The sequence below is a fragment of the Argiope bruennichi genome, chromosome 11 (assembly GCF_947563725.1).
Source record: "Argiope bruennichi chromosome 11, qqArgBrue1.1, whole genome shotgun sequence".
Taxonomy (NCBI): Eukaryota; Metazoa; Arthropoda; class Arachnida; order Araneae; family Araneidae; genus Argiope; species Argiope bruennichi.
The window spans coordinates 51,422,927-51,495,015 of record NC_079161.1 but is presented as its reverse complement, the minus strand read 5'-3'; the positions used below and the strand labels follow the sequence as shown (position 1 = coordinate 51,495,015).

The 72,089-nt window shown below is 30.4% G+C and overlaps 3 protein-coding genes across 3 annotated transcripts in view; all 3 read right to left on the bottom strand.

Moving 5' to 3' along the window:
• The window catches only part of LOC129957380 (uncharacterized), an 8,735-nt gene extending 2,143 nt beyond the window's left edge, over nucleotides 1-6,592 (bottom strand). Inside the window, exons 1-2 of the mRNA XM_056069672.1 lie at nucleotides 6,504-6,592; nucleotides 6,131-6,422 (exon numbers count right to left, since the gene is read on the bottom strand). Coding sequence (XP_055925647.1) covers nucleotides 6,131-6,422 — 292 coding nt within the window. The 5' untranslated portion in view covers nucleotides 6,504-6,592. The remainder of the gene's footprint in view (nucleotides 1-6,130; nucleotides 6,423-6,503) is intronic.
• A 4,823-nt stretch (nucleotides 6,593-11,415) lies between these two features.
• On the bottom strand, nucleotides 11,416-12,654 carry LOC129956557 (uncharacterized). The gene has a single exon (XM_056068486.1). The coding sequence runs from the start codon at nucleotides 12,652-12,654 to the stop codon at nucleotides 11,416-11,418; it is 1,239 nt and encodes a 412-aa protein (XP_055924461.1).
• A 5,789-nt stretch (nucleotides 12,655-18,443) lies between these two features.
• On the bottom strand, nucleotides 18,444-66,838 carry LOC129957290 (cilia- and flagella-associated protein 36-like). Its single transcript, XM_056069553.1, has 8 exons — nucleotides 66,631-66,838; nucleotides 62,743-62,807; nucleotides 57,792-57,899; nucleotides 44,931-45,127; nucleotides 30,004-30,130; nucleotides 26,035-26,109; nucleotides 21,683-21,929; nucleotides 18,444-18,865 (listed from the first exon to the last, which is right to left on the bottom strand). Exons 1-8 carry the CDS (start codon nucleotides 66,821-66,823, stop codon nucleotides 18,855-18,857), a joined length of 1,023 nt encoding a protein of 340 aa, XP_055925528.1. The 5' UTR covers nucleotides 66,824-66,838; the 3' UTR covers nucleotides 18,444-18,854.
• Between the last annotated feature and the right edge of the window lie 5,251 nt (nucleotides 66,839-72,089).

Here is a 72,089-nt window from a genome sequence, read left to right as displayed (position 1 = left end):
GGTGTTACACATATTAATATGACTAATTTTCTGGTTTTAACCAACGGCAGAATTTTTGCACCATATACTTTGGATGTAGTTAATATGTTTTTACTGAGATATTTCTATTACATAGATAACAAAAATCCAGCAAAATATGTATCTTGAACATTTGAAGAAATTAAATTCTCCGAGTGAAAAAGTGACATTTGACAACTAGAAACATTCTTTTTTTCCCCCTCATAGTGTTAAATTTGTTTCCCAACATATGAGGGAAGAAAGCCATAAATTATTTAAATTTACCTGTTTTATAAAAGAACATGATAAATCAAGTTAAAAAATTAATTATAATCAACAGTGGTTTAAAGGATTTTAATATAGTTGCAATTGTGTTAAGAAATTGCTATGTTCTTAAAAATTAAACTGATGCCATATGCGTTTTTTAAAAATTGTTCAGAAAATATCAAAAATAATTAATGTAAAAAAATTAAAAAGCGAATATTTTTCTAAATATATTTTTAAAATGATATAAAGATAAAATTGTTATATATTTTTTTAAGAGAAAACTTAATATTGGTTTATTTTAAATGGAACATGCATTTGATATCAATTTTTTTCAAAACCTATATGAACTGTTCTTAGAATTAGAAAAACTTATCAACTTTTAAAACAATAAACTAAAATTTATGAATAACATTAAAATGTAAATACTAATTTCTTTCTCTAAATTATCCAGATTTTTCAATTCGGAAGTTTATTAGGTGATTAAGCCATCGATTTTGACTGACACCAGTAGCAAACACTTTGAAAAGTTGAGCTCTGCAAGCTTATAGGGAAATAAGAATTTTTCTATTGAAATTTTATACCTGAACAAATCAAGTTATTATGTTCAATCAACAGAATATAAATTTAACTTGTTTTGAACAGAACTAAATTTTGTCTCTTCTTAGGAGTAGTCCTACAGCCATCATGATTCTCAGAAGCCAATATTAAGAAATTTTATTCATATTTCTCACCCATTGTATACCTTACAGTTTCATGATTTTTTATAAATACGAGATATCTAGATAATAGCAATAAAATTATATAAAAGCCTTTTTGAATAAGCAAAAATGCCCACAATAATGCAATTTGTAATTTCTAGATTCGATTCTGCAATAATGAAACAAATTCAAATAGAGTATAGGCTTTTGCACAACATATTGCTGTAGAAAATAGTTATATTATTAAACTTCCCCTTAATTATATTTTAGTGATGATTTACTGCATCACTACTGTTTCGAAAGTAAGCAGCATGCAATTACCAACTGATAAAATAGCTGTTTGTAATATGAGCAAATAAGGACATGCATAAAATGATATCAATAGACTAAAAAACATTATTGAAAAAGAACATTATATGAATGAAACAAAATGAACAATTTTTGGAGAAACTTTTTTTACAATAATCAATCTGATCAAATAAAATGCTGAATTCTAGAGCAAAAGATTTCTCAAAACATGTTATTTTAAAAAAATGGATTATCAGAGTATTTTAACATAATATTTATAGGTTGGTATATGATCTATTAATTGCATTATGCAACATGCATTTAACAATTAAATGCAAGATAAAAAAATCATTTAAAAAGATAACTGTTAGATCTAAAGCTACCAAATTTGACATGCTGTTATATTTTGGGTAAAAAAATAATATGGGATTGGTTTTGCAAAATTTGAATTAGATTTTCAATTAAAAATTAATCATAATGTTAATATTTTCCCTAATAATATCACAGAATGCTGCAAAAAATTTGCATTCAACAATTATAATTATCAACTTTTCAGTTACATCAATTCTATTACTGTGAAATTCCAAAATTAATTTTAAACACAATTCAGTAACAATGCACTTCTTTTATAAGCTGCATGCAAGAAAACATCTTAAAATAAATAATAAGGAAGAGTAATATTGCAAAGTTAATTTAAATATATTTTAAAATTGGAGAAAAAAACATTGTACAAAAATGAAATTATTATCATTGAAAAGTTAAATTTCTGAATTTGAAAAGTGATGTAAAAATAACTTAGTAAAATGGAAGAATATAGTGCACTTTATCACCAACAGCACATAAATGATGCTGACACCAAATTCGTCAAAATCCTTAATGAAAAGTGTAGTCAAGTTTTATAATATTTGGCCAAAAACCAAAAAAAAAAAAAAAAAAAAAAAAAAAAAAAGAAAGAACTTAAACAACTGGATTTGTATATTTAGTAAAAATAAATTCTCGAACAGCATATGAAAGTATTTTCATCTTAGCGAGAACAAGATCATCAAAAAATGGATTTAGTCTTAAGAACCGAAACAAAATGCTAACTTCAAATTTAAATTTCATCATCTATTTGGGGAGGGGGAAGATCGAAATCAGTGTTTCCCTTAAAATTTCGGAACCCCAGTTCTTAAGATAAAGTATTCTTATTCTAAAACATTCTTATTCTAACACTTATTCTATCAATATTCGAAGACCCAGTATTTTTCAATACAACGGACTATTTTTTAGTCAATTTATCAAATTTTAATTGAAAGAATATCTGCTGAATGAATAAATTATGAGTAAGGCAGTTAGTTCCATGTAATATGACAACTCGTTCCCGATCCTCTAACAAAAATCATTTACCAAATGAGACCATTATTTATTTTACAGATGTCTCTGAATCATGCACGAAATACTAATAAGCAACAACTAGGGGTAACTAAAAGTAGCCGAAAAATCGGGTAAAGGGTAAAACTTTTGGAATCTCTGAATTAACACGAGACAGACTTCTCTATTATTTAATCTGAAAAAAAAAAAAAAAAATCACTTAAGAAGGAAGCTGATTTTCTCAGTTTCTTAAGAACAAGAAGTTGTTGAATATGCTCAGAAGTTAGCCACGGTATATTATCAACATTCCAAATTTGGTATAAAATTTTGCTGAACCAATCAACTGATTTCAATAAATAAGGCAAAAATAGCGCTTTGGCTCACATAATTTAATAAATGTACTCTACTAATATCATTAAAAGGGGGAAAATCAAACCGAAAGCATAAACTGTATCAGTGATTTTGGCTAGAGGCAACCAAGAAATTACTTAAAAAATTTACAAGCAATATTTAAAAAAAAAAAAAAAATAATTAATCGAGGAACGACACTATGTAGACGAAACTACATAAGAGTGCGCTTTCATATTCTGAGAAAGTGGTTTTTTTGTTATCAGTATTCCAGGAATTTAAGCTGTGAAAATTACAAAGACGACAATATGTTTAGTAACGCAATTTGCTCTGATATAACTCATAAATGATTATGGAATGTTAAGCTATGCGAGCATTGCTATAAATGCTAGACGAATTTTGGTATTTAAATTCGTATTATAATGCTTGTTACTTTAATAACTTGTTCTTTATTTTAATTTAAATCATGTTGGAATAATATTTACATTTACAGAATTCATAAGAAGCAATGTGTATACTCTTAATTCACAGAATTTCGATTCTATGCGACATCCTTGAAATTATTCCCCAGAGGGTAATTCCACGCGAACGTGTTCTTTAGAATATTGATTATTTAAAAATAAGTATATACGTAGATAGACAAAAATGGACTACTATTACTTTGCATTCAATGAATATAGAAAAGTAGTCAGTGAAAAAATTTATGAGTGCGGGGAATTCCCTTACTTTTTTCCACTTGAAAGACTGTACACAATTTTGAAGAATACGTTGTGGTAATGATTTTTAAATTTGTAATATTTAATTATGCAATATAGTTAGTTCAGTATCTATAATTAATAAAGTATCCAATTTTAATATTTCATTTTAGCTACTACGATATGGAACAAAAAACGCAAGTTCGCGAAAAAATATGAAAATTTTAACTGTTACAATATTTTAAAGAATAAATGCTATTTATAATAAATTTGATTATTTAAATTTTTCTTTTATATTTAAGGTATCCGAACACGTTCGGAGCATTTTTTTTTTTTTTTTGAAGTACATGGCGTAGACATACTTCAACCATATTTCTGGGTTTATGACTATTCAAAATTAGTAATAGGATGTCAATATTTGAAATAAACATTAATACTTTTTGAAAATTGGCATTTAATAGCATAAATTTAAGCAAATACCAAAATAAACTACCAAAATAAACTACATAGTTTTCTCTAGAGAATGAACTACCAGCGTATGGTTATAATAATAAATAAAAATTTTAGAACCAGTCGAAGATTTATCAAGAAACTTTTAGTAAATTTATGAAGTTATTATTCAAATAATCGGCAATAAATTAAGAAATATTCACTCAATCTTAAAACTTTTAGTTCATTCCCTAGAAAATAGTATAAAGACAAATTCCACCAAATTTCATAGTAATATGATAATTATATTTTGAGTTATTTGATTTGAAGGGAGCAAAAAATAAGTAAAAATCAATTTTGAGAAAAATGCATTTAAAGTATATAGTAACATATTTTAATAATAAATTATGTGTGTGCATACTAAAAATTCCTTACATTTATAAGTCATACCTTCTTCCTCAGCTTTTTAATAATTTTACTTTTCAATCATTTTAATTTTTTTCTGGTAATTTTTGCATTTGGCAGTGAATGCCGCCTAGATTCATTTATTCAATCTTTGTACAGCTCAGCAAATGCTTTAACTGCATTTGCACTAGGATACACACCAGTAACCTTAAGGATATTCAGTAATCCTATAAACCGTTCGTTAAAATCTATTACAGACATAAATGCCCCTAATCTGAGAGTTCGGAACTCAGCAAAGACATCTTCAGGTTCAAATTTCCACAAAACACCGTTGAAAACTCTCATTGGCATTATGTGATTTTCTGTGCAAAAAATTTTCCGTATTTAAAATTAAATTTGTGTTTATACTAATTTTTAACATGTTTTTGGCCTTTTAAATCGGTACTTACAGGTTATTTAAATGTGTCCGGTTTACTGATTACCATTTCCGGTTTACCGATCATTACTAGAATATTAATATCTTGACTTCTAATTAACGTAGAGACAAAAGTAAACCTGTTTTGGATAGCTCAAAGACTGGTCTATCCAATAAATAAAAATTTTTTAAATGTCATTTTCAGCGAAAATTGACCCATTTAACGTGTCAGGATACCTTAAAAAATAATACTCAACATATTAAGTATTCGTTTTTAAGTTCTAATTGGTTCAAAATTAAAAACTTATTGATAAAATAATTTTAAACACACGTTTAAAAACAATTTATATGTGTATTTTAGTTGAAATTAAACAGAAAATTAAAAAAAAGGATTTAAAATTACCCGACTGACAATTCGATTTAAAATTATCCAAATAGTATTTTGGGGATTATTTTGAAAATTTTCAAATTTAAGCTATAAAACTTGCATCAAAATGCTTTCGATTTTTCAAATCACAATATGAAACTATTTCGAGAAGAAAAATACTTTATGCATTTAATATAATACTGCTATCATATTTTTTTCCACTGGAATAGTTTTTTTTTTCGAAATATATATTAGTTTTAATGATCGTGTCGCAACTATTAAAGATTGAGCTACCTATTCATTTGTAAATCTAATTGATTCCTACAAACCTAAAGTTATTTATTAAATAGAGATTACTTCGAGTAAATAAAACATTAAACTAGAAGAAAAACTGAATGGCAATTAAATGACAAAACAGCATAAAATAATTAAAATATTCAAAATATACAATCATTAGGATGAACAATTTTGGATATAAAATGTTCATCGTAAGGATTATTGGTAATGCAGTTCAACAATTAACTATACCATCATTTAACAATTCATTTGAAGGACAAACTATACAACTTGTTAAGTACTTTGACATAAATTTATAAAAAATATATAGGAAACAATACACACAATATATAGGAAACCATTACTTGGAACAGCATCAGTTACATCAATTCACAAGTGGCTTGTTTTTCTAGATATTGAATTTTAATTAGAAATTTTGAAAATTTTTGTTATCGAAATATAAAACGAATGATTACAAAAATAAAAACTTAGTATTGAAAAAAATTAAATTACTACGCATATTAAAACGTCTGACGATACTAACATATTATAATTAGATAAATTGTTTCTTTAAAAAAAAAAAAACTCGATTTACCTTTTTCAGGAATTTTATTCATCCTCGGGTTATTGGTTTTATCATTTTTCTTCGGGGACTTGTAGAACTTACTACCACTTTCAAAACGTGGAAATACAGGATAATTCACGTTATTCATATCTATATTGAATGCCCATGGATTCCAGAGGCCAACAGGATATGCAGGATAAAGTCCAGACATTCTTTCTGAAAAATTATCATCAGGAGGATGGAAAGACATATACTGTTCTCTTTTCCACCACATGGCTCGTCGAAAAATCTTCGAACTGGGAGGCAATTCACAATTATACATCTGAAATTAAATACAAAGTGCGTTATGTTTATATATATATGTCATCCATATAAGAGCGTCTAAAATGACGGGGATACTTACTTCAATGCGTTTCAAAAAGATATGAGAATCCAATGTATACTATACAAAAACCACCTGCCCCAAACTAAGGTTGGCGAAACAGATAACATTCAGGGAGCAAAGTATGAAGGGAAAAGAACTAAAGCAAAAATGGAGCCGAAAAAAAAAATCCACTCTTCTTTTCTTTTTTTTTTTTTTTTCCTTGTTATGAATTTCTTTAGCCAATCCAGGACGAGTAAGCAGTGGCAGAACACCGTTATGGCTATCAAGAAAAATAAATTGTCTACGATTCGTGCTGATCGTATATTTTTTCTCTACCCTTTTACATTTTGGCGGGAATGTTTTATTTAATTACAAGGCTGGAAAAAAAAAACTGCTTATGTGAAATGAGGCTTTAATAAGAAATTTTTGTTTCTTCTTTCTTTTGTCTCTTCTAACATTCAATTAAAAATTGTTTAATTTTTTTTTCCATACGCAACTGATTTTTGGATTTTATTGAAAATAACATTGATGAAATCTTCTTTCTCAAATTTAAAATTTTTGGAAAAAACGAGGATTGATGCTGCTTAAATAATGAATAATTAAGAGAAAAACATTTTTAGAAAAGAAAATCTAATATTTGATCAGAAATTAGTCTATAATCTTTCTTGAATCCATTGACTGTGGTCCGCGGGCCATTTTTAACCAGCATCAAGATTATAACCGTCCCAGCTCAGAATTTTTAAATCATAATAGCATATTAAATTAAAATATTAATATAACACTAATATGCCGATTCAATTCAGACTGTATGAAACGTTTCAAAATGTAGGTACAGGCTTCTTTTATCACAAATTTTGAGTCATTACATCAGCATTTATTGCAAGTATGAGATAATTTATTTAAATAATATTTGTATAACTTTTTATTGGGTTTGTGTTAAAATGTATTGTTATACCATTTTTTTACCCGATTTTAAATAAATTTGTTCATTAGTGCCTGAATTTGCTGTGATTATTATTTAGTTTGATTTTTTCCTTCTTTCTTCTGTACAGTAAAGTTCCGACTGCAATTCTTACAACAAAAACACAAAAGAATATGATGAAGCTTTTTCCGTGAGATATTTTGAATATAGAGTGGCGTTTTGTATGACATTTTTTTCGGTCCCGTCTTAGATTATAAAATAATTGCATAATAATTTACAATTATAGTAATATAAACAAAAAATTTCGATTCTAACCAGTTATGGAAAACTTTTAGAAATACAGTTCCTTCAGACACTAACACAGTACAGATATCGCAAATTTTTATTTCATCTGAAATTAATGTCATCAATGATCGCGTGAAGGTCAAATAAATTTCATATTATTGGCCCCCATTTCTAACCTCAGTCTGTCTCTGAAGATATTTCAAAAGCTTTATTTCATTCTACATTCTCTGCCGAGGAAAATTCATTAAAAAATTCATCAGTTATAAGTACTGAATAAAACATCTTATGTACCGATTTTGCCAATTTTTATTTGAAATGAAAGTTCACGATTCATAGATACGCCATCAGCTCTTCCTTCTCCAAAATTATTGATAATATTATAGAACAAAAATGACATGCAATAATAATATATAAAATATTAATACCATTGCAAAATAAAATACGAAGAGAGTTCCAACATCAACAGCTGGACTGATTACGTTGATTTAAGTCCTAATTAATTTCTCCAGTTTTGAAGAATATCTAACCAAAAGGATTACTTTGTCATTACTAGGCAGTAATAATTTAAAATAGATCTTTCTTTTCTTTTGATAAAGTGTATTTCATTAAATCCATATTAATGTTATTAATATGGTTAATAGAAGGGATCAGTTTAATTAAATTAATCGATTAAATATGATTAACTACTTGATGGATAAGTTCCAGCCCTATTAGATGTAACAATTTTAAAATAATAGTAATATAATCAGAACGCTTCGATGCAGATGACCATTATGAAAATTTTTTAGAAACACAAACATAATTTTATACAAAAAAAAAAAAAAAAATGTTTAAATATTTTTTTGAGTCCTTTTTTAATTTTGTAGTATTAACTCTTTTAAAATATATTGATGCGTTCAAATGTTTTCTTTTCTTTGTCTTGTAAAATATGCTTCCTTCCCTCTCGCACAAAAAAAAAAAAAAAAAAAAAATCCCTTACTAGGGAGACAGAAAAACAAATAGGAATGATTTTCCCCAAAACTTCTCTGCATACACTCTAATAAAAGTGTTATCCCAGAGAGCATCCTACTATTGTCTGTCCACGACAAGAATACTGCTAGACATTCGTCTATGTTTACGGCGGGCGTTATAGAAACAGGCTACTGTAGGAAGAGTTCATTTCGCAGAGGTAGAAATTCATTCAAGTTTCTTACATTGGCACGTTTAGCGCCAAAGTGGCGATATTTGGTATTATTGCATTTAATTCTTGAAAACAAATTTAAAAAAATAATTCACTCAGCTGAAAATCATTTGCATACTCGGAATATTGAAAATATCCGGCATTCCTGTCATATGTATACAAAGAACAAAACAAATCAAATAGAAAAACTGAATAAATATTTGTATGTCTAACGACTACACAAGAAGAAAAAAAAAATTAAGAAGTAAAATCATGCATGACAAAACATTAATCGTCTTCATTTCATTTGCTCTAAATTTATATAAGTTATTAATATCAAATTCTCCGCAGCAAACGCGAGGTAATCTAATTTAACATAATTAATCGTAATTTAACATAATTAATCGTACTTATTTCATAAATTTTATAAAAGTGCTTTTATTTTGTTTTAAAGTAAAATGCTCATTGTTAAATAGGTTTGAAACCTTTCCAAATTTATATTTATTTTTCTGATGTATATACTATTTCCCGAAACACAAAATTAACGATTACCACACTATCAATTTTCAGATTTTTAAAAATCAAACTGTGATTTGTAACTTATTTTCAATATGCACAAGCTTTTTACAGCATAATTAATTTCGCAAAGTTTATATGTAAAAGTATTCTGAATTTGAAGATAATTCAAGTGTTCATTCATGCACGTGCCAGATGTCCCAGATTTAAAGGAACCCAACTAAATAAGCCCAATATCGCTTTACATTATTCTACGAAAAACGCGGTAAAAGTTTGTTTTTGTATTCCAGATTACCATTTATTCATTTCCCCCGGCTTGAAAAAGAAATACAATTATTTCAAAGAAAAATTTTTCTCACGAGCTGTCAATTCAAATAAGAGTGATAAATGAGCTTTTCCTTTCAATGTATCCTCGAAGCAATAAAGGATCCAAATTCCTGCATGCATTTTATCATTTCGGGGTTGAAAATTCTTCACTCCTAATGTTCTTCACATTTCTATTCAAAGCCTATCAATACCGTTTGAGAATACATATCTGCTACCGTTTTACTATCACAATCAGTGCACCTGAGTAGAAAGGAATCTCGTTAAATACTTTAATCCTTCTAACTCACATTAACGTGCATACAATTTTTAGATTCTTGGAATCCTAGTTAAGAAGGAAAGCTATTGAAACTACAGAGAGGCGAGACAACAACTTTCAATAAATGACTATTTTTCTTTATTTTATTGAAAAAAAAGCAATGCTCTACCTATAATATAATATTTTTTCATACCATTATATAGTTGAATAATATTTAGCGATAAAAATTTAATAGAATTACTTCTTAATAATTGCATATACTCATTCAATTCCAGAAAAGAAATTAAATCGTTTTAATCTCTAAATATTTTCATATAGCATAATAGAATCACTATTTTGAATTTCAAAGTAATTCTTTTTTTTTAAAACTATAAATACAATTTCTCATAATTATTATTTAACACTAAGAGCAAAAGGTTAAAACAACGGGTTTTTTTTCCCCTCCTCATTTTTTTTATCTTGACAATGATTGTGATAGTAGATAACTAAATTAATTATACCTGTAGATTTAAGGAAATTACTCAATAATTTCGATGAAAATAAAATACTGAATTGTGAAATATACTTGTTTAAAAAATAATGGAATTCAAAGTTCCCTGCAAGAACTTTTTTTTAATAAATTTTCAATACACTTTTCAAATAAAAAATTCAAAATGAATGATCAATTAATTTTACTTATACAAACAGCTGAGTATAATTTGCTTTAAAAGTTTGAACTGTGCATTTTTTTTATAAATATAATCTGAAATGGATTTCTATATTTTCCAGTTCCATATATCGATCAATTCAAAAGGCGATCTTATTTATGCTAAAAAGTTAAATTCTAATTTACGATAATTATTTTATTAAATTTCAGTTTATAACATTAAATAAAAGTTTTTGATCCAGAAAAAGCTATAAAAGTATATATATAATGATATTTTAAACTCTAATTTCAATTTAATTAATTTCCAAGGTTTTATCTTAATTTAGCCCATAGTAACTTCATGCTAAAATATTCTATTATTTCCTGATAAATATCAGAATCTATTGTTTCTTTCTTAGTTTCACTTTCTACAATTTAAAGTATTATCATAACAATTATAAAAATTAATTAATCAGCAATTAACTAACTAAATTTCATGCTTTAAATTTAGTAAAATCTGCAAAATAAATAAATAAAACAGACCTTAAAAAATAAGGACAATCAAAACTATGTTAAACTGAAACTTTTGATTATTAACACAAACATGAATGGTAGAAATCAAGAACACATTAATGAAAAAAATAGAAAATAATAACAATGTATCAGAAACAAAATGTATTAGACTAAATACAATTCCATTCTGCTATAATCTATAATTGAATAATCGAAAAGAAATAAAAAAGCAATTTTAAAACTCACTTTTTATTTATAAAATATATTAATTATGATTAAAAGAATGCAAAACTATATTATTTTAAAATGACAAAACTAGCAGAGATCGAGTGACAGTTGTGTAGTTTCTTAAAAAAATTCTGAATCACTGTCACATGATTCCGTTTCTTCTGAATCGGAATCCGATTCAGTACTTCCAATTTGAACTACCAGTTCGTCTACTACTTCCTCTAAAATTCCATCTTTTTCCCAATAAGAATTTTCAAGTTTTTCCACATGACGGCAATGAGCCTCCCATTCCTTGGAAGACACTCCGCCCAAAGCATCGCACAACAGATTCTGTAAGTTTTCTAAACTTAAGTCTCCTGTTATATTTCTCTCTTTGATGAGTCTTTTGACTGAAGACCAAACGTATTCAATCGCATTTAAGTCGCAATGGTAGGGGGGGAGTCGCAAGACATAATGCCCATTTTCTTTTATTCTGCTGTCAATTTTATATATGATTTCTTTAGGGCGATTCCTATCAATTAGCGAATACAGTTCCGCTTTCCTCATTTTCATATCGCATTCTATTCCGTTATTAATCAGCCAATCGGTCATTTCTTTCTTCGTACTGTATTTGGTAGATGTCGGATTTGCAACTTTTGTATGATATGGAGCATTGTCCATGCACACGACACTTTTTGGGCGCAAATTTGGAATGAGTTTTTCCAACACCCATTTCTCAAAATTTTCATAATTCATTTGGCCATGATAATCACCAGTTTTAGTTGACGCTTTGTAAATTAATTGAGCGCCAGGAATAAATCCCGTGGACGAGCCAGCATTCACAATGATCAATCGATTTTTGGAATTTACATTTATTTCGGCTCCTGAAATTGTATCACTTTGCCAGCATTTTCTAAATGTTAGATTACTGTCGACCCACGTTTCATCAATGAAAACTATCTGGCATTTACTTTTTCTGTACTGCCTCATTTTTCGCAAGTAGTTGTTTCTCCAAAACACAATATCAGGTCTTTCGATGAGAAATTTTCTTTTATTCGCGCATTTCTTCCAGCGAAAATTCATTGAATGCAAAACTTTCCTCAATGATTCCTTATTCCAATGAAAATTCAACTTCTCTCTCAATACGGGAAGTGATTTTCTTAAAGAAGGCACTTTCTTTTGCTGGACGTAAAAATCTTGAACTGTTTGACGAATAACACATTTGTCGAAGTCGTCAATTTCACAATTTCGGTCAATAGGCCTTTTACGGTGCTTTCCAGGAGTACTCAAAACTTCCGTTTTGTCCAGTGTCGAAACTTCATTTTTAATTTTCCTAATAGTGCCTTCCGACACTCCAGTCGCCTGAGCAGCTCTTTTCATGGCTTGTGGAAGAGGAACCTTCAAAGATTTTGCTGCAGCTTCTTCGGAGCAGAACTCTGCAACATTATGCACAATTTTACGTGCTTGTGATTTTAAAGTCTCTCCTTTCTTAAATCGAAAAGGCATTTTAAAGGATGTCAAAATTTACGAGACAAAAAAAAAATTAAATAATAAAATGCAGTTAATATTAACCAAAGAAAAGATTAATAAAATATAAAAGAAATAAGTTAAGCGAATATAAAGATACGTGCAACTGCGATTAAAGCGAGAAGACGAATGAGCAATAGATTTTCTGTTATCGCTTCACATTGACGCCAAGAAAAAGAATACCCCCCCCCCCAGACTTCTTTCCGATTCCACCCATTGAAAATGGATCATCCCTACCGCAACCTGTTTCTATAGCGCCCGCCGTAAACATAGACGAATGTCTAGCAGTATTCTTGTCGTGGACAGACAGTACATAGCATTGGCGTACAATAATTACGAAATATGAACCTTTGGCATGAATATAGCATTTTTACGGAATCTATAGTGTCATCCTTGGCGAGTTATTTGGCGAATAATTCCTGGCATGCAGTTAATAATTCGATAGTCAAATTTGTGTTTTAGACGCGATTTTCACAACCGACTGAAACACAAATTTGACATGAAACTACACTTGTAGTTAAAAAAAATCAAATACAAAATTTGATATATTTAAGTCATTGTTTCTTTGAATTATCGCGTTCACATGTTTCTGTGTGTTGTGTTGTGACTTATGGAACTTTACAGGCGATTTAAGCCGAGTGAGCGGCTCCTGTTTTTTCAGTAGCGCCAAATAGGTCCAAGAGTGCGAATGTGACGCATGAAATAGCTAAAGCGGCGTTCCTACGACCTGTCAAGACAGCAGATGAGGCATGCGTTTCCCTCTCGACCCCTCTTGTGGTTTTCTGGGGTGCTTTGATGTTTGTCCAGTTCAAGTGTCTGCCGGTTGGACAAGTCGTAGGAACGTCGCTTTAGCTACTTCATGCGTCACATTCGCTTGCACAACCCCTTTTTACAGGGAACACATTCACAAATAGAACACAGAAGAGGAACAACCATGCCCAAACAGGGACTCAAATCCGGGACGTGCAGATCATGGGGATGACGCGCTACCCCTACACCAGGAAGCCGCCTCGCATGTTTCTAAAAGTACAGATAGTCAGACGGCCAATCCCTTGTTGAATGTAGCTCAAAACTCGATAGATGTCTAAACTATATATGTTAATTCGGTGTATCGCATTTTGTTTATCTAATTCTCTTCGTTTTGTAGTTATCATGCTAAATTATTTTCGAACAGCCGGACGGACAGACTTCTGAACAGATCTTGCTCGAAATTTGATAGAAATCTGCAAATTTAGTATAAGAACTATGTACCAAATTTTGATCTTCTAGCTAAAAGCATGTTTGACGTATCTTTGTATTGAAAAACGCATTTTGCAAAAATGCGTTTTTCGAACTCACGGAGATCTAAAACGTAGAGATTCGTCAAAATCTCCAGTTTGATTTTTTTTTTTTTTTTTTTTTTTTTTTTTTTTTTTATGATTACTATACTACATAAACGAAATAGTAAAAATGGATTATTTTGCTATTTATATTTATTATTTTCTTATCTTTGCCTTTTTTTTATTTAAAGGCAAATTTTTAAAGCAAATTCAGCTAATCCATTCAAAGTTATATTTGAAATAAATTTCGAAAAATTGAAATCTGTATTAATAATAAGAGCGAATGTGTGCATGTGTATCTGTCGGCTCTCTATAAGGCAAAATGATCTAGAGTTATCAAATTTGGTATAGATATTTCGAAGATTGGAAATGTGTGCCTAGGATTTATTTTTTAAATTTTAATCCGATAAAAATAAAGCAGAAATTTTTTATATATTCTGACGAAAAACTTTCAAAAACATCAGTGAAGTTGAATTTCTCACTATCTTCAATTTAAAAAATTATCTGTTTAATTAAAAAAAATTATCTGTTATAAATTTTGTTGTCGTGCAGTTTATTGCAATGATTTCAGCAAATTAAAAAAAATATTGTTATATATTTAATAAACTGAATAAAAGCAATATTTTTCAATGATCATGGAATTGATCTTTATTTTACAAACATTTGAATGCATGTTTTTTATTCCGTTGAAAAAAAATCTTGTTTTTTAGATAATTATTTTAAACAGAATCTCACTTTATATTTAAGTCATAAAAATAACGGCTGTTTTTATAACATGGATGTTTGATTTTTCTTTTTTTTTCTGTAGAAGCCAAAGTTCAGAGACAAATTTGTAAAAAAATTACACATAAAAATTCTTTTTATTCTAAATTTAAAAAATACCCTTACAAAAATCGCAATTAGAAAGAAAAAAAATATTTATACATTACTATTATTTTCTTTGAAAAAAAATTTGGTTGATTAATGAAATTTTAATAAAATTTTCAGTTTTAAGAAAGAAAGCATAAATTAAATAATTAAGACAAATTTGTAAAAAAAATTACACACAAAAATTCTTTTTATTCTTAATTAAAAAATAGTCTTACAAAAATCGCAATTAGAAAAAAAAAATATTTATACATTACCATTATTTTTTTGAAAAAAAAATTGGTTGATTAATGAAATGTTAATAAAATTTTCAGTTTTAAGAAAGAAAGCATAAATTAAATAATTAAGACAAATTTGTAAAAAAAATTACACACAAAAATTCTTTTTATTCTTAATTAAAAAATAGCCTTACAAAAATCGCAATTAGAAAAAAAAAATATTTATACATTACCATTATTTTTTTGAAAAAAAAATTGGTTGATTAATGAAATGTTAATAAAATTTTCTGTTTTAAGAAAGAAAGCATAAATTAAAAAATATAAATTTTCATATCGCATATATACAAATAGAATTATCTAGAATGGAACAGGTCACAAGATAAAAATTATTTTATTAAATGAATAGTATTTCACAATCATTCGATAGTGGTTAAAGATTTTTTTTTTTTTTTTTTTTTTTGTGTGTGTGTCAAAATGTCTCAAATTTCTTTTTAACTGTAAGTGACTAAAAGCATGACTAAATGAAGCTATCTAGAAATTGGTGGTCTACTGCGCACTCCAAAGGTTTTGACATATTTCATTCAAAGATTCGAAAATCCTCCGCGCTTTTGCGCATGCGTCAGAATGCATTTATTTAGTCAAAATAGGGATAAGAAGAAGGGTGAAAAGAGATGTTTTAACAATAAAGTAAACTCGGATTATTGTGACTTAGAAGGAGGAAAAATTGCTGATAATTCATAAAATTATGGGAAGAAAGATTCTAATTCAGAATAAAATACTTTAGAACAATTTTTGTTTAGTGTAAAGGTCATAAATATTAAATTATGATGAATAAATGCAAGACTTCTCTTCTTAAGATTTGATAATTCACTTTTTAAAAATATATTTTTATGTTAAAACATTTCTTTTTTTAATTTGTTATTGAATTTTTTCATAACATTTTGAAATTATCAACGGTAGATACAGGGCCGCCGCGTAGGGGTGGCAAAATTGTTCACCGCACAAGGGCGCCTGGGCCACGGGGGCGCCAAAATTTATAGTACTTATAGTTTTTTATTTAATGTTACTTAAATAAAAGTTGTTAATTATACGCTAGCAATTTTGCATGTTTTGTATTTTCTAAGCAATAAAATGAGATTTTATTTTTATTTTATATTTTAATTTAGTTTTACTTTTATTTTCGTTCCTGCTGGTTGTTTTCGTTTGTGTAAAATAAAATTTGATTGCCGATACGAACAATAAAAACACGTTCCGTGTAGAGTTTGTGCTACCACACGGAACGTGTTAAAAATATAAGAATTTGTAACATGTAACAACAGGAATTGGGAATGTTTTGTATCGGAATATATTTATTCTGTATGTGCTGTGAAGCTGTTGCGGCTGAACGTCGTTGTTTAGTTTGCTTTTTTTCCCGTAATGATGGTGGCGACACCACCGTGTGAGTGTGCCCGTGAATTAACAGGGAATAATACCCTTATCTTTGCGATGTTTTACCAAAGCGGATATGCCACCTATTGATATTTTAAATGAAAACAATCTTACCGATGTTTATGAAAACAATCTTACCGACACATTTCCAAATATTGGAATAGCTTTACGGATTTCTTTAACCCTTCCAACTTCGGTGGCTACTGGAGAACAAAGTTTTTCAAAACTTAAAATTATAAAAAACTACATGTGATATACCATGGCGCAGGTGAGCTTACCGGACTTGTCAATTATATCCATAGACAGCGAAATTTTGGATAAATTAAATATAAAGGAATTGATACGAGCGTTTGTAGCTGCTAAAGCTAGGAGAATCCATATTTAAATATATTTTCTAATTCTTATATTTTACTTAAAAAATGTTTTATCCTTGTCTTGTTTTTAAAATTTATGAAATAATAAAAAACAATAAGATAATTTAAGTAATAATAAAAATCAACGTGTTTTAATATTATAATTTTAAAGCTTTTCAGTTCGAAAGTCAAATTTTGAATACCATAAAAGAGTATTTCATATATAATTTGCAGCACTTTATAAGAGTACAACAGAATCCCATAAAGGGCCGCCAAATTTCAATTTGAACAAGGGCGCTTAATACCCACGCGGCAGCCCTGGGTAGATAATCTCTCTTTCTCCTGTCGATACTGCTACGTTCAGTGGTGGCAGGGTGGTCGGCTGTGCGCAAGAAGAAGGGAGATAATCTCGGTCCGTTTTAATGATATTATGTAATCTTGAATGTCACTTGAACTAACGACATAAGAAACAATGCGCAATTCTGAGCTAAAGTAAAATGGTGTGTAAGACGGAAAAAAAAAAAAAAAAAAAATTCTAATGGGTCGGAATTCAAGGTAAAAGAATGACGAATTGCAGAAATTCTTCCTCATTAGCGAAATGGAATCATCGAAAAATGGTAGTCTTGGGACACTGAAAATTTGGTTTATTTTAAAAAATTCCAAACTGAATTTAATTTTGTTGAATTTGTTTTGAGATATCATGTTTTCCCAGACATTTCTTCAGAAAATCAGTTTAAAAATGTACTTGCGCACTAGCACATATAAATACACTAGAAATAAATGTTATTTTAAAAGAATTGCATAAAAAAAGCAATATGGAATTGGTTTATTTAAAATATTATTTTCGAAGAATTTTATAGTAAAAATAAATCAATGACTCATTAAAGTTTATACTTCCGGTTTAAAGTATCATTGTTTCCGGTATCATATTTATCCGTGACATATTATTGAAATTGTTATATCTATAATTTTATCTTGCATAGATTAAAAAAGGGATTGTTTTAGAATATGCAAAGCTAAGATTTTATTTTTAAATCATAAAATTAAATTCAAATTTTCTCTGAAACGCACTCTTTAAATTAGTCAAGCAAAAGTGGCAGATATTTTTTTATTTCTATATTAAATTCATATGTATATTAGCTATTTAAATGGCTGCCATGAATTTGAAAACAATAGATACATTTATTGAATGAAATACTTGAAAATAAGTTAAACGTGCAACAAAATCAAAGTTGATTATGTATGTCAATGAATTAGCTGGTCACCGTGTTTTATGTTCAATATGTTATTCAATTACTTATATTATATTAAAAAAACAATTCAAACTATATACACCAATTGTTGAACAAATATCAGAAACTAAAATTCATCTTGCGTGTAGTGGTATTGCATATTGAATATTAAAGTTGAAAAGTTTTTTATTTCCCTGAACATGTTTAATAAAGAATACAGCAATGTATGATGAAAACACAAAATTTATTTCAGCATCTTTGAAGTGCATCAGTTCAGCACAATAAAAAGCAAAATTTATTTTTAAAAAGTACAAAGTGATTTTAAAGTGAATAATAAAAAAATACAACAATCAACATTTGCGAAAATATAAATATAGATAGAATGCTTTTAAATGTGTAAAACAGCAAAATTTCTAAATTTCTTTTGCTTTTCATAAAGATTATTGAACAATTAAATACATCAACATTTTTTTAACCATACATTCAGTACTTCATATCAGCAAAGGCTTATGTTTTTAGTTCATTATTTTAGTAGTTGAAAGCAATAGCATGTAAACTAGGTTTAACGACGTATAGGATGTCACTTTCGATTTGTTCGTCAGTTGGCATTGTTTTTCGATGTCTTGATTCACTGTATTACTTTTTATCTGCGAAAAAAACAATACATTAATTAAACATATATTAAGATGTAAAATAAATATCAAGTCAAAGGCTGATAAAAGTCACAACGCTAGCTTTTATTAAACATTTTTATTTGAATTAATACATTACAAGTTTCGTTTTACCCCACTGTGTCACTGCACAAATGCAAACTGAATAAAAAATTTCCATACATTAAAAAGCAATGTTCTAAAACAGAATCACCATGAAAAATGTTTTTTCATAATAAGCCTGTTTGAATCAATTTCAAATTATTAGATAATTCGGAGAAAAATATATTAAAAACAAAAACGACAACTACTCTAAAAATATGTAGTGTATAAAAATAAAATGTACTCTCCGGTGTCTTCCACCAAATGCGTTTTTTTTCAGATTTTTTATTTTCATTTTTGTTTACTTTCGTCGTTGCTAAAATTTTACTTCGTAATTGCTTAACTCGGAAAACTATGACAATACTGGCGAATATATTTTTCAGTGCAGGAAAAACTCTTTTTCAAGTCGCAAAAAAATTCATAATTTTGAAAACGCAAATATCTCTACCAATTCTACAGATAACTCCATGAAACCTTTTCTTGAGTCCTCATTATGGTATATAATTATATTTTTTTAATTTTCCTATTTCATTGTTAGGGCGCTGTAACTTGTCTTAATAAATTCAACAGAGTCATTTTACTATAGGTACACATTACTTCCCTGGCTATACGAGAATTAAATACGCCATTTTGAATTTAAAGGATTTATATCTTAATTTAAGACACACAAACGCACACACACACACATGTATACATATATTTTAAACTTTTAATTTAATCCAAATTACTTTCCTAAATTTTTGCCTAATTCGGCCCATGTCGGGGTCATTCTAAAGTGTTCTCTTGTTTCCTGATCCCATTCCACTGTTGAACATTTGTAAAAATGATGCGCCATCAGTTCCACGCGTCAAGTGAAAATGATCCCTTCGGTGCCCTTATCCAAGGTCAACACGAGTATTCAATCGACACGTGGCCGGAAATCACATTTTATATGACTAGTGATAATTTGTTTCGTCCCTTCCTTACTTTTGCTTTTGTTCCGCGCTGTTGTGGACGTGTTCTGTCCGTGCCTGCTTGTAAATAAATTGTCTTCCCTAGATGGATTAAAATGAATTTAAAAATGTAAAATGTCTCTTCTATGTCTTCGAGCCTGCCTTCAGCTTTAAGAATTATATGCTTACACACACATATATATATTGTTACGAATTTGTAATGTTGCTTCCCAGCACTGTTAGTTTCATAGAAGAAAATATAGATTTACGGTCAGCTCTATTGGATGCTGATCGGATGTCGGATCAATGACTCCCAGGCTTGGCGACTATTTGGCGACAAAATGGATGATACAAGAATCGAATCTTCAGGAATTTTTGTGATAGGGCCAATAGGAGGTGAATTATATTTGACTGTTCGAAAATCTTCTCTGCCCTGCTGCGATAATTGTAAAAGGCCGGCAGTTCAAGCCGAAGTCATTCGTATAGTGAGTCAACGGCGAATAAGTTGGATTAGTCCAGTGAAGTGCAAGTGTTCAGTGAAGTTCAAGCGATTAATAGATTGAGAACTGAGATGATTACTGAGCATCGATTCGTGTGTTGAGTAACAATCATATAGAAATAAGTAGGCTGTTGGGTACAGCTAAAACGAGGAGACAGGGGAGAATAGCAGGTGTTTGGAGAGACCTTAATGGATACCTACGTAGATTCCCTCCTCCTGCTGAGTTATGTCTGGTCACTTTGTGAGCTATTGTGGTTGCTTACTATAAATTACTACTTGTGGGCTGCTGTTTGTTGTAAGTACTATTGTGTATTGCTTATGCTCGTCTCAGCTGTACGTTTATAATCTGTGTATTCGTGTTAATAAACGTCGTCATTCGTTATTGAGGCCTGTTGACTGTGTCACTATACACCCACTACAAACGAAGCCGTTACGCAATATATGCAATGAGTTTACGCAATATTTTGTGTGCATATAATTTGTTTTGGGAACAATATATATAATTTTAGCATTGGAATGTCCAAAATCGTCCATTTTCATCAAGCTGTCGTGACTGAAATTTCTGATAGTTAAAATTCGTTATACTCACTTCGTCTACTCTCTCTTACATTATACTCTTTGCGTAGATATGTGGAAACAATAATTCAAAATTATAACAAGCTAAACAATCGAAATTTGGTGTCCAGTCACCAAAATACATCTTTTCAAATTTGAAAGTCAATTGATTTGGTGGAGGCATTTTATTTCAACTGCATTTTTATAATTATTTGATGAAGCTTAACGCAAAATGCTACATCTTAAGGAATCATAAGACGTAATTGAAGGAAGAATACTTCCGCTAACTGTTAAAATTTTATTATTCTATTACTAATTATCTATCTTACACTAACATGGAGAGGGAAAAAAAAAAAAATAACTTCCCAAAGGTGTTTTTTTTTTCAGTATGGGAAATATTTAAATAATTTATTTTTATCAATATCTGACAATCGAATTTTTCGATACTTATATTCATTTTACTCAGTAGTTAGTTTTAATAATACTTCAGGTACAAAATGGTTTTGAGGCCTTTCTTCCCTTGTCGATGTAAATTAGCCAAACATTGCGATGTACTGGAATGTGCATGGATTTTTGAAAGTTTCACATGCTTGCAACATACGAGGCGAGAACCTCCAACGCCTACACGAAAAATAGTTAATAATTATTCTCATTTTTTTTTATCTGAAAGTAAAAATTGGTAAATTTGAAATGAAATTAAAAATCTGATTTCATTTTAGAACCTACCGATGACTTCAGCCTTCAATCTTGCAGCCAATGAATTTCTAAACGCCTGAACGTTGGCATCAGAGGTGGGTTCCGCCTTTTCTTCCAGTACCGCCCTTTGCGCCGCCCTAGCAGACCTGGGACGGCTGGTCGTAGTTTCTTCGTATTTCTGAAGCAACTTTTCGCGTTCCTGTTTCTTCAGTGCCAGCAGCTTCTCTCGTTGCTGGCGGAGGTACTCTTGGCGACGACGAATCTCTTCTGGCGACACCTAGGGATAAAAAGTTTCGGATGTAATTTGATCCATAGATAGAATATAATTACTACTCAATGCTAGAGATAACAGTGCCGGCGTCCTGGCATAGGGGTAGCGCATCTTACCCGTGATCTGGGAGTCCTGGGTTCGAGTCCCGGGTTGGGCATAGTTGTTGTTCTATGTGTGATTGTGCAGCGGGCTTGTAACAGCGGGCTTGTCCATGGCAAGTGCCATAAGAAACAACAACAGAGATAAAAGTAAAATTTTTTGATAAGCCAATTCCAGGTGTATACCAGGATAAAATAAAAACCGGACCTTATATATTGTTGGAAATTCTTTCATTTTAAGTTTCCAATAGAAATTTGAGTGAAATTGATGTTAATTTTCTCTGTTATACTAAAATCTGAAGGTGAGTCCCAAATTATAAAATCTCAAAGACCTAAAATCTAAAGATCTAGCTGTATATACTGTAGCGGATTGTGATGAGCGAGGATAGAACCTGGGACCTTGTGGTTCGCAGCCAAGTAACATGACCACAATACAAAAGCAATTGCTCGTGTAGTGTAGCTCCAGTGAGTCGAACGATATGGCTGTTCAATGGTGAAGCATTAGCAGTTGAGTCTCATGCGACTGTACCCATTTGAGTAGCGCCAAGCGTCATGGCGAGTGTGTGTGGGTGAGTAATTACTGATGCTGTTGCGTCAAGTGAGTCTGACGGCTTTGGGTTGCTGCGTCAAGTGAGTCTGATCACTTTGGTTTTGCTATGGGTAGATAGCACCACAACAGCTGTACGAAGGTTGAAGGTTGATTGTCCGAGGTCATCAATGTGACGAATTAGTATGAGCAAGGATAGAACCTGGGACCTTGTGATTCGCAGCCGAGTAACATGACCACAGTACAAAAGCAATTGCCCGTGTTTCGTAGCTGTTAACTGGCTTATAAGCTTTCACCACAATTCTATTACGAAAAGTTTCTCCATACAAAATTCAGTAAATTCGACGGGTTCGCTGTAGTGGGTATATGGTGGCACAGATAAGAGGCCCCATAACACACAAGGACCTTTGTTAAACTCGATGATACGAGTACACAGACGACAAAACACAACTGAATCGTATACAAGCAATATGCAGCAGCATTTACAACAAACAGCAGATCACAAGTAATAATCAATAGTAAACCACCACAACAGCACACAAAGCGGCAGACAGAACTCAATAGAAAGAGAGAATTCACGTAGCTATTCCCTAACGGCGCTCCAAATATAAAACTGAGTGTAAGTTCATAGTGATAGATAAGATGTAAAATGAACACTGCAATATAGCAAATTGTTTCGAATAACATGTTAAATTAAGTGCATTCATGATTTTTTTTACTTAAATGACCAGTTCATATGTAGAATAAGATTGTAAAATATTCATATGTAAATTAATATGGGATTCTATATAAATATTTTCTTCGAAAAAACCTCCACAACTTAACAAAAAATAAAAAAAGCTCGGTTTTCCAGATATTTACAATCTTATTCTGAAATTTCTGTTTCTGTCACTGTAACTTAATCAGATTTTCCAAAGTATATTTTTGAAAGTTACAAGATATCAGTCGTTTACTCTTTTCAAATGACGATACACTCTCATCTGACAGCTAATTTAATTATTTATTTATTTTGTGAGAATGCTAAGAAATCTTTCATTTTACGTGAATAGATTCGTGGATATAATAATACATCTCACTGAACTGCCGTGAACAAATTCCAAGCATTTTCAGTTTTAAAGGTAATTTTTCCTAACATCGGAATCTTTCAGGAAATGAAGAAAATATTTTTGTCTATCGAATTTTTTGAATTTCGAACATCCTACAACAACACAACCAGGCATTCTATTAGCGTAAAAAGTTCTCGTAAAACTATAACATTTGATTCTGAAATAAGCCATTTTTTAAATTTGTGAACCAGAGCATAACCAGAAAAACCTTTCCCGAACAATCCATCAACCTTTTCAGTACGTAATTAAACGAGAAATATTCATAATCAAATGAAATTTCCCGCCCTTTTTTAATTTGGAATGCAAGGGTGAAAAAAAAAAAATTCAGCTCCAGACTATGTATAAATAAGCTTCAAGGATATTATTTATTTTTATTCACGGGACTTTTCTATTAGTCAGCAAAAAAAAAAAAAAAAAAGCAAACGATATTTTAAAGCAGCGGATCAATCTTTGGAATTCCAATAAAGTAAACAAAAAGGAGAAAACATTTTCTCAAAAAATACAAGTACATAACGTGGAATTTATAAACACTCAGAACCAATTTGTATTGTAAAAGGATGAGGATACAATAATGGACCATTATAGGATATTTTTCACCATTTCTTACAGATGAAATAAATTCACTTCTTTAATTTAAAACTGTCTGAAATAATGAAGAGTTTTGGAATTTGTTCCCAAGTAATGCGTAGTAAAACTTCAACATATCGCATTTGTGGACCCTCCTTGGTCAATACACAACATTATCACTTCCAACAAGATATATTAAATGCTAACGAAAAAAAACAAAACACGTATTGAAGTTTGTAATGACTACTAAGTGAACTAGTTTGGGCGGGAAGTGAATTGTACCCACTAAACGTTTCTCTCGGTAAATGTGAAATACTACAGGCCAGATTCCTTCATGTTATTTATTACCTATATATATATATTACAAGGCAACGCAAGATACGTGCATAACATCAAAACAGTAATCTATGACTCATGCAATCAATCCTTACCCCATTGAATGAAAAAAGCAAAATACACGCGCATTGCATCAGCGCAGGAAAGTTGGCTTGCCTCTCAGAGAAATCTGGTTTATGTTTGTTGCATTGAGATTTGCATTTGGTAGATTTATGTTTATTGTATTAAGGCGGGATTTTACAACACTATAAAGAAAGATGTATTGAAACCATCTGTTGGATATTTCTTTTATTATTATTATTATTATTAGTTCCTCTTTTGCTTGGCTTTATACCTGTTGGTGGTAGATTTCAGAATGGGCAATTTAGACTCTACTTACCAAATAAATTTGTAAGCAGATATTAATTCTTATAACCCGAAAATATTACGATTGCAATATGATTTTATAATTAATTAGTAAGTCCATCATTAAAGAATTAAAGTATAGTTAATTATTTATTTATGACATATAAAAACATAAATTATTTATTTAACTGCTTATTTTATATTCCAATAGATAGATTTTGTAAAATAATAATTTTTATTTAAAAATTATATTGAAATATGATATATTATTAATATTATATTTGTTTAAACTTTATTATTTTTCAATAATTTAATCATAATAATTAAATCTTCTTTTGTAAGTCAGAAAATATTAACCAATAATTTTGATTCATTTTTCAAAAATGTTATTGGTATAGTCATTTCCTCCCCTATTATACATATGTGAACCGAGGATGAAAATTATTTTGAAATTTTAATTAATTAAAAATTAAGCTGTATTTTGATATTATTTTGCAATAACTTCCGAGAACATTACAATACAAAAATAATTATTACACCATTTTTAAAATTAAAAAATATCTATTGAATCATACCTATTTAATAATAATGCAAATTTTCTCAGAGTATTTGCAATTTTAAATTCTTTTTAAAGAAAACTATCAACAATAAATTATATTGTTGCTCTAAAAATCAAATCGTTGCTATTGTTTCAACGAATATTTAATCAAATGATTTTCTTATACTGTTGAAGGCTTAAGAAAAAGGATTTATATTTGATATCTGCATAGTATACAAAACGAATAAAAAATCAATATGCAATATCGCCAAAATTAGAGGACATATGAATTTGATTTTCATCATTTTTAAAAGCGCTATGAGCATGGCATTTGTCTCTATTCAGAGAGTTCATGTGCACAATGGACAGAAAATATAGAAGACAATTAAAAAAAAAAAAAAAGCGGTTTTAATGTAAGACAATCCAAAGAATCATTGATATGATCAAAAGTAAAATCAAATAAAAAATAAACGATAAAGTAAAGAATCATTGATAAATATAATCAATATTCCAGGCGAACCAGCTGGTCGTCAAAGGCGACTAATTAAAAATATTTAAATTATCTTTTACTTACCTCAGTCATTTTAGTTATTTCCAAAGGAGCTGCTACTTCATTGTTCGGTGTAGGATTTAAAGAGCTTTCCATAGCCTGTGAACCAATTATTAAATTAATAATTATTAATTAAAAAGAGGTACTAATTTATTAAAACTGAATTTATGAAATATCCAGTTTTATGTTTAAAATTAGTTTACAAATAAAAAATCCAGAATTTATCTTTGTTTGGACTTATCTCCCAAAATTTATCTTTCGAATGCATTTTTATTACTCTCTTTTATTTAACTTAATGCCTTTTATCTTTCTAAAGATAGTATTTTGTAATCGATATCACATTTTCTTTCTCTAGAATAAGAACTCTCAAGATTATTAGGTGTATGTACCCGATGATAATATGATATTTAAATTTTTCTGAAATTTAATTGTCAATGAGTTTATTAATTTCATTTGCGTGATAGCGTGGCGCCACCTAGTATTGAATGCGAGAACGAATTGATTACTAGATCCCATAATACTTATGATAATGGAATAAATCATAGATTAAAATGTAAAAATATAATCATTAATAAAAAATGTTTTTCTGTAATGCTCAAAATATTAGAAAATAATTTTTTTAATTAAAAAAAATCTGAAAGACAAAGCATAAAAAAAAGTGAAATTTTGAAAACGATACGATAAAGAAATTGACACATACTGAATATCATTATAATGAATATCTCTAACAATTCATTTAATAATTTAAACAAGCGAGAATGGTCTTCTCAAAACTTTCTCGCATACTCTGTAATAAAGAGAAGGCCTTGCATGGTATTGGCGTTCAAAAGTTAAGAATTTAGCATTTTAATGAATCTGTCGTGTCATCCTTGGCGAGTTATTTGGCGATTAATTCCTGGCATGCGTTAATAGTATCCAAAAATCGAATTTATGTTTTAGATGCTTTTTTTCCCACCGACTGAAACAAAAATTTGACCCAAAACTACACTTGCAGGCACAAAATCCCAGACCAGATTTGATATATTTAAATCCTTACGTTTTTGAATTATTGCGTTTACATGTTTCGGAAAGTAGAGACCGACAGACGGTCAACCCTTTGTTGGATCAGGTTTAAACTGTAATAAGTATCTACACTATATAGATGTTAAATCTGTAAACCGAATTTTATCCATCTAGCTCTCTTCGTTTTGTTGTTATCGTGTTATATTAGAATAGCCGGATTTCCACAGAGCGGAATTTGCTCAAAATATGATAGAAATCTGCAAATTTGGTATAAAGACAGTATTCCATATTCCATCCGTCCTATATCAAAGCGTTTTTGAGTTATCTTTGTCGCAACAGACAGTTAGACAGATGGACATTTTCCAAAAAATGTGTTTTCCGAACTCAGGAAGGTTTAAAACGTGGATATTCCTTAAAACCTCGAGTTCGATTTCATTGATGATTATTATACTATCTCTATACAACATTTTCAAGAGAGTAAAAAAGAAATTGACCAGTTCTGACGTACTGGAAATATTTTTTTTTGCAAAGAATTACTGGCCATGCACTTCTATATGTCTTTAATGCGGATATTGTTTGTACAAGCAGTATATATATATATATGACGACATGAAATCTTAGGTGAAAGCTTCATAAGAAGCTGTTGGCGAAATTTCATTTTTATTTGAATTTTCTAGAAAAGAGGGTATTTGTCAGAGTCAGATCATTAACCTTCAATCACTAGAATACGTAGGTCAACCGTCATGCCAAATCTCTAGGCATTGACACGATCTTAACCCTATTTAAAATCCTTGCTATTAGAAAAATGGGATTTGTTGCCAACAGCATTGCTCAGCAGCATCATGTTCAGGTGGAGGACGAGCTGTAAGACTGTGGCGGATTGGGATAAGCGAGGATAGAACCTGGAACCTTATGGTTTGCAGCTCAGTAACATGGCCACAATACAAAAGCAATGGCTCGTGTAGTGCAGCTGTTAACTGGCTTATAAGCTTTCACCACAGACTCTCCCTCCAGTGAGTCGGAGGTGTGACGAACGATATGGCTGTTGAGTCTAATGCTCGTGTACCCATTTGAGTAGCGCCAAGCGTTATGACGAGCGTGTGTGGTTGAGTGGATGCTGTTGCTGCGTCAAGTGAGTCTGACGACTTTGGTTTGCTGTGGGTAGATGACGCCACAACAGCTGTACGAAGGTTGAAGGTTCATCGTCTGAGGTCACCAATGTGGCGAATTGTGATGCGCGAGGACAAAATCTGGAACCTTATGGTTTGCAACCCAGTAACATGACCACAATACAAAAGCAATGGCTCGTGTAGCGTAGCTGTTAACTGGCTTATAAGCTTTCACCACAAGACGTTGTGAATTTTAGATAGAAGGCCAGCTGCAAAGAAAGCGGGTAGAGGTAATTCTTTAGTACCAGAGAAATGCTTAAGATATTATGTATTGTGTTCTGGTCATTTCTAATGTCTTTTGAATATTTGAAATTCTAATTCTCTTTTTAGTTTATCGTATATACGAAGTTTAAAGAAAATAAACGAATCGTCAAATGAAATTCGAAATCGGAAATTTAGATGAATATTCACATTTTACATCTCCCTGAACTCGAAAAACGTATTTGTTGACCTTATATCTGTGTGTCTGTCTATCTGTCTGGGAACAAGATAACTTAAAAATGGCTTTGAGCTAGATGGATAAAATTTGGTGTTTGAACTTACGCTCAAATGTGTAGATTTCTGTCAAATTTTGAATGGAATTCATTCGCAGAAAATTTGTCCGCCTGGCAAGTGACTCGACAACTACAAAACGCAAAGAACTAACCAAATGAAATTTGATATACATGTTTAAACTCTAAAGAATATACACTTATTAAATTTTGAACCAAATCTGTCAAATGGTGAACCTCAATCGGTCTGTACTTTCGCAAGCATGTAAAAGTAATAACTCAAAAACGAAATGATCTAGATCAATGAAATTTGGTATGTGATCCTGTGACTACAAATGTAGTTTGTACCAAATTCTAGTGTCAATCGGCTTAAGAAAAGGTGTCAAAATATATACTCTTGCTCAAAAACATTCATTCCAAGGATCTATACTTCTTAATTATTGTTCATCAATACCTTCGCAGCCTTGTGGTGGATTGAAATGTGCGAGGATAGAACCTGGGACCTTGTGGTTCGCAGTCCAGTAACATGAACACAATGCAAAAGAAATTGCTCGTGTAGCGTAGCTGTTAACTGGCTTATAAGCTATTCACCACAGACTCTCCCTCCAGTGAGTCGAACAATATGGCCGTTGAGAGGTGATATATTAGCAGTTGATATATACCCAGTTGAGTTGGCGAGCGTGTGTGCGAGTGGTTGCTATTGCGACAAGCGAGTCTGACGGCCTTGTGTTGATGCGTCATGTGAGTCTGATGACTTTGGTTTGCTGTGGGTAGATGGCGCCACAACAGCTGTATGAAGGTTGAAGTTTCATCGTCAGAGGTCACAAATGTAGCTGGTTTGTGATGCGTGAGGTTAGAACCTGGGACGTTGTGGTTCGCAGTCCAGTAACATGACCATAATACAAAAGCAATTGCTCGTTCAGCACCGCTGTTAACTGGCTTATAAGCTTTTCACCACAGCCTTACCCACGGTTCACAGTTTATGCAGATGAAGGGGATACGACTTTTAATGGGGAATACGTAGGATCCCATTCCCACTGGTTTTCATTACTTTACATTTAGCTATTTTATAGTATTGGACATGTATGAATACAATTTTATAGCAATAAACCGACTGTTATTCTATTATATTAGTTGTGCTTGTAATCTAACCTTATGGTAACATCGTATGGCATAAAAGTATTTAAAATTCCATTGTACATGAAATATTTCGTTAGATCGTTGATTATCATACTGTTTTGTATTGGTTTCAATATTATTGATAAATTAATTATAATTTGTATTTTGAATTATTTTTTTCTTTCAGTTTTATTTTGATTATATGCAATTACTTTTTCCATGAGTTTGATTTCACGCTGCCTCTCTTCTTCGAGTTGAGCTTTGGTTGCTTGAATGATTTCTTTTTGCTCATTTTGCTCCTCAGCCACTGTAGTCTCGGGATTCTCTTCTATGTATTGCCTGTAAAAAAAGCATAAGCATAATTGAATTGTCTGTAAAAGGGTCATTGAATAAATATTAATACAAAGTAAGTTCCTTACGTGATGATGAGCTTAGATTATATAGATTAAAAGCCACATTGCACAAGAACTGTTTTTGAAAGTTTCTTGTAATTTTCAAATTTGATCAGGGGACGTGGATGACAACTATGACAGCAGCCGCACTTCAAAATTCCAAATTGCTACCGGGGAAGCTGCTTGACGCTAATTGATTAAACATGCTCAAGGCCCACGTTCATGCCAGAAATTTTGTAAAATCGAATTTCCAAACTAAGAACATTTATATGAAATTATTATTTTATTACTTTTATTTATTACTAGCCGCCTTTGGCGACCAGCCGGTTCGCCAATCTTAATGCACGTTAAAATTTTAATAATTAAATATTTTATGGAATTCCCATTTTAATTCCTTCTTCTTTAAAATATTTTAAAACTTAAAATTTTAATAGTCATATAATTCACTCATAATATTATAAAGGCCTTCAGCAATAACGTAATATGCATCTCTCTAATTTTCTGTTAGCTCCCGTAGAATTTATGCTTTAAATTAAAGTGAAATGATTAAACTGCAATTAATATAATAATATTTACTGAAACGAAGCATTTTTTTTTTTAAATGAGTACTGAAAACAGAGTTGCTGAGAATTTAAACCTTATGGGCACTAAAGAATATTTTTCTTAATTTATATAATATCACAAAAAGTTTTCAACAAAATTTTCTCAGATTCATCATGAACAGATCGATCAATTAACAATGTTTAATTTTAAATGCATCAAGCACTAAAAAAATAAACAAAATCGTTTGAAATAATCTGTCGAAAACATATTAAGCCTTCAAAACCAAGTCCGTATCCGTTGAAAATAGTTGTCAACAATCAGAACACAATGCGCATGCGTAAATTTTCAACGCCAATTATGGTAACGCAAACGCGTAAATTTTCTACTCCAGTTGGGGTAACGCTATGCAGATTAGACATTTTTAATTTCCTTTAATATGTTTTATTTTTATTCAAAAGTACTTTAGAATAAATCTGAAAGATCGATTAATTAACAATGTTTAATTTTAAATGCATCAAATATTAAGAAAATAAACAGAATCGCTTGAAATAAGCGGCCGAACATTTGTTAAGCCTATCCTCTTCAGCGTGGAAAAAAAAAAAAACTAAAGCCTTACTCATTTGAAATGAAGATTTTTTTTTTGGCGCGAAAGTTAGTTTTTAATTAATAATTAAAATTCTAATTAAAAATTCAAAAAAGGAACCCCAGGTGCACATTCCCGATCTCCAAGGTATGCATGTGCCAAATTTGGTAGCTGTAGGTCGAACCGTCTGGCCTGTAGAGAGCCAACACACACACACACATACATTGAGCTTTATATAAGTATAGACAAAAGTTACTGATATACCACAGAATTCACTTTAATTTCATGTACCAACAATTGACAGTCTGCATAAAAACTATAATGTATAAATATATTAGAAAGAAAGTTCATTAATTTCCTAGAGCTCTTTCAATAGCTTCATAAGACTCTGAAATGCGTATTACGACACTGCTGGTGATAAAGCCATTCGTAGTTTTATATATCCATCAGTTTTAGTTCTAATGAAAATAAAATTAAGCTACAGGGACGGTTTTAAAATTCTCAAGATTCATAATTAATTCCAAGGTCTGAAGGATGTAGAAAGTTGTCTATTTAAACTCACTTACAGCGCCAGCACCCTTTGGTTGCGAAAGAGGAAACCAATATTGCAATTTTATAATTTTTTTTAATAATTCAATTAGTATTAATCAAATTATAATTTGATATTTTTGTTGAGTTTAACAATACCTGTTTAAAGAAAACTACAATGCACTTCATTTTATTGAGCTAGAGACAATATCTTCAAATTAACAATTTTCTCCCTTTCTAGTATATGCAGTGTGCACAATGGAAAAGTTTTATAATCATCAAAGGATTGGATTTCAAGGCTTATATGAATCTAAATACATTGATCCCCTGAGCCTTCGAAAACATATTTTTGGATCTACGGCTGTGAACACTTCGACTCAAAAACGCTAGGAAGTGGAAAGAATAAATTTCCTACATTGATCCCCTGAGCCTTCGAAAACATATTTTTGGAACTACGGATGTGAACACTTCGACTCAAAAACGCTAGGAAGTGGAAAGAATAAATTTCCTACATTGATCCCCTGAGTTTTCGAAAACATGTTTTTGGAACTACGGCTGTGAACACTTCGACTCAAAAACGCTAGGAAGCGGAAAGAATAAATTTCCTACATTGATCCCCTGAGCCTTCGAAAACATATTTTTGGATCTACGGCTGTGAACACTTCGACTCAAAAACGCTGGAAGCGGAAAGAATAAATTTCCTACATTGATCCCCTGAGCCTTCGAAAACATATTTTTGGATCTACGGCTGTGAACACTTCGACTCAAAAACGTTAGGAAGTGGAAAGAATAAATTTCCTACATTGATCCCCTGAGCCTTCGAAAACATATTTTTGGATCTACGGCTGTGAACACTTCGACTCAAAAACGCTAGGAAGCGGAAAGAATAATTTTCCTACATTGATCCCCTGAGCCTTCGAAAACATATTTTTGGATCTACGGCTGTGAACACTTCGACTCAAAAACACTAGGAAGCGGAAAGAATAAATTTCCTACATTGATCCCCTGAGCCTTCGAAAACATATTTTTGGAACTACGGCTGTGAACACTTCGACTCAAAAACGTTAGGAAGTGGAAAGAATAAATTTCCTACATTGATCCCCTGAGCCTTCGAAAACATATTTTTGGATCTACGGCTGTGAACACTTCGACTCAAAAACGCTGGAAGCGGAAAGAATAAATTTCCTACATTGATCCCCTGAGCCTTCGAAAACATATTTTTGGATCTACGGCTGTGAACACTTCGACTCAAAAACGTTAGGAAGTGGAAAGAATAAATTTCCTACATTGATCCCCTGAGCCTTCGAAAACATATTTTTGGATCTACGGCTGTGAACACTTCGACTCAAAAACGCTAGGAAGCGGAAAGAATAATTTTCCTACATTGATCCCCTGAGCCTTCGAAAACATATTTTTGGATCTACGGCTGTGAACACTTCGACTCAAAAACACTAGGAAGCGGAAAGAATAAATTTCCTACATTGATCCCCTGAGCCTTCGAAAACATATTTTTGGAACTACGGCTGTGAACACTTCGACTCAAAAACGTTAGGAAGTGGAAAGAATAAATTTCCTACATTGATCCCCTGAGCCTTCGAAAACATATTTTTGGAACTACGGCTGTGAACACTTCGACTCAAAAACGCTAGGAAGCGGAAAGAATAAATTTCCTACATTGATCCCCTGAGCCTTCGAAAACATATTTTTGGATCTACGGCTGTGAACACTTCGACTCAAAAACGCTAGGAAGCGGAAAGAATAAATTTCCTACATTGATCCCCTGAGCCTTCGAAAACATATTTTTGGATCTACGGCTGTGAACACTTCGACTCAAAAACGTTAGGAAGTGGAAAGAATAAATTTCCTACATTGATCCCCTGAGCCTTCGAAAACATATTTTTGGATCTACGGCTGTGAACACTTCGACTCAAAAACGTTAGGAAGCGGAAAGAATAAATTTCCTACATTGATCCCCTGAGCCTTCGAAAACATATTTTTGGAACTACGGCTGTGAACACATCGACTCAAAAACGTTAGGAAGTGGAAAGAATAAATTTCCTACATTGATCCCCTGAGCCTTCGAAAACATATTTTTGGATCTACGGCTGTGAACACTTCGACTCAAAAACGCTAGGAAGCGGAAAGAATAAATTTCCTACATTGATCCCCTGAGCCTTCGAAAACATATTTTTGGATCTACGGCTGTGAACACTTCGACTCAAAAACGTTAGGAAGCGGAAAGAATAAATTTCCTACATTGATCCCCTGAGCCTTCGAAAACATATTTTTGGATCTACGGCTGTGAACACTTCGACTCAAAAACGCTAGGAAGCGGAAAGAATAAATTTCCTACATTGATCCCCTGAGCCTTCGAAAACATATTTTTGGATCTACGGCTGTGAACACTTCGACTCAAAAACGCTAGGAAGCGGAAAGAATAAATTTCCTACATTGATCCCCTGAGCCTTCGAAAACATATTTTTGGAACTACGGCTGTGAACACTTCGACTCAAAAACGTTAGGAAGTGGAAAGAATAAATTTCCTACATTGATCCCCTGAGCCTTCGAAAACATATTTTTGGATCTACGGCTGTGAACACTTCGACTCAAAAACGCTAGGAAGCGGAAAGAATAAATTTCCTACATTGATCCCCTGAACCTTCGAAAACATATTTTTGGATCTACGGCTGTGAACACTTCGACTCAAAAACGCTAGGAAGTGGAAAGAATAAATTTCCTACATTGATCCCCTGAGCCTTCGAAAACATATTTTTGGATCTACGGCTGTGAACACTTCGACTCAAAAACGCTAGGAAGCGGAAAGAATAAATTTCCTACATTGATCCCCTGAGCCTTCGAAAACATATTTTTGGAACTACGGCTGTGAACACTTCGACTCAAAAACGTTAGGAAGTGGAAAGAATAAATTTCCTACATTGATCCCCTGAGCCTTCGAAAACTTATTTTTGGAACTACGGCTGTGAACACTTCGACTCAAAAACGCTAGGAAGTGGAAAGAATAAATTTCCTACATTGATCCCCTGAGCGTTCGAAAACTTATTTTTGGATCTACGGCTGTGAACACTTCGACTCAAAAACGCTAGGAAGCGGAAAGAATAAATTTCCTACATTGATCCCCTGAGCCTTCGAAAACATATTTTTGGATCTACGGCTGTGAACACTTCGACTCAAAAACGCTAGGAAGCGGAAAGAATAAATTTCCTACATTGATCCCCTGAGCCTTCGAAAACATATTTTTGGAACTACGGCTGTGAACACTTCGACTCAAAAACGTTAGGAAGTGGAAAGAATAAATTTCCTACATTGATCCCCTGAGCCTTCGAAAACATATTTTTGGATCTACGGCTGTGAACACTTCGACTCAAAAACGCTAGGAAGCGGAAAGAATAAATTTCCTACATTGATCCCCTGAGCCTTCGAAAACATATTTTTGGATCTACGGCTGTGAACACTTCGACTCAAAAACGTTAGGAAGTGGAAAGAATAAATTTCCTACATTGATCCGCTGAGCGTTCGAAAACTTATTTTTGGAACTACGGCTGTGAACACTTCGACTCAAAAACGCTAGGAAGTGGAAAGAATAAATTTCCTATGTGATCTGGGCGCGCAATTTGTGTATTTTTATCAAATATGGACAAAATCAATCCAAGATAATCATTTTCATTCAAGTGCATATAAAACACAGTAACTCAAACATGCACCTGACTAAGTGGAAACATTCTGGTACCCATGTAGACCAATTTGGTCAAATTTGGAGTTTTTCTTTAATACCTAAAAAGATCATTAAAAGAAAACCGCATATATGTTATCTTTAAAACAAAATGAATTATGATACAGAAAAGAAATTGACTTATGCCATTTTTCACATCACGTAAAGTTTAGTTTAGTGGGCCGCGGTGGTCTGGTGGTAAGGTCTCGGTTTCGGAAGCGAAGGGTGTATTTAGGCATTTTATGGAACTACGCAGTGCATATTATTAAGCTACTCTTTTAATAAAATGGTCAGTTTAGTTTCATGTTTTAGCACATATTTAACATAATGATTTAATTAGATTAATATGTTTTTTATTTTATTAACTTAACGAATGTATTTGTTTTCATTTATTTATAAATTCAAATCTCCCTTCATCCATGGCGTTGCGGTGGCCTGGTGGTAAGTACTCGGCTTAGGAACAGGAGGGTTTTAGATTCGAGACCTGAATCCACCAAAGAACCCTCCTGTACGCGGGTCTGATGCACGTTAAATCAGTCAAGACCAAACGACATCCGGCTGGCGCGAAGTGGAAGCTTGTAGAGAGGGGTGCAAACTCAGATGTTATCCTTGTCATTTGACCGCGGTTCAAAATTACGAGGTCCGCCCCAAAAGAGTCCTAGTGTTGCTTTAAAAACTGGACGTTAATATAACTAAACTAAACTATACGCATCACCTAAAACGCTGTTTCTTTGGTAAAAATAGAGGCCATATACAAATTGATACTGGAAATTTTTAGATCAAAAATGGAAAAGTATGTCTTAAAAGAATGCCCTTAAAAACTTTTAACAGACAGAGATTAACAATTGTCTGCCTATGTAAGAAGAGAGACGCATGCGACCCCCAAATTCATTTTATGCGGTCTCACAATTGGCGCACATAATAAAAAATTGAAAAAGAAATCTGAATTTCACCGTGCAGTTTTTTAAAAAAAAAATATTTTAACATAAACTGCTGAAACTGCTAAATTACAGTTTAATGAAAGAAAATAAATCGTCTCTGAGTTAATTTGTTAGGATGTCGCTTTGAAAAATTACGATAAATTTGACAATAAATTACTTGAATGTATTTATTTTGTATTTTAATTTTTACAAACAAAAATGGCAGTCAGAACATTAAAAAAAACATTTAAGAATACGTAGCAGTGCCGCGAATATGCTCTAAACAGTTAAAACGAGTTTTAATGTAAATATTATATTACATTTTATATTTTTATAATATATCAAACATTTTATTTCTATTTTCTTATATGGTCTCTATGCAGCGCGTTCAATTCTCGATTAAGTATAACTTACTCAGTTTTAAAGATATGAATACGCAGTTTTTTATAATAATGTTGTTGGTTAAAAAAAATTAAAACTTTCTAATTAACTAAATTTGTCTAGAGGGACAGCATAAAAATTCAAAAGTATAACTTTCGGAAAATTAAAGGAATTTTTTTTTTTTATTAGCATGGTGTGATTTCGTGCATTATTTTGAACTACTTTGCAATTTACATTGTCCGCTTATCACAAATAAGTAAAGAATTAAACCGTGTTTCAATCTTTTTGGGACACTGTATTTTTTTGTGCATTCGAAGTATAATTGCGTGTATTGCAATGATTCAAGGATATGAATATGAAACTAAATTTTGTTTTTTACATCTAAATTTCAATTGTTTTTTATTTTTATATTGTTTCCGCAATTTTATATTATAAATAAAATATTTCTGATGTCATGTTTTCCGATTTCATTTATTTTATCTTTACACAATTCAGTAAATTCTTCATTCATTTTATAGAGTAAAAAAGTTTCAAAATTTCAATATTTTATAATTGCAATGTTTCAGTTCCTTTTTAGATAATTTGTAGCTAATTTTACATATTAATTTTTTTTTATCAAATTGCAGTCTAGTTTTAATAATTAACCCCTTAATATTTTTTTATTTTATAATAGCATATCTGGAAAATACGAGCGACTTTTCATGTTAATACAGAGGACGCGCCTGCTGATATATGGATGCAATTGGAATTTAATAATTACAAAATCTCCAGTTTAAGCTACGATTTCAAATAGTTTTCTTCCAGACAACAACAGCAAAGAAAAAAAAAACTACTTTAAAGAATTTGTAAAATTGTGTATTATCATGTGAGAACATGATATTAGGATTTTAGGATTTTTGAAGCCTCAAAATGCGCAAGTCGAAAATAAAGGGTTATAGGTCCTAAGATGTTATCACCCGAGGAAAAAAAAAATAAATTTGGATCTCGAAAGATTTTAAAATGGAAACAAACCATCATATTTCTAAAAATCAACGATCACGCAATACACTAGTCACGTGATCATTTCAAACCAGATTAAACTGGATTTTCGCAATAATAATAATAAATATAATAATAATTTTCTGGCCTCGAGAAAACGTTTTGGGGGGAAAAAAAAACAAAAAAACATCGTTTTCCTAAATATCGACGCATGCGTCGACTATCATCTGATAGTAACGTGATTGTTCCAAACCGGTTTAAACCGGTTAAGAACTCAAATTAATTATGACAAACAATGACTTAAAAATAATAATGTTCTCACATGATAACTTGAAATTTGAGACGGCAGATTTCAATTTTATATTTTTGTCATTTTTTCCAAGACTTTTTTTTAAACAAGAATTTACTATGTCATTCACAGACAGATCCATTTTACTTTAACTATCACAAAATTTCTGGGTTAGGTCACGATTTCAAGCAGATTTCATCTACACATCAGCAGCAGCAAAATTTAAAAATTACTTTAAGCAATTTGAAGAATTGTGCTACCATGTATTTGGATATTATTTTTAGAAGAATTTACTGTCACATACACACAGAGAGAGATTCATTTTACTAAAAGAATTTAAATTATTAAATAAGACTGAATACAGATAGTTGTGACTGAAGTTATTATATAGATAGGTAAAATATCTTAAGTCTTCTACTAGTTCTTTTCTAGTACAATATTATTTTGAGCTGATAATGGCATTCCAAGAGTTATCTTTTTGTAATTGAATACTTCTTTTCAATATTCGTTATGGTCCAAATGCCAAACGAGAAAATAATTTCTTCGACTCAATGAAATTCAAAGGAAAACTAAAGCGCTTGAAAAGCAGGTGTCATTTTATTTTGACTTTCAGCAACAGTTGCAAATTCTTATTATTTTTATTCTATCGATTATTATCGTTTGCGTTCTTAAAAGTATTTATAGAGGAAATGGTGGCGACATACTGTTATTTTAATTGAAAGCTTATCGCACACTTTTATGTACGCGAGTCGTGTTTGATGTTGTTATGGTAACAGTTCTGTTTCTTTTCGGAAAATTGAGAAAATAAGTATGCTTAGCGATGATTCTTGCTGAGAAAATATAAACTTGAATGTGAATATTCGGTAAATGAATGCCATTTGATTTTGGCATGATAATATTAATAGACTATAGTATACTTACTATCTATAAAGAGTGACGTGTGATGAAATATGCATGTTGAAAAAAAAACATTCATAAACACTTGGTAAGATAAAATGTTGAACTTTAAGCTATCGAGTTTGCAAGTATTTTATTCTTTGATTAATAGACGCTCATAAAGAATGAGGTTTTCAACATGTTAAATAGATTTTTTAATTAAAACATAATCGAATGTTAATGTTTTGCTTGGAATGTATTATTATACAAAAACCATTTTCACATTATTTAAGAATTAAAAAAAAACTTTTAAGCTGTGATAAATTTTTAGTATGATTCTTTTCTCTAATTGTAAATAATTTTGCAAAATCTTATTTCTGTTTCATTGCAACACATGCAATTCATTTACAGCATTCATATACAAGCACTTGCAACGTTATAATAACGTAATGTATTTATTTTATGCATGTGTATGCTGTTGCTGATATAAAATTAAAAATAAATACTTCAAAATTCAACGTGTATTTTATTTAAAAAATAAAATACTGGGATGAATCGAGACTAAAATATTATACTATGATGTTTCAATTTAGAGATCCAAATTTCTTTTCGCAATATTTCCCAATAAAAGAAATGAGAAAATTAATTTTCCCAGAGCTTAAATTTCACTGTTTTGAATGCTGTATCTAAATGAAAATTATTCCATACAATTGTTAATACATGGGGCAAACCCTTTTCCCACCGTGCTTTTAAAGGTTTAATGTTAATCCTCTTCTAGTTCTTTTCCTTGTTATGACTATCTCAAAGTATTCGAAAGTTTCGACCTACATCGAAAACCCCTTTAAAGTGCGGGGTCAGCATTTTCGATTTCATGTTGCATTAAAAGTAAAATTAGCTGATTTTCTGTCTGGAGCACTTAAGGGGTTAGAAAAGTACGAAAAAAATGCAAAGTTAATAAAGAAATAAATAAATTTACAGTTTAGGAACCAAAAATAATTTACGATTGAAAAATTTTTATGAATCAAGAAGAGGTAAAAAATTATCTAATATGTTTTTTAAAATTAAATATATATTTTTTAACTTTCCCGTATACGTTGCATAGAGAAAGTTTAGTAATTGTCAAAATTTTTGAACTCTCCACGTTTTAAAACTCCTTGAGTTCGAAAAACACATTTTTGGAAAATGTCCGCCTGTCTATCTGTCTGTCTGTGATAAAGATTGAAAGGAAAAAAATGATTAAAGGCAACACTCTTAAAAGTTTATAAATTAAAATTTTCAAAATATAAATTTAATAATACCAATCAATCAGTCAATTAAGATGTGCTTTAAGGAAGTTGTTTTAGGTAGAGTTTCCAAGTAGGATTAAACGAACTTTGGCAGGATTTCATAAACTTCTGATAATTCTTAAAGATAAGAAGATTTATTTGACTTTTACTTTCTCGTGTACAAAGTAAAAAGAAAGTAGTACCAAAAATATTCGAATTCGAAATTTTGACGAATTTCCAAGTTTTAGACATTTCTGAGTTCGAAAAACACATTTTCTGGAAAATGTCTGCCTGTGACAAAGATAACTGAAAAAAAAACCAAAAACACATACACTTTTATATAGATATGAAGGAAATTTGGTATACAGTCCTTACACCAAACTTGTAGATTTCTATCAAATTTGTCTGTCTGTCCGGCTGTTATACGATATGGCTGTTAAGTTAATACGACAACTATAAAATGAAAAGAGATAGATAAAATTCGGTATACAGATGTAGCATCTACAGTGCAGACGCCTATCAGAGTTTGAGCCAAATCCAACTAGAGGTTGACCATCTGTCGGTCTGTACTTTCAAAAACATGTAAACGCGATAACTCAAAAACACGATAATTTAAATATATATTATTTGCTATGTTATTTTGTGAAAATTTTTGTTTCAGTCGGTTGGGAAACCTAAATTCGAATTTCGGATGCTATTAACAGCATGTCAAGGATTAATCGCCAAAAAAACCTCGCCAAGGAACACATGATAGATTTGCGATATTCACAAAGTGCTCTCTCCAAGTGTTAATATTTTGTAACTACTGTGTGTCAATGCCCTGCAAGGTATTTTCTGGGATAACACCTTTATTAGAGAGTATGCGAGAAAGATTTAGGGAGACCACCTTCGCTGGCCAATTAATTTCAATCTATGACCATTTTGGAATATTTGATGTATATCGTATGTTTTAAAAATTGCGGAAAGAGTGACAAAAACTCAAAACTTTTTACGACTTTTCAAACTAGTGACAAAACTTTTTATAACTTCGAAATGAGGTATCCTTATTTTAAAATGAGATATATACAAAATCAACAACTCAGCATTTTGAAGAAGATTGCAAAGGCTGAGTGGAAACAGATAACTAAACTAAAATATATTGTTCTAAAATATGTCTACATTATTTGAAAAAAAAATTATATGACAGAAACCTTGATAGCATTGAAACATATAATATTGAATTTTAAAGTTGCAAAATTAATTTTTGTTGTTCTAGAAGTCATGGGGAGGGGGAAACGGCAAAATTCAGCTTAATTTTTATTAAAAATTTTAAAAACTCCTTCCGAAATGCATATTTTCTTCGTTCAAAAAATATATGTAGCAAATTTAATAATTATATGTCAAACGGTTGGACCTCTGAAATAAAAGAACCATCTCGTTTTAGTTTTTTAATAAATAATTTCAGCCTTTTTAATCATTTGAATTTTTGACAGCCTTTAAGAAAGTTTTTGATTTTAAAAAAGAAAAAAAAATCTTCCATTTACATTAGAAAAATTTTAAAAGAAAATGAATTTTCCTTCATAAAAATAAAGAAGTCGTGTCTTTTTATCATTGCTTTTTTTGCTTGAGATAAAATTCAATGGAAAAACATTAATTGAACAAAAATGAAAAAAGTATTCAACTTAATTTTGTTGTTCATATTAGCTTTATAAAGATGTATAGCGAAAATTTAAAACTGAACTTAAAAAAATCAAAAATAGAAAAGAATTAAAAAAATATATATATAAAGAGAATAGATAGGATTTATTTCAACACTGCTTCAAGTATCACAATTTTAGTTTGAAATAATAGCAAACTCACACAAACACAGCGAAATCTCGCTTAAAAAGCATAATTCTCTCCCGAATCTTGCAATTGGAAACACTTTTTTCTACTGGAATCCATGTAAAATAGGACAATACGAACAAAAATATTCAAACAAAGTTATAACAAAATAATTTATCATTTATAATGCATGTTTTTTAAAAAGAAAATTATCTAAAGACATTTGTCTTAAACTGTGTTTCAAAATTTGGTGAAAACATGACATAGTATTATCATTAAATGAATTTGTAACGCGCATAGCTATCACCTTATCAGGATGGTGCTTCTCAACATACGATGCAATAATTTCCCACACTTTTAGCATCGCCCTTACTTCACTGTAATGTTGTTGCTCGGTTGAATCTTTTATTTCTACTTCTTCTAACCAAATCTCCTCCGCAATTTACTGCTTTTCCATGAGTTCATTGATCTATTTGAGATCCACTTTAAACCTCATAATCTTGGCCAGACACGTAATCTCGTCGATAAAAGCTCCGCAGTACCTGCTCAAACCCCTCGGAGTCACGTTCGACAACGCCATCCGGCCAAAACTAATTTCATGTAGGTATAAGGATATTTTTTTCAAACAAGTGCTCAACACAAAACTGATACAAGCTAGTCCAGCATATGACATCACTGTGTCTTCCCGCCACTTGTTCTGCGAAATATCGCTAGTTAAGCGAGTAACGCCCTCTCTCTCTTTTTTTATTAAGTTTTGCTCGTTGTACAAGGTACTCGTTAAGGTGGCAAAACTTAAAAAATATCTAAAAAATCATTAAAAAAAATCGAAATTTTTTTTTATGGACTTTTATGATAAATTGAATTTTTCTAAACGTATCTTTAAAATTTTAGAGCTGAATCTATATTTTTTAAATTAAGATATTGAAAAAATTTGCTTCATGACAGGAGAGAAAACAATGTTGCCACGCCCACTTTTCAGATCATCTGCTAAAAAAGAGCCCGAAAAAACTAATTATAATTTTCTATCACTCTCAAACTCGGATAGTTAAAGTGCAATGAAGTTAGTCAGTAAAGTTTTGTCCACATGCCATTTTTCTTATAAGGATAAAAGTTTTAAATTAAGGGGTTTTTTTTAGTTTCTGTTCGTTCACAATTTTCGACACATTAAGGCTTTTAAAACAATGAAAATAAAGACATTCCTATTTAATGTTAGTTTCAGTATCCTGAGATGACCGCTTTTTGACGATTCTATCTCACTAAGGGGTGAGGCGCGGAAGGATGAGTGCTTTTCCGGAAATCTTCGTCATTCTTTGACCTTGATTTCCGCCCTGATAGATACTTTTTTGTTCAGTTTTTTTTATTTTAATTTAATTTACTCTGTGAGTAATCCGAGTTTACTTTATTGTTAAAAGTAAACATCTCCTCCTTTCATTTTTTCTGTAACCCCTATTTTTACGAATTGAACCCATCTTAACGCATGCGCAAAAGCGCGGAGGGGGTTTAGAATCCTTTGGTACACAACCTCTCTCTCTATATATATATGCTATTAATGTATGTTTGTAGCAGAAGCATGCATTTAATCAGCTCTGAGATATACATTTATTTTTTAAAATTATGATAAAGATTTTTTAAATATTGATTATTTTTAGGTTTTTCTTTATATATATATATATATATATATGTAACATATTTTGGTTTAAGTAGAATGCAGGTTTGAAGACATAGACGAGACGTTGTATTTTTAATTCCGTTTTATTCTCTCTCGGGAGGCAAACATGATTATTTACAAAAAGGCACAACGCAGCACAAAAACAGAAGGCAAAAAGGGCCGAACAAATGATCGCTCGCCTTATATAGCATAGGAATTCCGGGCACGCGCCGAGGGAATGACCTTTGACACCTGTTCAAGGGTACCAAAGTATCACTCTCATTTGAAACGTAGTTCTTGATGGCGCATTATTTTTACAAAGGAATTAATTAAACCGAAAGTGGAATTGGATCACGAAATAAGAGAATATTTTAGAATGAAGTTAGGAAGGCTAAATTAAGGTAAAGTTTTGGAAATTAATTTGGATTAAATTAAGAGTTTAAAATATCATTACATATATATTATTATATAATATTTTATTTGCATAAACTTCCGCCATTTTTTATTTGAAATAATTTAGAATAAATTAATTAGCATTTTGTAAACATTACAGGCAAATTGGAATGATTTTATATCATGGTATTGATGAACAAAAACTTTAAATTCATTTTTTTTCCTTTCATTCATTTTGCTTACATACTATTCGAAAACCTAAGGCGTTTTTTAAAAATTGAAGTAGTGGTGTGAAATTTTTTGTGAATGTTCTAAAATATATACTTTATAAAACTTGCCGTGGAATTAGCTTTAAGATGCGTTGTAATATTTTAAAAAAGTCAAAATTATTGCATTTTTTTCAGAATTTTTTATTCATTTCACAGTAAAAAAATTATGAAATCTTAAATATCATTAGAAGAAGGAAATCCATAGCAAGTTTTATGTAGAATATTAGTAGCTACCTAAAAACAATTGTAGAAAAATCTGCATTTTTAAAAATGCCTTAGAAATTTAACAAAAAGCTCACATTCTTTTAAAAAATTCAAATCTTACAAAATTTTTTAGAAATAATTCAAAAGTTTTTGTAGAAAAAAGAAGTTATCGAAGTTATCTATTTTGCATTAAATATAATTCCAAACATTGAAATAAAAACAATTATTTAGATGGTACCGTGCTGCCTTACGCGAGATTTGACTGTTGTTTACAAGTAAATCTTTACACCTTTTCTGGGGCCATCTTATATTTACTAAATATTCCGAATTTTCTTACTTTATTACAATTTCCATGATCTTCTTCTCTTCGGTGGATGGTTCATAATCTTCTCCAGGAAGGAACGATTCTGGAAGCAATCCATACTGATGCGCAAGCAAGTCCAGAGCTTGTAACTGAAGTTCGAGATTCTTCTGTGTCATCATTCGCTTGAAGATTTCATAATCGTTTGCGGCCCACAGCTGCTCGAAAAGACTCTGGAAAAAAATGGTGCAGTATAAAATGATCATCAAGTTTAAAAGAATTTATTTGACATTTACAAATATAATTCGCTATATTAACCGCTTTCATAACATTGTTCATATACAGGGTGGCCATAAAATAACTTTCCTGTTTGGCGGCATCTGCAGCTAAAACGAAGGAACGAAATGAAATCACATTTCACGTACAGACTGTGAAAGGCGTGGGAAGATGAATTCCGCAGAAAAAAAAATAGTACCAAAAGTTACCGCTAGGGGAAATACTGTCACTATGGGTTATGAATGAATTCCTGAAACTCACAGAAAATAATCTTTTATTCATCAATAGTTGGGCCCCCTAAAAGCCGTGCACCATTTTTAACGGTAACTTTCCTGCGAACAACATATTCCATGATGTTCTTGTGGCGGATTGAATTCAGCGGGGATAGAACCTGGCACCTTGTGGTTCGCAGTCCAGTAACATGACCAGGATACAAAAGCAATTGCTCGTGTATCGTAGTTGTTAACTGGCTTATAAGCTTTTCACTACAGATTCTCCATCCGGTGAGTCGGAGGTGAGACGAACGATATGGCTGTTGATTGGTGATGTATTTGCTGTTGATTCTAATGCGCCTGTATCCATTTGAGTAGCGCCAAGCGTTATGACAAGCGTGTGTGGATGAGTGGTTGCTGATGCTGTTGCTACGTCAAGTGAGTCTGACGACTTTGGGTTGCTGTGGGTAGATGGCGCCACAACAGCTGTACGAAGGTTGAAGGTTCATCGTCCGAGGTCACTAATGTGGCGGATTGTGATGAGCGGGGATAGAACCTGGAATCTTGTGGTTCGTAGCCGAGTAACATGACCACGAAACAAAAGCAATCGATCGCTCAGGTAGCTTAGCTGTTGCTGTCTTTTCACCACATTCTCTATTGCTGTGGGTAAGTTGCCAGTTTCGGTGTTCATACAGCCCGTCTTATATTCTGTACATAAGACATGCAGGTTTACTTAAGAGAGCCACGGCATTACGCTGTCCAGTGTAGAACATTTTTACTAGTAAAGCACGTTGAGGTAATCTAGTCACACATCATAGTCAAGAACGAGCAACAGGTCGTTTATTCTTCTCTTTTTACAAGGAATGCATGGCACTGCTCTCACGCTCTCACTAGGAATTTTATATAATCTATCCTGATAAGCAAAGTTATTCGCATATACGATAAATATTATACATGATACGTATAATATTTCCCCTATCGGCAACTTTTAGTGCTATTTTTTTTTTCGGAATTCATCTTCCCATGCCTTTCATAGTCTGTATATGAAATGTGGTTTCATTTTGTTCTTCTGTTTTAGCCACTAAACAGGGAAAGTTATTTTATAGCCACCCTATACATATGGACAAAATACCTTTGAAATACTAGCAAATTTATTCATATTCAACACAGATACACAATCTCTACCAATAATAAAGACGAAAGTGAGCATAGTCTGTGTGTGTTTTGGTATTCTACAAGCCAGATCATTTGTTCTACAGCTACCAAACTTAGCACATGTATAATATGGACAATAGGAATGCGCACTTTGGACACATATTTTACATCTTAAATTAAAATTTTGATCAATTAAAAATTTAACTGTATTTTGGCATGTTTCGCTATGACTTTTAAAAATATTATTGCACAAAAATAAATTTTACACGGCTTCAAAATGTACCAATGGTACCAATTTAGTAATCGTACGTATTTTTCTTGAATTTGACCCTTTTTTAAACCTACTTTACAATAATATATTGCTCTTAAATTCAAACTATTTTCATTGTTCCATCCAATATTTAATCGCTTGATTTTCTTTCACTATTGGATTTTATTTGTACCTATGCAGTTCACAAGATGAAAAAAAAAGTTATAATGCCGCTAAATTTAGAAGATAGATGACGCTTTACATTTTTAATAGCGCTATGATGTCATGGGACTGGTCTTCATGAGAAAGGTTCATCTACATTATGAACGAGACATATATAAAGCAATTAAATTACCACAGCTTTAATACTTGATGATTTTTGTGATATCATGGACATGGAGTTGTATCTAAACAATTTGTCTAAAATCAAATATAACGAAAATTCCCAGCGAACCAAGTGGTTGCTAGAGGCGACTAATTTCAAATACGAAACCACTAAAGTTGTAACTTTAAAAAAGAAACTCGACATACATTGGAGTCACATGAAAAATAGGCATAGTTACTGTGCGTTTTATTCATTGACCCACCTCGTGGCGTACCAATATATAAGAGTACTCAAGGCAAATACTAAATCTGCGCCCTCTACTTTATATATATATATATTGATATTTTAAACTCTAATTTAATCCTAATTAATTTCCAAAACTTTATCTTAATTTAGCCCATAGTAAAACATTCTCTTATTTCCTGATCTAATTTCACTTTCGGTTTAATTCCTTTGTAAAAATAATACGCCATCATTACTACGTATCAAATGAAAGTGATCCCTTCGTTGCCCTTGACAAAGGTCAACACATGTATTCAATCTCCACGTGGCCGGAAATCCCAATATATATCTGAAATGCCACTCTCATTTTCTTCTGACTTTTAGTACCGAGGAATACAAAGATTGAGAGTACAATTAAACCCAAATAATAATGAATAAAATATTTTTTTTTAATTCATATAATTTAAACAAATAACTTCACGATGATTGCTATATATCAGGATCCCTTGAATGTAAAATGTATCATTATAAATGTATTAAAAGAAACGCATAGAAAACAAATTTTTTAAAGTCAGTTCGGCAGTTTCATGCTAAGCTAACACAGATAAACTTTTCCATTCTAACTTTTATAGTTTACAAAAGGCCCATATAAAAATTCAAATAGTTGTTAGTGAGGAACTTTTAATACATTAAAGAAATACGAATTGGCATTTATTTATATAATATTTTAAAAAAATATAAAATGTATAGCAATCCTTAATACATAAAAAAGGAATATATATAGAAATAATAATGAAAAAAAAATTACATATATTACTTATTTGCCCTTAGGCATTATATAGAATCTCTGAATATTGAAATAAAAACTTTGTTAACTCATATAAAAAAATCATTCAAAAGTCTTGGTATTTCAGTTAATGACTATGATAATTGGAGAGGTTCGATAGTGACGACGGACCTTTTTTGGTTTTTTAAAGATTTTATTGTTTCTCCGCTTTCGGGAGTTGGTTTGAGCCTTGCCTTTCGGCGTGCTGCTACGTCGATGATGTTACAAAGACTGATGGTTTTTTACATATACCGCTAGAGGGCGTTACAAGTGAGAGGCGGGGCAACATGCTTACGTAACAATAATATGCAGAATTATTTCACGCATATCGTTAAATTTATTTATAAACATTTACAGTTAATAATGTTAAATAATATATCTAGCATCCTGTGACAAATGTAAGATGCACCGCATGAAATAAAAAGAGACAATTACACAAAAACTCGAAAGATCTCTGATGAATTTATATCAACACATTATTAATTTGTTTATGACATGTGAAAGTGCACTTTAGTATACACACATAACAAGGAATATATTTCAAAAAAGTTTAAACAATTTTTAAGTATCAGAAATGTTATTAATTCGACTTCCTCGTTTTCATTAGGGCTGCGGTGGCCTGGTAGTAAGGGTTCGGCTTCAAAATCACAGCGTTTCAGACTCGATACCCGTTTCTACCGAAGAACCATCGTGTAAGGTCTGGTGCATGTTAAATCCGTCAGGACCAAACGCCCTTCAGCTGATGTGATGTGGAAGCTCGGAGATACGGGCGTCACCCTCGTCAACTGACCGCGGTTCAAAATTACGAGGTCCGTCCTAAAGTAGCCCTAGTGTTGCTTTAAAAGAGGACGTTAATATAACCAAACTAAACTAAAAAAATCCTCGTTTTTATCGCCATGCAATTAATTATGATTTCGATGAAATCAATTCATACTCAAATAGAAGTAAATTACAATCTTTACTTGACAATATTATGATGGAAAGCATTAGCAGAGCTGTCTCATAATTTAAAACTAAAGAAATACATTTAAAAATGTGTGCGCGTGGTAAAAACATTCAATTGATGTTTGGTTACTCTATTTACATCTTTTTTAATCATAGTATAAATTTTTTCTGCTTAAAATTTCCATGGTAGATTCTTAAATTACTCTCTCGTATACATAGTATAAAGAAACTATAGTAATTGTCAAAAAATTCGAACTCGAGATTTTGACGAATCTCCAAGTTTCACAACTCCCTGAGCTCGAAAAATGTCCATCTGTCTGTCAGTATGTGTCAAAGATAACTCAAAAACTAGATAAACCAGAAGACGGAAATTTAGTATATGGCCTTTATACCAAATTTGCAGATTTATATCACATTTTGAGTAAAATCTATTCAGAGGAAATCTGTCTGTCCGAATATAAGTTAACACGATATAAAATAAATAGAGTAAAAGTTTGAACCAAATCCAACAACGGTTTGATTGTCTGTGTGGACTCTCAGAAACATGTAAACGCGATTACACAAAAACGCAAAGACTTACATATATCAAATTTGGTATGTTTTGCATGCTTTCTAGAAAACTACCCGTTTTCTTAAGCTTCAAACTGTAGCATGCAGAGCATCTTAAATTCTTAAAACTAAATAATACTCCAAGCAATTTAGAATTCCATCGGCTTGTTTATTCTTTCTACATAACTGCGTATCTTACAAACATTGCCAGATTCCAGAAGGTTTACAATGGATCATCAGCTATTATACTAAAAATAAACGAAGTAATATTAACAAAATATGTTTATGAAATAAAAAATCGTTTGCTTTTACTTTTTAATAATATTTTAACAGAAATAAAAATAGTAGCAGTTATAAAATGTCTAAAAAGGAATCGTCTGCTAAATGTCTATTAACAGATTTAGATTATGATATTTACCGAACAGGTATGGGAATCTGTGACTGCAAGTGACGTTTTGTGTCAAATTCTTGTTTTAATAGGTTGAGAAAAACGTGTCTAAATCACAAATTCGATTTTCGGATATTATTTAACGCATGCCAAAGATTAATTGCAAATAACTCATTAAGGATGACAATATAGATTCAATAAAACTGAAAAATTCACACAAAAAGTTAATATTTCGTAAATATTGTATGCAAGACGTTTATTATTTCTGGTTTCTCACATTCAAAAGCATTAGTCCAAATTGCAAAAGATCTTGTTCATAATACTGTTGATCTCTTTCGCTGATTAATTGGTCTCACTGAATTAAAATAAATTTGATTATTATTTCAGGCTTATTTACGTCTAGACTGGCGCCGCTATTTTTCATAGTCTTCTTTTTCATATCTCTAACTAGGAAAGCTGCGAAATTTAGTTTTATTATGAGTATTTTGCCATTTATTATTTTATTTTGAGATAAATGCCTCTTATCTGAATCATAAATAAGCTTTCTAAAATTCATGCTTTGATTTTCAAGAATGTATTTTCATATATGTTTTACTACCCAAAGATTTGAAAAATGACTAATTTCCGAAACATATGTAGGGTGTTCCAAAAAGATTGAAATGTGGTTTAATTCTTTACGTATTAGAGATAAGTGGACGATATAAATTGCAATATAGTTCAAAATAAGATGCAAAATAAAGCTACGTTAATACAAAAAAATTTTTCGCCGTTACTTTTTAAAAAGTTACACTTTTAAAATTTTTATGCAACCCCCTCTAGACAAATTTGGTCAATTAGAGAGTTTTTCTTTTCCATCGGACAAAATCATTAGAAAAAAATTTGGAAAAACTGAAATCTACGATCGCAAATTTCAATTTAATAATATGAGAACATTATTATTTTTTAAGTCATTATTTGTCTGAATTAATTTAAGTCATTAACCAGTTTAAACCAGTTTGAAACAATCACAAGACTTCTCTATCGGTCTCTATCCCCCCCTCTCTCTCTCTATTATATATATATATATATATATATATATATATATATATATATATATATATATATATATATAATGATAATTTTTATAAACTTCCATTTTCAATTTTTCTAGCTGACGAAGTTTTGGAGCTCGACCGATTTTGAGATGAAATAACAGCTATGACGTCATAGTTCTACGTCAACCTTTTAAAAACGCATCTGCTGTCAAAAAAGCATACGTAATAATAAAGCAATACTGTTTAAAGCAGATTAACCTTTTAAAAACGCATCTGCTTTCAGAGAAGCATGCATAATAATAATGCAATGCTGGTATAAGCAGGTAAAAAAATATATGCGATTAAAAGATGATGATGAAAATTGCCATGAAATTTGCCGTTGTTAGTTTCCAGAAAAAAAAAAATTGTCGTATGCCATTTTTCACATCACGTAAAACGCTGTTTCTTCAGTAAAAATAGGGATCATATACAAATTGATGTAGGAAATTTTTAGATAAAAAATGCAATAGCGTGTGTCAAAAAAATCTCAAATAACATTTAAATAAAGATTTAATAGACGGAGATAAACATTGGTCTGCCAATGCGAGCAGCGTTCAATTTCAGTTTATGTCGTTTCGCAGTTCGTGCATATAATAAAAGAATCGTGCATCTTAGATACAAATTTTATAAAATGTAACTTCGAAAAATCTTGTGAGAAAAGAAAATCGTCTGCATTTCACCGTGCAGTTTTTAAAAAAATATTTTAATATAAATATTTGAAACGTCTAAATTGCAGTTAAATGAGAAAATAAATCGTCTGTGAATTAATTTGTTAGATTATCATTTTGAAAAATTATGATATATTTTGCAATAAATTACTTGCATGTATTTGTTTTGTATTTTAATTTTTACAAATAAAAATGGCAGTCAGAACATTAAAAAAATATTTAAGAATACTTGAAAGTGCCGAGAATATGTCCTAAACAGGGAAAATGGGTTTTAATGTAATTATTATACATTTTGTATTTTTATAAAATCTCACAAATTTTATTTCTATTTTCGTATATGGTACTTGTTACGTAAGCATGTTGCCCCGCCTCTCACTTGTAACGCCCTCTAGCGGTATATGTAAAAAACCATCAGTCTTTGTAACATCATCGACGTAGCAGCAACGCCGAAAGGCAAGGTTCAATCCAACTCCCGAAAACGGAGAAACAATAAAATCTTTAAAATACAAAAAAGGTCCGTCATCATTATCGAACCTCTCCATTCTGGTCCTAGCGATCCGGAGACGAATTAGCGAAACTATGGAGAAAAATAAAACTCAAAAAGCCAAAGAGTTAAATAGAATCCGTGGAAGGATAAAGGCGAAACTAACAAGTGTTAAAAAGTTTGTTGAAAATAGTTCAACGGTTGAAGAAGAAAATAAATTTATATTCACCTGTCAACAAAAGCTTGGAATTGTGGAAGAAATAAAAAATGAATTAGAAATTTTATTCAAGGATTATTTAGAAATCGACGAAGAAAAACGTTCTACACTAGGCGATTCAAGAGAAATGGCGGAAAGACGTTTAAATTTACTTTGGAAAAGATTAGATAAAAATAAAACAATGGCAATGCAATACAAGGCTTTTATGGATGAATATTTCCAGTTGAATCATATGGAACGAATTTTAGATTCTCCTGAAATTGCCAATAGCGAATATTATATTCCTCATCATGCTGTGTTTCGCCCAGAAAGCACATCAACACCCTTGCGTGTCGTTTTTGATGCATCTGCAAATTCTAGCAGTGGAGTTTCACTTAATTCCATTTTATTGAATGGCGGAACAGTTCAACAGGAACTATTTTGCATCATTCCAAGATTCCGAACATATCAATTTGCATTTAGTGCAGATATAAAGAAAATGTATCGCCAAATTTTGGTCGCAGAAGCAGATGGAGACCTGCAAAAAATTCTGTGGAAATCTAATACATTTGCTCCTGTGGAAACATACAGACTACGGACTGTGACATATGGAACAAAATGTGCTCCATTTTTAGCCACCAGAACACTCAAGGCATTAGTTGAGAAAGAAAAAAGTGAATTTCCCCAAGCATCTGCAACACTTCCTACTGATGTTTATGTTGACGACATTTTAACTGGTTCAATTAACTTGCCAAAAATCAAGGCTTTACAACAGCAGTTAATAGAACTTTTAAGTAAAGGATTTATGCAACTTCACAAATGGGTTTCAAACCATCCTGGATTATTAGGGAATAAATCAAAACTTAAATTTTGAATTTCCAGACTTAACAACAGTTAAAAATTTAAAGACGTGTTATCATCAAGAATCCCGCCACCATAGACCTACATTGCTTCTGTGATGCCTCAGTTAAGAACTACGGTGCAGTCATCTATGTGTGCTCAATAAATAAATCCAGTGAAGTGAAAACAAGTCTTTTGTGCAGCAAATCGCGAGTGTGTGAAATCAATAATGACTTTATGAAAGAAGTTCAAACTTTTTGTGAATTGAATTTACTAACTAATATTTCTACTAATTTTATTTGTAATATTTTAAATTTAAGTAACAACTATACTAAAATTGTAAGTTATCTTTTCAGATTTATTAATCATTTGAAGTGTTCTTCTAAAATGTAAAAAAGGTAAGATAATAATAATGGAAATTGAAGCAGCATCCAACTTCATGGTAAGCAAGGTGCAACCTTCTGAATTTTCAGAGGAAATTAATTATTTGTCAAAATGGCAAAATTAACTAAATTAGTACAACAAGTTTGGAAAAATTAGAAACGTAATTATTTGAATAATTTACATCTAATTTACATTTGGCAGTTTGCTAAGAATAATGTAAATCTTAATGATATGGTTGTAATCAAAGATCCAGATTTGCCTCCATATAAATGGAGACTGGGTAGAATTCAAGAATTAATAAAAGGTTCAGATGGTTTAGTCAGAGTTGTTGTAATAAGAGTTTTGAATGGTGTTATTAAAAGAGGCATTAGTCAAATCTGTTTACTTCCAAAAAATTAATTGGATTTATATGTGTATATGATAGTAAATAATATATAGAGACTTTAACTCATTTGTATAAATGTGTATATATAAGAATTATTTCAGTATTATTTTGTGTAAATTTATATATAAGAATTATTTTAGTATTTTTTATTTGTTTTTACATTTACTCATTTTTTATAATAATTCTGTCGAATTTATTGTGATGTGTGAAATTCATATAGTGTCTGAATATTGAAATTGTGCAATTTCAAGGCGGGAGTATGTTACGTAAGCATGTTGCCCCGCCTCTCACTTGTAACGCCCTCTAGCGGTATATGTAAAAAACCATCAGTCTTTGTAACATCATCGACGTAGCAGCAACGCCGAAAGGCAAGGCTCAATCCAACTCCCGAAAGCGGAGAAACAATAAAATCTTTAAAATACAAAAAAGGTCCGTCATCATTATCGAACCTCTCCAGTACTTACGCAGCACGTTCACTTTTATATAATTTTTTACTCAATTTTAAAGATGCGAGTATACTGTTTTTTGTAATGATGTTTTTGCATAAAAAAATTTAAATTGTCTAGTTAACTACATTTGTCTAGAGGGCTCGCATAAACATTAAAAAATTAAAAATGCGTAACTTCAGCAAAATTAACGAGATTTTTTTTTATTAGCATGGTCTTATTTCGTGCCTTATTTTGAATTACTGTGCAATTTAAATTGCCCATTTAACTGTAGTACTTAAAGAATTAAACCGCGTTTCAATCTTTTTGGGATATTGAAGATTGAAAGATTTTGAAATTAATGCCATTGTTCCGTCTCGCATTCGGAACCCTCCTCACCTTTGCGCATGCGTCAGGAGCTGTTTATTTTGTCAATAAAAGGGGCGAGAGGAAATATGAAAAACGATGATTACATTTAGCAATAATGTGATATAGATTATTCGCAAAATTAGGAGGTGTAATAATTGGTCATCTTTCTGCCTATCACCCCTTAGCGAAGTACTATCGTCGGAAAGTGATAGTCTCCAGATTCTGAAGCGAATTTATCTCTATTTATTTTCTTAGCGAGTGTTCATTGCTTTAACGACAATCAAAAATCAAAGCTAATTCTTTTTACTTAAATCTTAAAGTTATAAAATCTCTACTCCTTTCTTTTCATTCAAAATAAAAATCAAGTGATCTAGTATGCGTTATATTATAATTTATTCTGTTTATTTCATAACAATAAGCTCTACGCCATAAGTTAATAACCATACGTTTCTAACAAGTAATTATTCTCATGGGAATTTATTGTCTTTGAAAGTTATTAATATTCTCGCATTTTGGTGAAATTGTTTTAATTTATTTTAAATCTTGGGACTAACAGCTTATTAGAATTTTTTTTAAATATAATGATTAGACGCCTTAATTCTTAGCTCCCTGGAAACTGCCCCAGGGCACGTGCTCTGCCTACCCCACTTTAGTTACGCCATTGGTTCTATAACAAAACATGAAAGTCGCGACTTCTAATTTATGCTAAGCAAAGCGGATTGTGTTATAATCATTATCTTTATTTATGACTAGCCGACCTTGGCGACCAACTGGTTAGCCAGGATTAATGCTCGCTAACTAATGCTGATTAATTTTCCAATTAAATATTTTAAGTAACATGGTCTCTTAATAGCTTCTTTAGCAAAATATTTTTAAGCTTCAAATTTTATAATCAAATAATTCATATTATTTATAGAAGCCTTACGATATTCTATTCTTTGCATTATGCATCGTTCTAATTTTCTGTCAAATCCTGTAAAATTTGAAATTTAAATTAAAAAGGAAATCCTAAAACTTCAATGAATACAAAAACTTTTTTTTAAACCAAATGTTTTTTTAAAAATATGTCCACAGAAAATCGAATTCATCAGCATTTATGTCTTATGAATGACTAGTATAGAATTTTTTTTTATTATTTCAAAGAAATATTCAATAAAGAATTATCTGATTCATAAAGAAAATTAAGTTTTCAGATTTCACTTTCAAAAGGACTTAAATGTGGCAAGTAATATTTCATTTTATTTCAGCCAATAAATATACTTCTGAAAACAATTATGAAGTCTTAATTTTATATAGTCCTTCAATTCTATGAATCATATTCAGTAAAATAATCCACACAGTAAAATGTTTCAATATTCTGCGAGCAAATCTAACCGAGTTATAAATCTTTGAATGTCATTATTTTAGGACAAATAATAATTCATTATGTTAGATCAATATGCCTTGGGGAAATTCCTGGTGTAGATCGGCGTACTTTCTGCTCGACGATCGATGGAAAAAGTCTTAATTCACACATTATTGTAATAGAGCAGACGTATTTAAATTTTCTTTACTCAATCAGTGTTAGTCGCAAAGGGCTGGAACTTTTTTGTTTAAAATATGAGAGTCTTAAGAATATTTTATTAAATATGACTCACAGAACAGAGGGTCTGTATAAAAATGTAAAATTCGTGATTCATCAAAACATTTATTAATTCAAACTTGTTTTACTGTTATATGATTATCCTCCAGGGATTTCTATAGATATGATAAAGACTTACTGTTCGAAATAATAAGTATAGTATCGCTTCTCTAGAAGGCACAATAATCGTCTGGGGGTCGAGTTACCTCTATTCTGGTGACGGAACATGCCCCCAGCAAAAACGGTTGTGTTGTTATCGACGATAGCCTATAGATATCAGACTACTGTTCCAATATTAATGACATGGCGAGGCGATTATGATTATCCAGTTTATTTTGGACGCCAGAGATATTTTTTTAATAATTAATAAATTCAAAGGCATATTTCCTACTGAGCAGAAATAGGTAGTCGCCTAAGGCCACTAAGCTGAAAGGATGTCGCAAGCAAGTCGATTAAAAAAGTGTATTTTTCTAATTCTCACATAATTTTTTTTAAAAATGCAAATTTTAGGAATGATAAAACGTTAAACTATCATTAACACTTAAATAAGTATAATTAACTAGGTTATTATATGTTTCATTAACCTAACAATATTTACAAAATGGACTGCAACTGTTCCAATAATTATTCAATAATATAATATAAAAAAGCATGGATGCGGAGTTGGTTCTATTATCGTCCCGTTTTAAAGCAAAACTAAGGCTACTTTGGAGCGGACGTCATAATTTTGAACTGCGGTCAGATGACTAGGATGGCATCTGAGTTGGCACCCCTCTCTACAAGTTTCCACATCACGCCAGCGGGAGGACGTTTGGTCCCGACAGACTTAACGCGCAACATACCCGCCTACAGGAGTGTTCTTTGGTGGAATTAGGCCTTGAACCTAAAACCCTCTTGTTCCGAAGCCGAGTATTAACTACCAGGCCATCGCGGCTCCATGGAGAAAGGGAAATTTGGACTTATAAATAAAGGAAAACAAACACATTCATAAAGTTAATAAAATAAAAAGGTATTAATCTAATTAAATCATTATGTTAAATATGTGCTAAAACATGAAACTAAACTGACCATTTCATTAAAAGAGTAGCTTAATAATATGCACTCCCGTAAAATGCCTAAATGCACCACGAGCTAAAAATATACGGGAACTGATTTAAATGGTATCAATAATTTTATAACAACACACATTTTAAAAAGGAGAGTTAACAAGACTGTACTTGCATCTCACTCAAAGTAAGTTCCAAAAATATTAGAGTGTTTCCATTTTAAAAATGAAGTTTGCATAATAAATGTAAATCGCTCACCTTCCTGAATTGTGAATGAATATTTTTTTCTGTCTCGCTGCAAGCTTTCTGAAAATCTTCTGGACTAATACCCAGATCTTCCATATGGCTGCTCAACATCGTATCTACCTGTGAAACAAATGAAGTGATTAGGCAAGCTGAAAGGAGCAAAAGTAGAATAATCAGGGGGTAATGGAAATAATAATTTAGAATAATCAGGGAATAATGGAAATAATAATTTAAAATAATCAAGGGATAATGGAAATAATAATTTAAATTAGCTTTATAATTTAGAATAATTAAGGGATAATGGAAATAATAATTAAAATTAGCTTACTAATTTAGAATAATCAGGAGATAAAATGGAAATAATAATTTAAATTAACACAATAATTTAAAATAATCAGGGGATAATGGAAATAATAACTTAAATTAGCATAATAGTTTAGAATAATCAGGGAATAATGGAGAATAATAATTTAAATTAACATAATAATTTAAAATAACCAGGGGATAATGGAAATAATAATTTAGAATAATTAAGGGATAATGGGAATAATAATTAAAATTAGCATAATAATTTAGAATAGTCAGGAGATAATGGAACTAAATTTAATTAGCAATAATTTAGAATAACCAGGGGGTAATGGAAATAATAATTAAAATTAGCTTACTAATTTAGAATAATCAGGAGATAAATGGAAATAATAATTTAAATTAACAAAATAATTTAAAATAATCAGGGGATAATGGAAATAATAATTTAAATTAGCATAATAGTTTAGAATAATCAGGGAATAATGGAGAATAATAATTTAAATTAACATAATAATTTAAAATAACCAGGGGATAATGGAAATAATAATTTAAATTAGCATAATAATTTAGAATAATTAAGGGATAATGGGAATAATAATTAAAATTAGCATAATAATTTAGAATAGTCAGGAGATAATGGAACTAAATTTAATTAGCAATAATTTAGAATAACCAGGGGGTAATGGAAATAATAATTTAAATTAGCATAATAGTTTAGAATAATCAGGGAATAATGGAGAATAATAATTTAAATTAACAAAATAATTTAGAATAATCAGGGGATAGTGGAAATAATAATTTAAATTAACAAACTTTGTGTTTTAAAAAACTGTACTTTTTGGGTTTATATATTTTACTTTCTTGTATATGAATTAGAACTATAAAAAAAAGTATTGCAATTACCAAGAAGTTCGAACTGAATGTATTGATCAACTTTGTGATTTAGTCTTCCTTAAGTTTGAAAAGCACATTTTTAGAATTACGTCTGTCTGTCTATCTAGAATAACTAAACAAACATAATAAGCCAGGTCAATGAAATTTTATATAATTCCGAAATTGTAGAGCTGCAACAAAATTTAGAACTAATCGATCAAAAAAGAAGATAATTAGTTTGTCTGTGTATGCTAGATAATAATGTCAATAAGGTAGATGAATGAAATTTGGATTATGGTTTTATCACCAAAATTAAATCTGAGGATCCGAACTTACGACCTTCGTGCACCTATCAAACTGATTAAACCATCGCGGGCCTACACTCACTAAAGAAAATAAATAAGATTAAAGAAGATCACTTAAATATTTTATTCTGATAAGCTTATGCAGACGCGAATATGTCAAGTCTTCTTTCACGGCTGTATGGCCGCGAAGTTTTATCCAGGTATTTTGAAAGTTACACGAAGATTGCAAATTCGGATCCTTAATGGAGTTAATCTCTTCGCTCCGTGTATGCTTTCCAGATTTTTTTAATTATTATTTTTGAATACTTTCTTTATTGCTTAGATTTCATTCGCCGCTTAATTCAGAAAGAAATCTGTGTGATAATACCAAAGAACACATTTCTCAATTTTTGGACGAACCCTTTTTTCAAGTCATGAAAAGTCCATAATTTAAATCATAAATATCTCCGCCAATTTTACAAATAAGTCCATGAAATTCTTTCATGTATTCTTATAATGGTATAGAGTACATTTTTATAATTTAATACTTTAACGAAACCTCATTATTTTATTTAACTATCTTCTTTTGCCGCTAGGAGCGCTATAACCTGTTTCAATAAATTCAGTATAGTCACTTTATTATAAGTACAGGTTTATTCTCTGGCTATGCGAGACGCCGTTTTGTATTTAAAGAACTTAAAATATTTTTACTAATCACTCGGTTTACATAATAATAATAATTTCATTTTAACTGTGTTCATAAAATTATTTTCTGCTAACTTGAGCTTAAAAACACCTTCAGTTTCTCAATTGCACGAGTTTCCCACGCCCCTCGACATATAATAACGGTGACTTAACTGTCTTAAACTGCTGACCTAGCAATTCTTTAGTTTCGATTAAAGTGTCACTGATGAAAATAGGAAACCACATTTCTAAATTATTAAAAACCGTTTATTTGTCCTCTTTTTTACTTCCTATTCTTAGCCGCCAAGCATTTCTGTTCAATGACCAGTACTTGAACTTTCTGAAATAATATCGAAATTCGCAATCAAAATTTCCTCAAATAAGATCAATAAATGACTATTTTTAGACGACTGCAAGTTCTTTTAATACTCTACAATGCAAAAGCCGTTTACCAAACGTTATATATATATATATATATATATATATATATATATATATATATATATTAGCAGTTATGTGACCGAACAGAAGAAAAGTTGGAAATTTTAAAATTTTGATTTATTTCACCACGGAAGACATAATTTATGTACAAAGAATAAGTGGCAAATATAATAAGTAATAAAAGAGTAGGTGTCTACATCGCGCTACAAGAGCAGAAGAGACCGAAATTTTTCTCTTTAGTGGTTTTACAATGAAATTTTGAAAGGAATTTCTTTGACACGTGCAGATTTAGGAAAGGGAAATTTAGGTATTTTTAAAAAAAATGTTGTGAGAGTGAAAAAATCGCTCTGTAAATCTGCTGGATTCAGCAGCTTTACAGAGCACGTGGTGAATTAATTAAATAAAAAAAGTGGGAACTGGATCAGAAAATAAGAGAAAATTTTAGAATGAATTAATATAGGCTGAATTAAGATAAAAATAAGGAAATTAATTAGGATTTAAATTAAATGAAGAGATGTCATTACACACAAACACACACATACATATATATATATATAATGCAAAACACATATTTTTGAGCAGTTTCGTGACTAAAAACAGCGAAGACACTTTTGCAATTATAAAACTTCGCTTTATTCCATCCCGGAAGGCATAATTTATGTACAAGAAGCAAGATCGAAAACTAACGTCCTTTAACAAGAGTGAAAGAGAGAAAAGTAAAAGAAAATATTTATCCCGATGATTATATACTGTGAGATTCTGGTAGGGATTTCTTTACACGTGTCGATTCAGGCAAGAGGGGAAATAGGTATCTTATAAAAGAATTTGTTTAGGTTGACAAATTTTTATTCCTCCATTCAGAGCGTGTGAAAATACTGATTTAAGCAATTTTACAGACCTCGTGTAGCATTAATTAAATAAAAAAAGGTGAAATTGGATCAGGAAATAAGAGAACATTTTAGAATTAAGTTAATATGAGTTAAATTAATATAAAAATTAGAAAATTGATTAGTATTTAATTTAGATTCAGAGATATCATTACATATATATATGTAAACATATAACTTTTTAATCAGAAGGCAGTTTCGAAGACATTGAAGAGGCTTCCGATTTTTTGATATCGTTTTATTTCATCCGGGAGTGGCACGCATTATGTACAAACAAGAGCGACGAGCACACACACAACACAGAACGACACAGAGCGGAATGAGGAAAAGCTCATGAAAATTTTATCCCTGGTCTTATATAACATGAGATATTGATAGGCAAAATATTTCAATATTTCTCCACAGTGCTTATATACAATGAGATTTCGATAAGGATTTTCGCTATACGCGCCGACTAGGCAAGGGAAACGCAGAGATCTTTTAAAAAAAGAATTAGTTAAGTCAGCGGGATTTTGTCCTTTCATGGGAACGTGAGAGGGTGTGAGGAGGTGAGTGTGGGAACGACGATGAGCAATTTAGCCGATTTTAGCCGATTCAGCAATTTTGCAAAAATTTTGTTGAATTAATTAGATAGAAAAAGTGGAATGGGATCAGGAAATAAGAGAATATTTTAGAACAGAGGTTCCCAAACTTTTTTTTCTCGTGGACCACTTTCAAAGTTTTACTATTTTCGGTAGACCCCCTGCTGCTACATTTCTACTGCATTCTCAAAACTCCTAAAAAATATCACCCTAAATTGGGGGTATTAAGCAGAAAAAAAAAGTAGCACATTTTCAGTTTCAAAAAAGTAGCACAGCGCAAGTCTTATTTCATCCCTTTGCAGGTCTAAACAAGCACCCGGACGAGCGGGCGCACGGGCGGCACTTTGGAAGTCTTGACATGTGGTGTACACTTGTACTATTATCTAGTGTTCTATTTAATTCTGTGTTTGAACTGAATCTCGAATATTTCTGAGTACCAACCTAGTGAATGATGCTACCTACCTACGTTGATAAGTAAATCCAGGACAAAATTTTTGTTCTTAATTATGAAAACCAGAAAATTTTTCGTGCACCCCCACTTACAACTTGTGAACCCCTGTTTTCTTTTCACATCTACGTGGACCCCCTTGTGGTCTCCTATGGACCACTTTGGGAACCTATGTTCTAGAATGAAGTTAATATAGGCTAAATGTTGCTAAAAATTAGGAAATTAATTAAGTTTAAATTAAATTTTTAAAATATCATTACACACACACAAACACACACATATATATAGTGCATTAATAGAGGAGAGGTAAATAGAGGAGCTCATAAAATCCGAAAAAATGAGCCTAAAACCTAAATATTTTGAGTGTTTTCAAAGCTTTAATAGTTTATTATTAAAATGTTAAATATTATGATAAAAACTGCAGGGATTAATAATTCAGCAATATTTCGTACTTACCAAATTCTTATATTCTTCAAATATCTTTTTATATTCTTCTTCATCTCCGTCGACAGGATCGAACACTGTAAATGAGAAACAATTTTAGAAACGCTGTGTTATTAATATTAATGTAATTTTTATTCAAACTACTGTATGTGCTACATTCAAACTACTGTATATTTAATTACGGAATTAGGTATTTTGAGGTGTCTCTTTTACTAGGAACAATTTAATTGCAGATTTAAGCACATTTTTAACTTGTTAATGACTTATTTTAGATTAATAATTCTTATTTTTTTTAGCTTTGTTAATCTGTACTTTTTTTCATTTTTCTATTATGTTTCCAGACTTCCAAGCCTCCATGTTTAGTTATATTATTAAAGCAGATGATGGAATATCTTGATAACTAAGTGAAGATAATGAAATATACAGGGATCTGACCAATTATATTTGATAAAGAGTTATATTATTACCTTAATATTTTATCATTTGTAATTTTGTAATTTTCATAGATTTATCAATTGAGCAAAAAGGAAAATAATTTTTAAATCGGTCTGTTAGAGGCCTTAAGCAGCTATCTATTAGAAAATCATCTGTCATTATGAATACATTTGTTTATTAATATATTTACTTACAAACTAATATCATTTTTAAAATTATTTAAAGCTTCAGAATTATTATCACTTTATTTATTAATGTAATATTATTAAATACGTAGTATTTGGATTAAAATCGGATGAAAACAAAGCTCGCATTTTCGTTCTTGTGGCAGATTAAAAAATTAGTCCCTCGAAAAGTTTTTAAATAAAAACATTAAAATATTTGAAGAAAATTTCAGTTCTTAAAAAATCAATTTTTTGGATATTGTTTAGATAAAAATGGTTTAACTTTGGACCAAAATTTCATATGAAGTTTGAAATTGCTTTCGTTTTGTGTTCAAGTGAATTCTTGTTTAGAACATCCATATACGGCATTTCCTTATAAACGAATGTTGCAACAACTGTTCGATAAAAGTATCAGAATTTACAATGCGTTATATTCAGAATTCAATAAAACTGTATCTGATTGTTCGTTAAATATTTTTTGGATTGGAAATGATATAATATGTTCGATACTAGTTAATTTTATGATTTGAAGGAATAAAGTAACTAAGTTTTTAAGTGATTAAAAATTAAATTTAAAAAATCAGTAAAAAATTCTGTTTAAAAAAAATTCAGAAACTTTAATTACAGTGGAAATTCTTGAAATCAATTTATGTACGGTATGCTATCTAATACCTAACTGCACAATAATTTATACTATGAAATCACAAGTTTTTTTCTTCTTGCAAAATGGCACAAAATTCCAAATTTAAACTCGAGTCAATGATCTATCATATATCACCTACGGTTGAATTAACTTTATTGATTAATAGAAAATTTACAAAGTTCCGAAAGAATTCATATTTTTTGCAATGTTATATAAATCCTTTAAAACATATATCTATTCTTTCCAAAGTTATTTTGATACATTACTAAAAAAAATATTTTTCGTAATTAAATGATATTTTTGTTCAACACAATACTCTCTTATAAATGGAAATCTGGCAATCAATATTTTTAAATTTAAATTGCCACCTATTACGCCAAAAAACTCACAAATCAAAATCATTTTCATTATACCTGATATTTTTATAGTTTGCATTTGTCAACTGTTAATCAAAAATATTATTACCTTTATTAGTTGGCTAGTGATTCAAACTTAATTCGCAGTGCTTATCCATTATTAATAATGTTAATAACTTAAGAAAAATCTGTAGAAAAATTCTTGTATATTCTAAATTTTTCTCTCAAAGAATTGTAATTTTTTTGCATTTATTAAATCTCCCACTAAAATATATTTTTCCAATGAAAATAGTTCATTTATATAAAAAAATAAGAAAGTAGTGATAGATTTCATTTTTATAATATTTGGGATTTTATTTTTATAAGATTTAAAGTACTATATTATGCATTCATAATCTATCTTATTAATTTGCAAAAAAAAAAAAAAAAAAAAAATGAATTTATTTCTATAGTGGTGTGTTGTGGTTTTCTAAGGAACTGTCCGGTTTTAAATACACTATTTTTAATCTTCACAAACACAGCTACACTACAAAATTCACAAACACTTATTATTACAGACAAAGTAGAAAATTAGGTTAAAGAACAGTATAATGGAGGGATTCCACGGTTTTCAGTCGAAAACATTAGGCGTGAGCACAAGATTGTAAAAGTGGGAAAAAAGTCGACCTTAGGGTGCAGGTCTGCCGTTCATTTGGTTGTCTTCTGCAAAACGCCACAAGAGGGCGCTCTCTGCTCAAGCGGGAAAAAAAAGTGCTACACTTCTCAAAATTTGTAATGAAAAATTTACTTACAACAAAGAATTCAAATTCTATACTTTTTTAAACTTTTAATGATTTTTTTCAAAAAATCTTTTTAAATATTTTATTCTAATGTATTTTAAACGTATTCTTTTGGTAAAAAATTTCAATTCTATCTGGCAATCAATGGAATCTGGCTTTATTTTCAGAATAAAAATAATTTTTCCCCTTACATACTTAATCTAGTTGAAATTTCATATAGTATTATAATCATGCAATGAAAAGTAAATATTCTGAAACAAAATATAGAGCTCGTATGTAGAAAAAAATTAACAGAATGTAATAAAAAAATATTTTTTCTCATATTAGAAAAAAATAAAAAAAAAATATTACAAAATATTAATTTTTTTTTAGTTTATAATAAACAATTTTGATTTTCTTACAACAAGAAATAGTGCCTAAAAAATAATAATATTTTAGTATTTTCATTAGAAAAGTGATGCAGATATTTTTTACGAATTTTCCAAACGAAACAATTTTTTTTTCAGAATAGGTTTTACCTATTGTTTTAAAGAATTCTTCCATGGATCAACGGCATCTGACTTATTATCATAGTAAAAATAATTTTTGGCTTTATATACTTAATTTAGTAGAAATTTTATACAGTATTATAATCATACTATGAAAAGAAAGTTTTCTAAAATAAAATACAGAGCCCATAAGAAGAAAAAAAAATGTATAGGATGCAATGAAAAATTGTTTATAAAATGAAATGAAGAGAAATATTTTTCTCATATTAGATATAAATGAAAGAATTAAAAAAATAATGCAAAATATTAATGTTTTTTTTCTTAGTTTATAATAAGCAATTCTGATTTGCTTACAATAAGAAATAATGTCATTGTGTAAAAGATAATAACATTTTTGTATTTTCATAGAAAAAATGGTGCAAATATTTTTTTTGGAATTTTCCAAACGAAACAATTTTTTTTTCCCCGAGTAAGTTTTACCTGTTGTTTTAAAGAATTCTTTTATGGAAAAGCTTATAATCTTTCTTTAAAAGAATACATTGTTTTAAATAACAACGAATTTAATTTAAGGAATAAGTGTATAATTTTTATAGGAAATAAATATTACTATTTTTAATATTTATGTAATCGATAAAATTGTTTGATAGTTTGTTTGTAGCCTAGAACTTCTTAAGTCAGAAAGAACAACATAAAATATACTGATTTTTTAATGAATAATAATATAACATATACAAAAAGAAATAAAAATTCTATTAATATAAATAAATATTTTTTTATAATAAGAAATACCTAATATCATTTCTCTTTAAATTAAACTAATTTTGCTGTACGTTGTAAATTAATATTAGAATTTTTTTTTGTGACAGATTATGATAGCATATGGAACACCCAAAGAAAATTTACAAAAAAAACCTATACTGTCTAATGAAATAGAGTCAATCAATCAATCAATAATTGCATTATTTTGCCATTTACGTTTGATTTTTTAGATTTGTTTGATTTTACATATTTTGATATAAAAGTGTTTTTTCTTACCGACAGATTTCCTTTCTATAAAAGTTAGGACTGCAGCTTCCCATACGGGACCTTTCAAAAATCCTACCAAGGATTCAAAAACCCATGAGAAATTTTCTTCGTCCGCCATTTCGAATTTGCACGCAGTTCGATGTGAACCGATTTTCGGTGACGGACACTGCCTGGACGTCAACAAACTGTGACCGGTTCCCATAGTTACCTGATAAAACACTGCCACGCACTGCAAGACAGCAGTCTGTTTAAACTCCTGTAACGACCAGATGAATAGAAAGCAAAACTTAAGTTATTTGCCGTGCCCGTTACATTACGTAGGAAACGAGCGACAGCCAAACGATTTTTCACCCCTCTTTTATAGGAAAACTAAACAAAGCTGAAGGGAAATGTTTCCATTTGAGTTTTTCGTTTAGTTATTTTTTGGAGACTCGTGTCTGTGTTTGGTTTGCGATTAGGCTGTTTTTGAGCAAAAAACTGTCCGAATAAGAGAAAAAAAAATGCAAAAAATTTTATGTTGAAAACATTTAGCTGTGTCAAATATTAATTAGACGTTTTTTTTTTCTTTTTTTTTTTTTTTTTTACAAATATTGGTAAATAGGAAAGTAAAATTAGAAATTGGTGCTACTTTTTCTTTTCTTTTTACTTTCTTGAACAAGGAGCATGGGAAGAGAAAATATTGCAATCGTCAAAAAAAATTCTCTTTCAAATTTTCACGTCTCAAGCGTAAATGAATCTAAAAAAATTTCAATTTTTGGTAGGCAAATGTCATTTGATAAGTGTTCATGACACCAAATATATAGTTCTTTTTTAAATCAAATTTCGGACTTAATCCAAATACAGGAAGTCTGTCTGTCTCTTAGACATGATAATTAAAGACAGAAAGAGCTAATTCGATAATGCTTGATTACGAGTTTTTTTAAAAATCAGAATTGTAGATTTGTATGAAATTTTGAAAAAAAAATTCGCCGGTGGGTTTGGAGTCTGACGAAACGTCTCTTCTTGTGCTAACTTAAAAGCACACAGACTTAAATAAATGAAATTTTGTGTTTAACCTTGAAATAAAATTTGTAGATATATGACAAATTTTAATTTCAATCGACAGAAAGAAAAGCAGACAAAATGCATACTCACAAGGGGAGGGAACGGAGTGGAAATCTGAGATCGGGATGAGATTTAATATAATGATAGTATACATTTAGAATGTTCATTCATGAAAATATTAAAGCGCAATGGCCAGTCAATTTCCAGAAAATGGTCCACAAATTTTTGGTAAAGCGTATATACTGATAACTTAACTCCCACGCGGAGGATTCCAATGGCATGGTGGTCTAGGTAACCGTCTCGTATACGGAAGGTCAGGGTTGGAACCTGGCTGGTGCCCTGTTTTTCTTTAATAATTCTTATTCAATTAAAAATTTAAAAATACTTTTAATTAATATGCTTTTAATTTTTTTATCCGAAAATAAATAATTATTACCGAAATACATAATAATAAAATTAAAATTTCGAAAGAAAAAATTACAAATACAGATGCATTTTTAAAAAATTATTTAAATTTAATTAACGCTTTACAGATAGTTTAAATTAATATGCTACTTATTTTTATGCAAGGATAAATGTTTATTATTTTAATACAAACTGTAATTTAATATTTAAAAAATAGTAATAAATATAACATAAATGGTAATAATTATTAATTATAAATACTCACATGGTAAAATTTTTTTTTCAATATTTCTCAAAAACTATCGTATATACATTTATTTTCGATTATATACAAAAACCAGGATGGTAACTATAGTAAAAACATTGGAAACAAAATATATTTCGACCTCTTACACAACTGATAAATGACGATTGCCCACAAGAGCAAGGTTTCTTTAAAAGATATGTGGGAAAACCAATTTCATTTATATTTAAAAATATCTCTTTCATTAGAAAGTTGGTCAGCATACCATGCATATCTTATCTTATTAAAAATTAGTGATGACAATGGATGGGGCACAATTCATTGAATTTTTATACTATCTTCGGGATAATTTATTTCTTGGTCACGTTTGATTAAATAAGAAAAATTTTGTATACGTTTAATATGCTTTGAACCATCTGCCTACGCATTCAATAAATTAACACCTGCTCTGTACTATTTCTTTTGATTACTGCAGTTGGGGACGTTTGCTTACATATTTAACAAATATCAGCTGCTCCCTTCAATTTTTGATATAAATAAAGCTTCGTTGAGTTAGAATTGATAATTTATTGTTATTAAAATCCAAGAATTTGAAAATTAATTGTTTGAAAATGATGCAAGCTAGTTAAATTATCCGTAGCCCTTAATGTTACGTTTTTAATTATTTTTCCTTTAAATATTAAATAATAATTTAAGTGTTAAGAGAATAAGCATTTATCCTTGCATAAAAATAAGTAACATATTTATTAAAACTATCTGTAAATCGTTAATTAAATTTAAATAATTTTATTTTTTTTTAAAAAGTGCATCTGTATTTATAATTTTTTTCTTTTAAAATTTTAATTTTACTATGCATTTCGATAATAATTATTTATTTTTGGATAAAAAAAATTAAAAGCATATTAATTAAAAGTATTTTTAAATTTTTAATAGAATAAGAATTATTAAAAAAAAGAAGAAAAAATCTCAGCCAGGTTCGAACCCTGACCTTCCGCACACGAGACGGTTACCTAGACAACCATGCCATCGGGATTATCGGAACGGGAATCAAGTTATCAGTATATAAGCTATACCAAAAGTTTGAGGACCATTTTCTCGAAATTGACTGGTCATTGCGTTTTAATATTTTCATGAATGAACATTCTATCATTATATTAAATCTCATCCCGATCTCAGATTTCAACCCCGTGCCCTCCCCTTGTCAGTCTTCTTCTTCATGGAACGAAGCACAAACGGCTCATCTAGGAGTTCTGAAAATAAAAGTCTGAGAAATTCTGTATTCGTATTGAGACCTTGTCCAATACGAATTACCCCCCTCCCCAAGAAATTTTATGGCATGGTTGGGGTTGAAATTAATCCTAAGTAAATATATCGAAACATTTTTCACCTATTATAGCTCAGCAGCTGGTCAATACATCTTAATTATTCAAACAAAATAATCACACTTTTTACAAAAACTAAGAAATATAGCAGTTATAAAAGCAATTATTAACAAATGTATTGTTAAATCGTGTAAAAGCATTCGATATTATATTTTAAAATTTAATGATTAACAATCGAGATATATTTACATATGAAAACTCATCAATGCCAGCGGCCCTTCGCTAACGTATTCCGGTCCTGATGATATTAATGGAATAGATAATGATTTTTTTTTCCAATATATCAAATTTTTCGCACAAATATCTATTCAAATTTCTTATTTAAATCTTTTTAATGGATTAAACTATTACTATATCAAATGTTTTCGAGCCGAAAAAAGCAAGATGTCATTAAAAACTTTCGAAATATTAAAAAGAATTTAATAATTTTTTATCGATCACAGAAATGTTTGATTTCTGTGTGTGATATTCACTATTCGAAAGAGCGTTTTTTGTCCAAAAATAAAATTCTTTCATTAAATTTTTCATTGTCGAATTTTGTTCGAAATCCCAATTGATCGTAAACCGATTTGGTTTTTCGTATTTATAATTATGCCAAATCATGCAGTAGTAGAGGTGGTTTATATATGTACTGATATCTCTAAATCTAAATTAAATAAAATTGAAATTAAAGAATAGAATTCATTCATAATAATAGAAAATTTTCTTTTATCTATGAAATGACTGTGAAGAATGTTGCATAATTTGGGGTTAACTTTTTTTTAAAAAAATTCCTATCTCAAAGAATAGATTGCATTTATTTTAATCTTGTATTTTTCGTCCATACTTATCTAATTTTTTTTCTTCCTTTTCGCCTAATCTTTATTGCCCTTTTACGCATGCAATCGATAATTTTGGATACGATACCATGAGATAAGCATTATTTTCAGTCTTTGTGACTGTATGCTGTGATAAGCTCCTCACAGGATTGACAGGGATGGAAAGAACCCGGAAAATACAGGGAAATTTGAAAATCATCTAAAAAAATAGAGAAAATGCAGGAAATTCGAAAATTTCCTTAAAAAATTAGGGTAATTTTTTTTATTCCATCTAAAAAAAGGCCGATCAGTGAACACTGCAGAAATAAAAGATCGTAGCTATAGCCAGGACCCGACTTAGCCTAATTGGGGCCCGAGACAAAAAGCTCTCCCCCCCTCTGCTTCGCTACTTCAGTAATGTAGAACTGTGCATAGAACTTGTCTATGGTATTTTTCGTTAAATTGTTCAAAATGCTATTTAAACTTAAAACTAATAACACTCTTAGTCTTAATTCGGCGTACCACATTTAATCAATGAACTTAAAATGCAATCTGACAAAATGCTAAAGCAAGATTTATATTAGAATGTTTTCTACAACTATTTTAAGCATCTATCTATAAGAGAAACTCCTAAATCTCATAAACTAAATATTAGTACATTTTTAAATGAAAACTATGCAAATTTCTCAACAGTTATTTTCATATGTTGGAGTATTTAATTATTTCTTGCATTTATCGCATGCAAACAAAACAAACTTCATTTTTTAAGAAAGGTAATTATTTTATCAGTCTCATTTTATTATGATAAATATTGGGACATTTAAGGTCGAATATTTATTCTAACAGAATGAAAAATATCCTGACCGATTCATTATTCAAATTGCAGTAAAAAGATAATTTTAATGTACATGCATTAAAGATAAATTTTACATCCAAGGTGATATATATTTATATTCAAATGATTATTGCATGCAAAACTTAAAAGAAAAAGTGGGAGGGGGAATTCCCCATACTTTTGTTATTTTTTGTCTTTGAAAAGCGATGTTATTTTAACTAAATTAATATTTTCTTTCCATTAACTGAATTAAAGATGCATAAAACGGTCAACAATGGGATAAAAAAAATATTTTTCTTTTAAAATTTAAAAAAAAATCAACAACATTCTAATATTATAGCTTTCAGTAAAGTACAATACAAAATTATTTTTTCAAAACAACTAAAACATTTCTGCATCTTACTTCATTGATACATCGAAATAAAGTATTCTTTACTGTTACAGAACATTATATGAAAAATGAGACTAAAAATCAGAACCCCCGTATTTTTATAAACATATCGCATTTTGCGATATGTAAAAATACAGTCTTGTGATTGGCCAAATTTGTCCATCGTAATTGCGAAAGTTTAGCTGAATTCCGCCGTAGACAGCCATGGATTTACGAAATATAGATTTTTTTTTGTGTGTGTTTTTATGGTAGATTAATGAAGAAGCTAACATAAAACTGACGGATTTTACACTGTACCGATATTTTGTAAAAAAGTTCATTAAAGTAGGAAACATAAAATAAACTTTCTATTCGATTTGGGGGCTCTTCT

Coding starts and splice junctions, on each gene's coding strand:
- LOC129956557 (XM_056068486.1), bottom strand. CDS start 12,654: ATGAAAAGAGCTGCTCAGGCGACTGGAGTGTCGGAAGGCACTATTAGG.
- LOC129957290 (XM_056069553.1), bottom strand. CDS start 66,823: ATGGGAACCGGTCACAGTTTGTTGACGTCCAGGCAGTGTCCGTCACCG. Junction 30,131..44,930: donor ATCATGGAAATTGTAATAAA/GTAAGAAAATTC, acceptor CTTTTTTTACAG/GCAATACATAGAAGAGAATC. Junction 21,930..26,034: donor AAATAACTAAAATGACTGAG/GTAAGTAAAAGA, acceptor TTTTATCCCTAG/GTGTCGCCAGAAGAGATTCG.